Source organism: Macrosteles quadrilineatus, unplaced genomic scaffold (genome assembly GCF_028750875.1).
Source record: "Macrosteles quadrilineatus isolate MER2022 unplaced genomic scaffold, UCM_ALF_1.0 Scaffold_1__1_contigs__length_201487025, whole genome shotgun sequence".
Classification (NCBI taxonomy): domain Eukaryota; kingdom Metazoa; phylum Arthropoda; class Insecta; order Hemiptera; family Cicadellidae; genus Macrosteles; species Macrosteles quadrilineatus.
The window spans coordinates 197,739,503-197,793,195 of record NW_026542594.1 but is presented as its reverse complement, the minus strand read 5'-3'; the positions used below and the strand labels follow the sequence as shown (position 1 = coordinate 197,793,195).

Genomic DNA, 53,693 nt, shown 5'->3' with positions numbered 1-53,693 from the left:
TAAAGTCTCCGTCAAGCATCTGACGCATCTAGTTCAAGTCTGAGGTCAATATAAAATTCCTTATTCCATCACTGTTTATACCTAGCAAATCCGGAACATTTTTGCCGAAAAAAAATCTCTACTATTCCAGTTGTTTTCCACCCTGATAGGACGATTAAATTCGTTATAGCATTGAGTATACACGTACGTTAATTTACAAACATATTTAAAAAAAATTGCCTCTCCCGCCAAGTAAGAATCAGCGAATGATTAGACGTGCCCATCCACCTTCACCCACTACCTTTCCAAGGACAATTGCGGTGTTTTGACCGTCTTGGCATCAGTTGGCCCTGAGCTACGAGGAGGGTATAAAGCTAGGTGCGTCATGTTTCAAAACGATGAAGAACAGGCCAGCGATTGACTGATTGGTTTTCAACACAACGTATTCAATTTGAAATATTTGTAATTATTTTGAAATTTATCAATTATTATCATTTATTTAAGATGGGGACGCCACTATGTGCATATTTTAACCCAAATATGAGTGAAGGATGAGTGGCGCGATCTTGTAGTCTTGTTAGTGACTTAGGCCGACATATTCCTTAGACACAGCTTTTATTTATTAGCCTAAACAGATAATGACAACTAAGGGACCTACACAGTTAATAGTGGAATCCGAACTACATTCTTGCCTTGGTATTAACGAATTGGTCTAACTACTAGGATAGTACTGTGGATAGTCGTAGTACTCACTAGTGTGGACGTTCAACCTGGAGGCGAGTTAGCGTAGCGAACGAGCTAACCTGAAGGCAGGTGAGCGCAGCGAACGAGCTCCAACCTAAAGGTGAGTGAGCGTAGCGAACGAACTTCAACCAGGACGTGATTGAGCCATGCGAACGAGATAATCTTGAAAATTAAGAAGTTAAACGGGGCAAAGCCCGCGGGTTACAGCTAGTTAGGTATATAAAAGAGTGTTTTAGTCCGCACGTGTGTACTGGTGTAACTAATAGCCAAGCGTGTACTGATGGGTTAATTGAGTAATGAAGTTATGTGTTTGGTTTGGTTGTAACATTGGTAAGTAATGTGTGCATAACATGGATGGAGTTTGGAGATAGTGTCAACAGCTTTGATCAATCAGGTTGATAGCAATAAAACTACCATACCCATCCCTTCAAGAAAAAAAATTCAAAAGCCAGTAGCTATTGAAATACCTAAAATATGGGTTACAAAAATGGGGAATTATCATGTTTATGTCATATAAAAAATGAAAGTAAAATTTTTGATTTAAACTGGAGTAGTCTAACAAGTAAAATTGAATTCAGTTGTCGTCACTTCAATAAAACAAGGTTTTTTCCATTTTCAAATTAGTTAAAACCATGGAAACAACCAATTTCATATTCATCATTTATGCTGGTGCAGAAGAGAACACAAGGATGAAAAGTGTGAGTAAAATACAGAATAAATATTAGTAGAGGTTTCTTATAAAGTAGTTTAAAAATCTCTGTGTAGTAAGTATTAAGTACTGTACTATAAATAATATCAATCAGGTAAAGCGAAAATTGTGCAACGCAAGCAGCACGACTATCAACAGCACTGTTTCTCAATCATATCTGAATTGTAGCACATTGAACGCATTTAGGTGAACTTTAAACAAAAAAATACCATAAATCCTCCAAGTACCTACATTTAACCTCATGAAAAGTTTGTTTGCTGTTAGGCCTTATACCGGTATTTCAATTTAAAACTAGAATTATGCAAGAATTGAATTCTGTTCATTGAGTTAAAAGTTCATTGAGTTTCATTTGAGACCATAAATAATATGGTCAAACCTCTTTTTTTAGGTGAAAGGAAGAAACATAAGCATTATGATATCAGTTTTACAGCAGCCGATGTATTACTGTACTGCATTTTGTGTAGTACTGGTATTACTATCTCTCTTCTTTGTTTTGTCTTAGAATTTCAGAGATAGTTGTGATTCTGTACCATCTGAAATATTTCAACTAAATTTACTTAAGGTAAAGAGTGATATACATGTTGATGCTGGTGGATGGCACGGGCTGAAGTTTGCAAGATTCTTTGTGATTTCTTTATAAGAAAAACGTAAAAACAGTTGTAAGTTAGCTTTATAAAATTAAGTTTGATAATCCATGGAGTTAAAAAAGGTGGGGTTTTAAAATCTAATTAACTTTTCTAAGAGTTATAATATTTCATGTAGAATCGGAATCATTTTGTGAGGTTAATCTTTCAGTTGGGAAGTCTATGAGTACCGGTACATTACTTTCTTTACTTTTAAGAGAGAGAAATATTGATATAATATAATAGTTTTAAAAGGTCTTTTGTTGTTTTAGCGAATTTCCCTAAAGGGAAGTAGGCTAGCTATTATTGTAGATCTCATGGTAAGTCCTGGGCCCGGGAACAATTTACTTTTTCATTTTGATGTCCACAGAGGCCAAAAACACTATTATTTCAAATTATATGTGTGTATGTGTGTGTCCCTGAACGTGATAACTTGAGTAATTTTTTTTTTATGAAATTTGGCTTGAAGGTATAGGGCAAGATAATCTTGAATGAGTTCGCAAACCAGCTTGATTGGACTATGGGAACGGTGTTTTACGGGGGGTTTTATGAGGTAAAATTGGTTTTTCTCATATGTGACCCTAAAAACGAAAGAATTCCCAATATCTCTTAGTACCATTTTTTAGAACTTAAAAAACAATTAATTTAGTATATTAAAGGGTTTTTTTTACAGTTATTGGTCACAGAAAAAATTCAAATTTAAAATTACCATGCTATGGAGAATAAGTCAACTGTTTCAGTTGGCTTGTTTACAGATATATTTTGATCAAACTTAGCAAATTACCTTATTTATATACTAAGCTATTGATATTCTACTAAAAAGCCCACTTTATTACCCTCCCTGTAGCAGCAAACCTAGGTACTTGTTAAACATAATGTTATTTAAATAGATTTAATTGAAAATCCAATCGGGCAAATGGAAATTCGCTTAGTCTGCAGGTTTGCTGCGGCGGAGGTATTTGATAGTATTCATTGTTCATGATATTCTAAGTGTACCCTATAATCTAAGTAAGAGATATTTATTACCCTCTTGCTTTCATAAAGGAAGCTTGAGAGTTGCAGAGAATGAGAACGGAGATTGTAATGGCAAATGGACACAGTAAAATCTAAAAACAGATATATGTATTGCTGAGGGTTAGTGTTCAATAGTGAGATCTAAGAACTTAATTTTCGATCAGATTGTAAATCAATTCATTTGTATATGAGTTACAGATTCTTACCATTGTTGGCAAACTAATTTTGTAACATTTTTAACTTATTGAGGAAATTACTTGCAAAGTAATATTTCTACAAAACGTCTAAATATGCTACTACAAAAATACTTGAAGATCCAATACCATTAAATCTGAAAATATATACTGAATTTTGCAACATTTCAGTCGATTCAAAATACACTCTTTAGAGTGTGCTCTTGTCAAACAGCATTTTTATTTACAGCTGGTGCATCTAGATGAAAAATAAATAGCATGAAATAAAGAATAAAAATCCAAAGTCAATGATTTTAATAATGTTGTGCAGCAATACTGTGGTGGAAATGTAAATACCCCCGCCGCAGCAAACCTGCAGACTAAGCTAATTTCAACCTGTCTGATTACATGTTTACTAAAATCTTATCTTACTAATATTATAAATCTGAAAGTTTGTGAGTTTGTGTGTGTGTTTGTGTGTGTGTGTGTTGCTCAATCACGCATAAACTACTGGACGGATTGGGCTGAAATTTGGCATGATGAATTTCCATAAATAAGACATATTTAAGTATTCCCTATTTAAATAACATTAGATTTAACAAGTGCTTAGGTTGTTAGGTTTGCTGCTACGGGGAAGGTAAAAAGTGTTTTTTGACCATACATCAATAGTACCTAAATTTGCCAAATGTTATAAATATATATTCATAAACAAGTAAACTACAACAAATTTTCATTTTTTCCATAAGAATAACATGGGAATTGTCAATTACACTATTTCTGAATTTTCTCCGTGACCGTTAGGCATAACAACAGCACTTCAATATACTAAATTATTTCTTATTTTAAGCTCTACATAAGGGCTTGAAAATAAATTGCAAAATTTTTTGTTTTTATGGTCAAAAATGGGAAAATCCCATTACCCCATAAACCCCCCATGAACCCCCGTTCCCATGGTCCGATTATGCTGGATTGCGAACTCGTTGGAATTAACGTAGGATTACACTTTTGTACCAAATTTTATCAAAATCGGATAATTTTTGCTTGAGTTATCGCGCTAACGGACACATACATATATAAATATATATATATAAATTTGAACGGATGGTGTTTTTGGCCTCTAGGGACCTCAAAATGAAAAATAAATCGGTCCCGGGTCCAAGTCTTACCATGAGTACTACGGTATTAGCTTATTCCCTATATGGGAAATTCGCCAAAACTAACAAAACTGCCATCAAATTTTGGGTAAATAAGTGTTTTAATAATTTTACTTCAGTAGGCCTAATGGATAAGAACAAGGAAGAAAAGGTTATTGTAAGTGACTTATTTGACAACAAATACAACATAAGTAACTGAAACTAATGACAACAAAAATCAAAATGTAAATTGAAAATCATTCTAAATGTATCACCTTTGAAATAGTCAATGGTATATCACACTAATTTATTTGACTTCACTATATTACCAATAAATTCTTATTTTCTTTTGAAGATTAGTTTATTTTACTATATTAAGAAAATCTTATTTTTACAACATAATTTGTTTTCTGTTTCATGACAAACAATACGGAGCGAAGTTAGTGAAGGAATTATTGTCTGTAACAAACAGAAAATGTGGATCCGAAATATACACTGAAATAAAATTGAATCCAAGAAATTGCTGTTTAAATAATGAAACTTGAACGAACATGATAAGTGAAGGAGAGATATTGGGAAAAATTAAAAATGTTAATAAATGGAGAACAATGTGAAGAATATGTGAAACACAACAAATAGAAGGAGTGCAAGGGAAATCAATGATCCCAAATCTATTGGATTGTATCAAAAACAAACTATGAAATCATACTTTTCCAATTAAATTCTTAAAAATGTAAAAGTTTGTTAACTTAAACATTATTGAAAAGATTTTAAGGTTTTATAATGATTTTACATGTTTTTTCCCAGTCCTCGGGCATACATATACATACAGTATATTTTTTCCCAGTCCTCGGGCATACATATACATACAGTATATTTTTTACTGTATGTAATACAGTAGTGCATACACATAGCGTAAAATAATTTGTCACACTAACTTTGGAGAAGGAAAAGGTATAAAACTGCCATTTTGGAGACTTAGTTTACACAAATTTTTCAGGAGGGTCCCGAACCCCCCAGACCAGAATTTTTTATAAATTACTTGCCTAATATTATGAATTAAGGTTTAGTTCCTCTATCCAAATGTGGGTTTCGAGTAAAATCAGTTTAAAGTTAATTTTGAAAATCGGCTTTTTCCTCTTGTTTTCGCACCTCAAAACAAGGCAGTTCCCTACTAACGATTACCAAACTTTTTATTTAATTAAAAATCAGGATATTTTACATAATAAAAATACCAAATTCAATAACAAGCGGTTAAGACAAATCGTACAAGTAAGTGCTTAAAGTTAGCACTTTATTACATTCGATGAGTTATTGCTCATGCTAATTCATTCAAAATACATAGGGAATAAAACGATTGACTATTATATACTGTTATATTAATAGTCAAAAATAAAACTCGTAGCCTCAAAAAACAGTAGACATTTTCTATACAAAAACTTTATAACTACAATGATTTGGCTAATAACATGTACTAAATTATAGTCGTTAATTAGCTAAACCATTGTAAAATTTCTTGTAAAACGGTGATAGTTTTCGTTTAAAGTTAATAGACTACGACTACAGGGAGCAAACCTGCATACTTAGCCAATTCCCAGCAGATTTTGACAAAGCTAGCAAGATAAAATCATAACAGCTGATCAGTTGTGTTGTTTTTCATTTGTTATCATGCCAAAACAAACTGTCTATTTATTTATTTTCATAATGATGTGTATTGTCCTTTCCTAGTCTTTTGAAAATGCTAATAATGTGTTACAGGCTACAGAGCTTGATGAGAATAACTTCCCAGGACTGCCTGCTAAGATGAACTCAGAACAGAACTCAGGTAAAAAATTCAAATTAGTATCGGTAGCCCAAGAAATATTAAAAAGAAGGGATAACAAAAATCAACAATAATATCAAATCAGAACCTTGTGGAGACTCAAGACAGTGACAGAGAACATTGTCGCGAAATAAGCTTTTACGTTTACTTAATGCTACTTTAAGATGGTTTATATATCTAATACTTTTCAATGTTATGAGTAAACCAACTGAACGATTGGCAAATTTGGTTTGGTACTGTTATAAGTGAAAGGAAAACAGAAAAAGCAAAGAAAAAGCAGAAGAAGGTATGTTTTGATGAAAACATTATGCATGTTGTTCCAGAGAGAGTAGTTCAAAGCTCCTGGCGTTAATTATTCTAACGAAAAAGTCCTTCCTTAATTTGGCTTCAGTATTCCCATATGTTAAATTAACTTAGGTGATTACAGTTAATGCAAATATAGCTATAAAGCAAACTCCTTTATAGCTTATTACTTCTCTATATGGGGGAAATTAATTCAAATGGCCATTTTAGCCCGAGTGAAGCCGAGCAACATCTAGTACCGTTAATTAATGTATAAAATTTAAAAAAATTAGTAGGTACCATAGTTGGAACAGATTTAATTATAATTTCAACATATAAATTTTGTTACAAAATTGTTGTTATGGCAAAGTGCAAGGTTTTGAAAATAAATAATAATATTTTTGTGGTTCTAAAGAATAATAGGGTTTTCAAAAGTAAGAATTATAAATATTATGGTAGGCCTAATTAAAAACATAAACCAAAATGAACTGAATTAAATTCATAACCTGGTACTTTAAATGTCCAAAAAACACATTATGAATTCATAGATATTTCCACTGATGGTTACAGCTATTGAGTTACCGTACTACAATGGAATTTTAATAAAAATTAATAAGTAATACATAAAAATTAAGATCTTTTTAAATTTTGAAATTTTACGTTTTGACATTACTTTAACCATTACTATACACAAACTTTTGCAAAACCATTGAAAAACATATATAGCACAGTACCTATGTTATTAATTTCAAAAAAATTGTCTATGCATATGATATTACTCCAAATAAGAGTTATCTAACAATGGGTGTGCAGCGCAGATTAAATAAAAATAGATCAATAATATTAAATAACATTACGTATATTACTTCATCTATGGCTGCAGTTTCAAAACAACCAGCATAAAACTATTAATTAACAAGTAAGTGGGTCACCATAAATTGGGAAGCAAAGATGTGGGTACAGTAGCCTATGTACGGTATTCAGTATGGACAAACTTTTGTCATGGTTTGGTTTACATTGGTTTATGTAATTTACATAACCAAGTGTGTTGTATGTGAAGGGATGGTAGTTAATATTTTACAAGGCCAGTTAAAAGGTGGTACAATTAATACTGCTAAGGGTAGGCAGGTATTTAGTTTTTATCATATACCTTACGCAAAACCACCAATTGGAAAACTAAGATTTCAGGTAAATATAAGATTTTTGTTGTGATTTATCACTAGTTTGTAGCCCAGGATGAGATTAAGTGATTTTATTTGATCTTACAATGATTGAAGAGTGATTATATTAATTAGGTAAGAAAATCTTTAATTTACTGCCACATAATGTAAAATGCCTAGATGATAAAAAATTCAAAGTGCATTTGAAATCTCTATTGATAGAATTAAGTGTGTATGATGTTGACGAATTTATCACTTATTTAAGGTGTCCCGTATGTAAATAGCAATTTATTGTAAAATATGACAATGCCATACGTATGTTTTGTATGTTTTTTACAGCAATAAATGATTTGATTTTATATGCTTCATTTTAACTGACTGTTCTAAAGTAATTTAATGAGGAATGATTTTGGAATTGAATAACTTGTAACTCTATTGTAAACTATGAAACTGGTTTGGAATGTCATATTTGAGTGTCCTGATGTGGACAAAATATTTGTCTTGGTTAACTAATTGCGGTATGTGCTTTACTACACTATAAAACCACGAGACAAGGAATAGTTTATAAACATAGAGTTTATTTGAAAAACACATTTTTTTAGTTGCTAGAATAATATATAGTACCTGGGGACCGAGCTTTGCTCGGGGAAAATCATTAGTTCACTCTGAAAGCACCATAGTATTGGAGATACATAAATCCATTCCCAAACCACACGGCTCGCCTTTACTACGCCCTACACCATTTCCTACGTCATGGACCTGTTTCCCTCCATTCCCATTGCATTTAAAGATTGCAGATACCTTAATCTAATCATCATAAACAGTTCCCACACTCCGGACTACTCGCCTTGACTACTTCCTTCTCCACTTCCTACGTCGCAGACCTGTTTTCCTCCCTTCCCATAGCATTTTAGGTTTGCTGATACCTTAATCTAATCGTTATAAACAGTTCTAACACTCCGGACAACTCGCCTAGACTATTTCCTTCACCACTTCCTACGTCGCGGACCTGTTTTCCTCCCTTTCCATAGCATTTTAGGATTGCAAATACCTTAATCTAATCATCATAATAGTTCCCACGCTCCAGACAGCTCGCCTTGACTACTTCCTTCAATACTTACTACGTCACGGACCTGTTTCCCTCCCTTCCCATAGCATTTTAGGATTGCCCATACCCTTATCTAATCGTCATAAACAGTTCCCACACTCCGGACAGCTCGCCTTGACTACTTCCTTCACCACTTCCTACGTCACGGACCGGTTTCCCTCCCTTCCCATAGCATTTTAGGATTGCCCATACCCTTATATAAACGTCATAAACAGTTCCCACACTCCAGACTACTCGCCTTGACTCGTCCTTCACCACTTCCTACGTCGCGGACCTGTTTTCCTTCCTTCCCATAGCATTTTAGGATTGCAGATACCCTAATCTTATCGTCATAAACAGTCTCCACATTCCGGACTGCTCGCCTTTACTACTTCCTTCCTCACTTCCTACGTCACGGACCTGTTTCCCTCTATTCCCATAGCATTTTATGATTGCCTTTATTACTTCCTTCACCACTTCCTATGTCGCGGACCTGTTTCCTTCCCTTCCCATAGTATTTTAGGATTGCAAATACCTTAATCTAATCATCATAATAGTTCCCACGCTCCAGACAGCTCGCCTTGACTACTTCCTTCAATACTTCCTACGTCACGGACCTGTTTCCCTCCCTTCCCATAGCATTTTAGGATTGCCCATACCCTTATCTAATCGCCATGAACAGTTCCCTCACTCCGGACAGCTCGCCTTGACTACTTCCTTCACCACTTCCTATGTCGCGGACCTGTTTCCTTCCCTTCCCATAGCATTTTAGGATTGCAAATACCTTAATCTAATCATCATAATAGTTCCCACGCTCCAGACAGCTCGCCTTGACTACTTCCTTCAATACTTCCTACGTCACGGACCTGTTTCCCTCCCTTCCCATAGCATTTTAGGATTGCCCATACCCTTATCTAATCGGGAATGTTGCTGGAAGTCAACAGTCCCGGAAGATCAAATAATTTATACCTGTGCCGCTAGGTCAAAAACTACAATGATCAAAAGTCCCAGTAAGTCAAATAATACAGTCCGAGCTAAAAACGTGGTCTATGTTAAAGCAATTGACTTATTGGGAATTTGACCTAATGCAACAGCAGTTTTAATATAATGAAATACGGTAAAATACAAGTTCAGTTTCGCTGAGTCAACAGTGCCGGAAGATCAAAAGCAATAAAAGTGAACGTCGATTCAGTGTAAAGTAGACCTCCTGCAACGCTTACTACACCAACAAAACTCGCTTTTAGTTACTTCGTGTTTTGTCATAATTAGAATAGAGCTAAAATTATCATATTTGGTACATAGCTTATCTATTAATGCTTCTTGCCAACTGTTTGGTCAACACTGTAAATAGGTATAGCCTTTCGTCAAAATTTGTGGCATAAAATACCCGCAAGGACGAACTGAAAATTTCTGGTTATTATATATGTTTGTAAAAGGAGATCCATTTAATTTTAGAACTATTTTATGAGTTATAATGTAGTCTACACATAAACTGTGTAAATGTATTACGCCTCGGAAGGGTTGAAACCTGTCCAAACTATCATATATATTATTAAAACGTAAATGGGTTTTTTTCACGATTCTGAATCAACCAGATGATGGATTTTCATTAGTTTTGTGTTGAAATAAAGACAATTTTGAGAACTAGGGAATTTTAAAGCTATAATTTAAAATTAGTGTCCCAGTTTTTTATAAATTAACTTTTAGTTTTTAAAAAGTCTAGCAGCCGATGCTAACCTTCTCCAATTAATAAGTCAATGCTTCTAGCTAGCTTTTAGTACAATATAATTTGATTAACATAACAGCTGTAACATTCAGCATTTGGAAGAAAATTCAAATACATACTTATGGTTGGCTTATTTATACTATGTGTAATGCTGACCATTGATACATTTAATTCTTCGGTACGAGGATGGCAGATTAATTAAATATGCATAGTAAAATACAGTAGTAGGATGTTCAAATTATTTTTTTAAGTATTCTTTGTAATCATCGATTTGTTTTAGTCCAATATAATTTGTTTTAACTAACAGCTGGTTGAATGTGCTATGTATACTTATAAAAGGCAAAGCCCTCACTGACACACTCACTCTCACTCACTCATCATCACTAATTCTCCCACTTCCCATTTACCTAGGAGGCTGAAATTCGATACACCGATTCTTTGGGCATTAAATAGGAAAACTGAGTAATTTTTATTATGATAGGGCATTCGAGCTTCGCCCCAGTGGCTCTGGAGTTTCCCATGTTAACCTTATGATTTTTCATATTTAAAAGGAATTAATGAATCTTGACAGCTGTGTCAATTGAACAATTTATGACAACAGCTAATTTGCAACCAAAATGTGAGTGAGCGTAGCGAACGACCTTCAACCTGGAGGCGAGTTAGCGTAGCGAACGAGCTAACCCCAAGGCAAGTGAGCGCAGCGAACGAGCTCCAACCAGAGCGTGATTGAGCCATGCGAACGAGCTCATCTTGAAAATTTATAAGTTAAACGGGGCAAAGCCCGCGGGTACAGCTAGTTATTCTATAGAACTATTAGGTTTTTAGCGAATTTCGCATATAGGGTATAAGCTATTACCGTAGTACTCATGGCAACACCTGGACCCGGGACCGATGTAATTTTTCGTTTTGAGTCCCTAGAGGCCAAAAACACCATCCGTTCAAATTCATATATATGTAAGTGTATAAGACATTTTGGGGACTTGACTTTTTCGGGACTCGAGAATTTAGTACTTTTCGAGGACCTGTGCAAATTATTCCATTCCAAATGCAGCGCGTTATCGATCTTCACCCTTGTGTGGGCCTCCCATTCACTGACGGAATGTCTCGTGGCGTATGACGACCGGATATAAATAGTCACTTTACACTCACTTATCTCGTTATTTTTTCAGCATATTCGTTGACCCGTCTGCAGGTCTTATGTTAACGGGCTGTCAGAGCGTCTGTTGCAATAACTGGAATTCCTTATGTATGTTTGCTGCTGATTACGGTGAAGTAATGTTAGAAATTCCACCTAATCTTTAAAGTTACCCATTAAATTCATAGAAATAATAATATTTAACTGTTTGACGAGTACCCCTATTGTATTCAAAATACTAAACGGCCCAACCCAATATTTAATACAAGCCAAAGGTGTCTTATAGATTCCGAGTAAATTATTATAAACTATCAAATGGAGCATGTAAAGTGCATTATAAATAATCAACAAACCCTAACATAATTGACTATTGATTCAGTTACTGATTCGGGAATTACAATTGCTGATGATAACTGAAAGCTCTGACCCGAAGCAGTGTTCTTCTTTACTTCTTTACCTATAAAACACATGGGATACAGCCTTTCTTCACTGATCACGTAATGCGGGATTTTCTATAAAGTCTTGAAAAAATAAAAGGAAAAATATATAGAATACAGGTGTACTGTATGTGGTTTACACACAAATATTCATCAAACTGTGTGATAGTTTGTTATAGCAATGGACAATTTGAGAGTATCGTATTGTTTAAGTCGATGGAAAATCTCTGTTGATCCTGTTTTACAAGCAAACCAAAAAGATACAGTAGTCACCACTCTATGCGACATATTCTAACCAGAAAATTGTAATCGTATGATTCTATAATAAAAAGTTCATAAAGAATACGAGAAGACAGTGCTAGCCTTAAACAAAAGTGAGTTTGTAGCTCAAAACCTTATCGTAAGCTCAATAAGTAGCCAGGTGAGGCAGCTTATAAACATGTGCACCTCAGCGAAGGACATGTGGGACAAACTACACAGTGTGTTTGAACAACGGACAGAACAACGCCAGGATAGACTGTTTAATGAGTTTTTCGGTATAAAAATGAAGGACAGTAATGACAGTGTTGCTAAACACATATCAAAACTCGAAAAACTGTGGACGGAATTGCAAGATGAAACCTGGAAAGAAGACAAGGTAAAATTGCCTGAATCACTCTTTTTGAACAGAATACTCAATACTCTGCCTAATGATTACTTTGAGTTTTTAAACGCTTGGGAATCAATGCCTAAAGATCAGAGAAATTTAAAGAATCTCTGTGAGAGGCTGTGTATAGTGGAGAACAGGCTGCTCGAGAAGGATAAATGTGCAGAAGCGACAACAGCTCTTGCTGCCAAGACTAAGTTCAAAAGAAATTATGGATATAGGCCTAAGCCTAATGAAGTGGCTACTATGAATAGTAAACCCACGAATCAAATCGGACCAAAATGTTATGCCTGTGGCAAGTTTGGACATATTAAAAAGAACTGCTATTCTCTTAATAACAATAAAGTTGATAGGCCTACAAAAAGAAGTGACAGTAAAAATGTAGATAAAAGTAAAAGTGAATCTTTGTTAACTGTCTTATCTGCAAGTTGTGATAAGAAGAATTGGGTTGTCGACTCTGGAGCGACTGCTCATATGACTCCCAGGAAAGAGAATTTTGTGGATCTTAAATTAGATAAAAGTCAAGTCACTGTGGCTAATAATCAAACAATTCAGTCACAAGGTGTCGGAGATGTGAAAATAACTACGGAGTATGGTGAAAAAGTTATTAAAGATGCTGTGTTTGTGCCTGATATAAAGACTAGCCTACTTTCGGTTAATAAAATGACAGAAAAAGGTCATACAGTAGTGTTTGATTCTGAGAAGTGTAAAGTGTACAACTCTGATCAAGAAATTGTTGTTACTGCAACTAAAAAGGATGACTTGTATATTTTGGATGAGAAATCAGAATATTCTCTCGTAACAGTGAAAAACTCCATAAATAGACAACTTTGGCACAGAAGATTGGGACATCTGAACCGCATTGGTATGGATCTTCTCAGTAAAGGAATGGCAAGTGGAATATCGCTTGACAATGTTTCATCTGAACCCTGTATCGCGTGTTTAGAAGGGAAACAAGCTAGACTACCTTTTAAAGGTAAAGGCGGTAAAAGAGTAAACGAACCATTACAACTAATTCATTCTGACCTCTGTGGACCGATGCCAGAAAAGTCTTGGGGTGGATCTAGATATTTTCTAACCTTCATTGATGATCATTCGAGGAAAGTTTTTGTCTATTTTCTAAATGCAAAGAACGAAGTGTTTAATGTTTTTAAACAGTTTCAAGCCATGGTTGAAAATGAAACAGACAAGAAAATCAAAGTGCTTCAGACAGATAATGGTGGTGAATATGTATCAAACGACATGAAGAATCATCTGCAGAAACTAGGAATTAAGCACCAGTTGACAATTCCCTACACTCCGGAACAAAATGGACTTGCGGAGAGGACTAATAGGACTCTAGTAGAAAAGGCAAGGTGTATGATGAAAGAAGCTAATTGTGATGAACGCTTTTGGGCAGAAGCAGTAAATACAGCAGCATACCTAGCAAACAGGTCACCTCATAAAGCGATCAAAGAACAGAAGACTCCAGAAGAAGTTTGGTCAAAGAAGAAAGTCAGCGTAGAACATTTGAAAGTGTTTGGATGTGTTGCTTACACACATATACCTAAAGCTCAAAGGAAAAAGTGGGACTCAAAAAGTGTACCGTATATTTTTGTCGGTTATTGTGAAGAAAGTAAAGGCTACAGATTGATTGATCCAAATCAACCTGGAAATATTGTAAGAGCGAAAGATGTAATTTTCTTGGAGAATAAATTTTCAATTGACAAACTGGATAGCTCAAGAGATGAAAAAGACTCGGCTGTTGTTTCAATCCACGAGAATGAAGTCAGCGATAATGAAGACGACAATGTTATAGATGAAGAAAACCAGACTGACGGCGATGAAGAATCTTCCGAAGAAAATGAAGCAGAAGATCAAAATGACGCAGCAGACATTATCATTCCAGATGAAGCAGAAGACGATGAAAATATAGGCCTACGTCTAGGCCTAACTCCACGACGACAGAGAAAAATACCCGAAAGATTTTCTGATTACGTCTTGTTCCAGTCAAAACTTTCACATAGTGTTCCAACTACATATCGTGAGGCGATGGCAAGTGATGAAAAAGGACTTTGGCTGAAAGCGATGCAAAAGGAGATGGAAGCCCTGTCTAGCTACAACGTGTGGGATCTAGTGGATCTTCCGCAGAATCAGAAGATAGTGAAGTGCAAGTGGGTGTACAGTGTAAAAGGCAATGAGTGCGGTGAAGCAGTTAATCATAAAGCTCGGTTGGTTGCAAAAGGTTTTACGCAAGAATACGGTGTGGATTACAATGAAACATTCTCACCTGTTGTAAACAAAACCACACTAAGGGTATTGTTCGCTCTAGCTGGTAAGTTAGATCTATCAATTAATCACCTAGATATTAATACTGCATTTTTAAATGGAGAGTTAGAGGAAACTATTTACATGGAGCAACCAGAAGGTTTTGTAAATAAGAAATTTCCTAACAAAGTTTGTCTTTTAAAAAGAGCACTTTATGGTCTTAAACAATCCCCTAGGGTATGGCATAATAAAGTTGAGGAAGAGTTAAATGAACTTGGCTATAAGAAATCTAAGTATGACTCTTGTATGTTCACAAAAATCAAAAGTAACTCGTTCAATGTTGTGGCATTACATGTTGATGATTTTTTGGTGTTCTCTAATAATGATTCTGAAAAGTCTAAACTTAAGAAACATCTTATGTCAAAGTTTAGTGTAAAAGACTTAGGTGAAGCAAAATTTTGTCTCGGTTTGAATATTGAGAAATTTGATGGTAAAGTAAAAGTCTCTCAGAAAACTTTTATCCTTGATTTGTTAAAGCGATTCAATATGTGGGATGCAAATCCTGTAAGCACACCAATGGAATGTAATGTTAGGTTAGATCTGAGCAACAAAGAGAAGGAAAACCAATCAAAGCCCGATGTTCCATATCAATCCTTAATTGGCTCATTAATGTATTTGGCTGTAAATACTAGACCTGATATTGCTTATACTATTTCGTACTTGAGTCAATTTAATACTTGTTTTAATCTCTCTCATTGGAAAGCTGCAAAAAGAGTTCTGAGGTACTTGAAAGGTACAATTAACTATGGTTTAACTTATGATGACAGTGCAGACTTAAATGTCATAGGTTATGTAGATGCCGATTGGGCAAACAATGTACTAGATAGAAAGTCCTACGGCGGATTTGTTTTCAAAATGTGTAATGGACCAGTTTCTTGGGAAGCTAAGAAACAACCCTGTGTAACTTTAAGTAGTACTGAAGCAGAATATGTTGCAATTACACAAGCAGCTAAAGAATGTGTGTTTTTAAAAGGACTCTTAAAAGAACTCATTGATTATGATGAAGCTATTGTAGTGTATAATGACAACCAAAGCGCTCAAAGACTAGTGTACAATCCTGTTTTTCATAATCGAACAAAACACATTGATACTAAGTTTCATTTCATTAGGGAAACTGTTAAGTCAAACAAAGTAGTTTTGAAGTATCTGCCTACAGATAAAATGTTAGCAGATGTATTGACTAAAGGTCTTCCTAAAGCTAAACATGTATTTTGCACTAAAGGTATTGCTTTGATTTAATGTGAAGAAGCGTTGGTTGAGATATCACTAGATTAAGGGGGTATGTTGTATTATTATATATATATCACTGTAATCTAGTGATAAAGATGTAGCCTAATGGATTGGTACATTGCTCTGTACATAGGCTAATACGTTTTGTAATGTTGGTAGTCCTGCTGTCGGTTGCTGAATGTAATGATGTAATGTTTATGTACTGTTGACTGGTGTTGTGTCTGGTGTCTCAAATATAATCGGTTTAAATCTTAAAGTGTTTTAATGTTCAACCACAGTTCACACGACTAAAAATGCAAGTCTATAAGCATTGGTAGGATTGCAAAGTACTACACAAACATTATTTCAAGGGTAATAACAGTCACAATTTCCGCTGACTTTAAAAGAGTCAACTAAACTATTATACTAATGGACACACAACTAAATGGAACAACTAATGGAAATTCTCACGATGTACATTCGTTCGATATAAGCATTGAGTATACACGTCAGTACATACGTGTATACCCAATGATATAAGCAACGGTTCTTGCAATTTATTGCTTATTGTTTTTTAGAGTTGTTTTCGGACTTACTCTGTTTTCGGACTTACTCACACTCGTATAAGGTTTTCCACGCTTGTCATTGATAATGTAGCCATGTTGCTTTGAAATGGCGACCATACAAATTTATGCATTTTAAGCCAAGTATGAATGGAGATGAGTGTGGGATGAGTGGAGCGATCTTGTTGTCCTGTTTGTGACTAAGGCCGACATAATCCTTAGACACAGCTGTTAATTAATAGTGCATACAGTCAATTAATAGCAGCAGAGGTCAAGTTTGTCATCAAATTAAAGGTTTTATTCATAAAAATACATTGCCGTAAACCCAAACTCAAACGATGATGATGATAATAACGTTAATGATGTCGCTAAAACGTATCGTTTTAAATTTAACAGCTGAAAATAAGTGGAATAGAAAAGGTTTTGGTTAAATCCATCAAATTGTAATTGGACACTAGTAAATACTAGTGCACTTGTTGCTACCTCCTCCCTTCGGTTTCATGTATTCCTCTCAATCAGTTCAAACCTAGGAGGATTAAACATTAATGTTACCTAATTAATGTTAAATCCTCCTAGATTCAAACCTGAAACACCCAGATCGAAACTCGCCTGTCGTTATTTTACCATCGCCTTTTTTTTAAATATATTTCTCAAAAATGAATGATTATATTGATTTACTTTGGATTTTAAAAATGTTAACGTTTTATTTTGTTAAAGATTTGTGGTGATACGTAAATATTGTGGTGTAGTAAAGTATATTATATTGTAGTTAAGTGTTAAATTTAGAAATTTTAGGGTGAATCGAGATGAATCTTTTTTTATAACATGGGTCTCTCCCACCTTAACATACATACCAAGTTTCATAAACATCGGTTGGAAAAGTGCAAAGATAAATATTTGTATGTAAAAAATACAAAATGGTGGATATCTGGCTAACAAAACGATTTCGGAAAAAATGTTATCCTTGATTTTCTGTTTATTTTGACCCAAGGAATTACTAGGTAAAGTATCTCCCCGCTTATTTTTAACACCCTGTTTATGATGTATTCTTATAAGTGAAAAATGTAAGCTGGTAATACAGAAAGATGTTTTATAAATAATATGAATGTACTGGTGATCTGTATATTCATCTTTTCTTGTTCTTAGAACTGTAAATTAAAAGTCCACTCAGCAGTCGCATCGTACGATGTAGTTCTTTCCATGCGTTGCGAAGTGCTAAATTTGCCGTCCTCTTCAACCCAAGTTATCTATTGAACCACTGATTGTAAAAAATTCAAAAAGATATATTTTACGCATCACACTGTTGGCTACAACTTTGCCACAGACAAAACCTCTCTAACCCAAAAACAAAAAAAAATCTCACATGCTAACTTTTTCATGTTAGAAATCACGATTTAAAACTATTTCACCATACATATCAATTTTTATTAATTAGATCGGTAAATAGTTTAAAGTTCCAACAAAATAGTCATCGAGTAGGACTAACCAAGAAGCTCTGTGCCAATTTTCAAAATTTTAGCACAACTTTAAGTACACCAAAACACGAAATTATTAAAGTCATGCGTCGAGAGGACTATCGTTGTTTTTAACAGATTATACTTTTGACCTTCCGGCACTGTTGACTCAGCGAAACTGAACTTATATTTTATCTTATTTCGTTATATTAAAACTGCTATTGCATTGGGTCAAATTCCCAATAAGTCAATTGCTTTAACATAGACCACGTTTTTAGCTCGGACTGTACTATTTGACTTACTGGGATTTTTGATCTACAGACACTGCAAACATTGTAGTTTTTGACCTTGCGGCACAGGTATAAATTATTTGACCTTCCGGGACTGTTGACTTTCTGCAACGCGTCCATCTAATCGCCATAAACAGTTCCCTCACTCCGGACAGCTCGCCTTGACTACTTCCTTCACCACTTCCTACGTCGCGGACCTGTTTCCCTCTATTCCCATAGCATTTTATGATTGCCTTTATTACTTCCTTCACCACTTCCTATGTCGCGGACCTGTTTCCTTCCCTTCCCCTAGCATTTTACGATTGCAGAATTAATCTAATCGTCATAAACAGATCCCAGACGTCGCACTGCTGCCCTTGACTACAATGTATCGAGTAATCTTCAGTATAATCTTTGCTAAATATAATAATAAGTAATGTTTTTCCTTTTGTACTGTATTTGTAATTAGCTAGTATACTGTGGGTAGTTGGCTTTTATGAACACATGCTACAACTTCAAGTCTTTGGTTTACTTTATCCTTGTTATTTAATTCATCCAACATGGTTACCTAGCAACCCATAAGACTAATGTTAAAAAAATTTAATTTTCAGTTTCATTTTTCTACGGAATTAGATTTTTGTTGGCAGTTCTAACTGTAGCAAACTCGTTTTTAGACCAGAAATAAGCTATTTACAACATTTGAAGAAAATCGTCGGAGCCGTTTTCGAGATATTTCTGCAAGCAAGCAAGCAAGCAAGCAAGCAAGCATACAAGCAAACATTGCTCGTATTAGAGTATAGGATATATATTTTATCATAAAAGTAGAGATAGAATGCACCATACAGAAAAAACATCATAAAAATGTCTTCATCAGCTGATCCATAAGGAAAACAAATCTAACTGTTTGGTTACAAAAGCAAAAGACAAGAATCTATTTTGTAGAGTTCCATTGTATCATCGTGTTAAAATTATATAAATGTTTTGATATAAGTTTAATAAAAAGAAACAAAAAAATGCTCTTTATGAACAAAACAGAGGTTTAAAATAATGATGGTCCTTATAGCTGATCCAAAAAAAGATAATTCACCTTCTATTTGTTCTATGACTTTTTGCAGGAAAATATTTTTATTGAGATTATTTTTTTGCAGGAGCCCCAGCCTGCGGAGAGTTGGAGAGGGGTGAGAAGTGCTACGACCCCTGGACCTGCGTGTCTTCAACATATTACTCAGTCCTTCAAAACTACCGGGGCGGAGGACTGCTTGTATCTCAATGTCTTCACTCCTGTTGTAAGTTGTTAGTTGTACAGATCAACAAGATATATTTGAAACAATACTTTCTCCATATACTATGGTATAGGGGGAGAAAGTAAAGAATCAAAACATTGACTTCCAATTTTGTAAAGTACACCTTTTTTACCACAGCAAAATATGAAGCCTGTTTGGGTTGGGTAGATTGTCGTTTACAAGACGAGGGGGCGTGAAGTACATAGGCTTATCATGTCGTTACTCCTCTTCATCTTGCAAGTGTCTTATGTTTTATGCCTGGCTGCTTTTTAATGTGCTGATGTTAACTACATGCTTTTCTCTTTTTTGCAGAAATTTCACAAGTTGCATACTTTTACTCTTTTAGTTATAAAGTATAACCAAAGGACAATAATTTAAAAATGTATATTATAATTTGCTTAAAATAGGCGTAAATAAGTTGGGAAAATAACAAGGAATAAATACAGTTGAACCTCTATAAGACGAATTTCAAGGGGTACGCGAAAAATTCATACTATAGAGGTATTCTTAATAAAGAGGGTCGTTTTATCGAGGTTTAATGCTGCTGTTATTCTTCTTATAGAGGTTTCTCCTCACTCCAAGGTTTCTCTAAACAATGACTGAGGAAGGAGGAGGGATGGGTGGGGGTTTCATGTTGAGACAAGCTTCTGTTTGTTTTCAAAACTACGTACTATGGAGGTTAAGATTATGATAAATATGTTTTATAGAGATCACGTTCGTCTTGTAGAGGTTTTGTCCTAAGAATATTCGTTGTATAGAGGTTAATCAGTCCTAGCCCATGTCACAAACAAATTCGTCTTATGGAGGTTTTTAACTTAATTACTACGTTGTATAGAGGTGTTTTTAGCATTGACCTATATGAAAGTGTCAAGGGGATTAAAACAAATTTGTCTTATCGAGAAATTCGTTTTATCAAGGTTCGTACAAACGAGGTTCAACTGTAGTAAAATATCCAAATACACTAGCTTTACGTACCCAAAACATAATTACCTTAATTTTTTGCATTCGTTCTTGAGGAAAAGGTTCGTATTGACCGTATGTACGCCAGTTTTTGTGATATCTTCAAGTGGTATAATAGCTTGATATCTTCTAAAACACTAACACTAAAAAGTAAAAAATATTCAACTTTCTATTTAGAGAAAATATTTACACTTGTAACTCGTATTGTAACCGTACGACGGAGTCACGGCAGTAGGTTTTTCATCATCTGTTTAATTTCTTGTACTCAAGCAATGAGCGCAAGATAGCACTAAAAACTACAAACCTTTACCTCAAGAACGAATGCAACAAAATAAATGTAAATCGTATAATTCAAGCTCTTTAAACTGGGATAACACAACAAAATCACCTAAAAATTGTCTTCAGCTTGTCACTCACAGGAAGGCATGAGAAATTTTAGTTAGATATACAAATTGTAGAGGCTAATATAGGTGCATTTTAAACGTGTTTGAAAAATAAAAATGGCTTTTACTTGTTAAAAACTTGTTATAAAGACTCTTTTTCTAATCATATTTTTATTTAGTAATCGGAATAAGATACCTACCTGTTTGCCCCATTGAAAAAATGTCCATGAGCGATAAGTATAACAAATCTTTAAGATAGCCTATTGTGTTCAGTTTATGGGTCTACTATTAAATTTTTGTTACAGCTGCCAAATATAACAGCTGTTCCTCCATGGTTCTCGGTCATTGTATTCTTCCACAACGGAGTGTTCGTCACGGGAGACTCAAACTTGTTCCTCCCGACTTATCTGTTGGACCAGGACGTCATACTTGTCACCGTTAACTACCGACTTGGGGTTCTTGGTGAGTATAGTACTTACAATAACAAAATATTATAGAAACACGTCTATTTGAACTATTTTGTCTATTTGACGTATTTTAGAATTTTCTCCGTAATCAATAACCCTACAAAAATACTTTGATAAACTAAATTATTTTTTTTTTTAAGCTCTTTTAAATGGTCTAGAGAAAATTAGGAAATTTTGTATTTGAGGGTCAAAAATGAGAAAACCCTATTTCTACCCAATATAACCTCCCATAAAACCCCGTTCTCATGGTCCGATCATGCTCGCTCGCGAACTCATTTAAGTTTATCCCACCTTCAAACTAAATTTAATTGAAATCAGACAAAAATTACTCAAGTTATCGCATTCACGGACACATATATAAATCCATATATAACATTTTGAAGGGATGGTGTTTTCGGCCTCTGCGGACATCAACATGAATAAGTGAACTGGTCCCGGGCCTAGGTCTTACCGTGGCACCTACGGTAATAGCTACTTCCCCATAGGGAAATTTGCTAAAATTAATCTACACTTGATACTAAAAGAATATTAGGGATTATATTAAATTTTTGGGGATTATAAATTAAATTTAAGAGTGTAAACTTATCAATAGCCAGTTGCTTTTGTTCAGTGTGTTTGCTCCATATGGCTATAGCGTCCCAAACTGTAGGAAAAGTAAGTTACTAGTACGGTACTGGTTATTTATGTGTATATTTTGTCTTATTATGAGGGTTGAATCAATTTGACTTCAAAGCGTTTAAGCTAGATTTCATATCAAATACTACTCATTTTAGACACAAAAGTATTGAAAAGTAAAAATCAAGTAGGATTAGTAGGAGGGGTGAAAACCCTTTATTGTATTAAGTTTATAGATATATTTACTTTTATTATCCAGGTTTTCTAAGCACAGAGGACCTTGTGGTGCCAGGAAACAATGGACTGAAGGACCAAGTGTCTGCCTTACTTTGGGTCAGAGACAATATAGAGAGGTGAACTAATTAAATTTTAAAACAATTAAATTATTCATTAACTATTTCTAGTATTAACTACTAATTATCTAATAGATTACTCGAGTCAAATAACTTTAATCAATGCATTAGAATATTCTGTATTATTACTAAAAGATAATTTAAATAATTTGTATAATTTTGAATAGGGTCGGCTGCTATTGCTGTAGACAATTTTCCATTCAAATGGAGGTTGAATGAGCTACTCACAAAGTCAAAATCCTTTTTTTCTCTATTTTTCTTGTAGGATACTTATTTTTGGTAAATTATGTTGGATAACAAATTGTTTCTAGTTTAAAATATTTTGTTTATTCAATTGATCTTGGTTATGTGTACAACATAAATCAGTAATTGACTTGGATGATGTTTCAATTTCACATTAATGTTGATTTGAAAATTGGCTATGCTATAACTTTACCACCGAATAGGCTTGGAATTTCAAATATTCTTCAAGTTAAATACAGTATAGCACACACCAAAGTTCAGGCTAATGCAGGAAATGCAGGTTTGGTAGTGCTTGAAACTCTTTTCTTGGATGATTTAGCTGTTTTTAATATGCGGAGTGAGCTGGTCTTGGTAGAACAAAGGATCTCAGTCCCGAGGTCCAAGGTTCAAATCCCCCCAAATCACCAGTGGATTTTAGATTTTATCTAAGTAATAATGCACAACCCCTAAGTCTAGCCTGAATTAATGTGAAAAATGATTCTGGGCTAGAACCAATCGTCTAGGACAAAAATCCACTAATGTTATTGTCGTTCCACAGTTTTGGGGGTGATAGTGATAGAGTGACTATCGCAGGTAACACAGCTGGAGCTGTCTCTGTACATCTTCACTTCCTCTCATCACTCTCAGCTGGTCAGTATCTATACTATATGAAATGTATTAGCTTTTTACTCGGTTGAACCCGTGTTTTAAACACAGTATAAAAAATTTGTTATTATGGAAGTTACTTTAAAAAATCCTTGCCTGTATCACCATTGATTAAATACCTGCTATTTTTTACTTTCTCCCCCTATACCATAGTATATGGAGAAAGTATTGTTTTCGTCAAAATTTTCGAGTTTGAGTTTTGAGTGGATATATTCGTTTTGGGTCCCCCTGGACCCAAAAAAGTGGTTTTCGAAGTGATGTCTGTGTGTGGGTGTGTCTGTGTGTGTGTCTGTGTGTCTGGATGTGTACAGAGCTAGAGACTACACCTGTGGTCCGATTTCGAAGAAATTTGGTATGTAGGTTCTAATCCATGGTATCTCCAGAGGCGTTTTTTTCATTTTTTTGAAATTTTTATTTTTAATGGGGATTTTCCCATAAAAACCCATAAAAAACCGGAAAAATCGGATTTTCTCAAAAATGGCCCGAACGATTTTGATAAAAATTTAGTATGTTGTAGCCCTTTCAATTCTGAACAAAATGGTACAATTCCCATTTCTGTAAAAATTACGGTTCAAAAGTTATGGTAAATTATGTTATTTTCCCATAAAAACCCCATAAAATAACGAAAAATAGGATTTTAGACAAAAATCCTGTTTTGATTTAACATTGTATGTTATGGTCCTTACAACTGTGATAGTTTTTTTCATTTTTTAGAAATTTTTATTTTTAATGGGGATTTTCCCATAAAACCCCATAAAATAACAGAAAAATAGGATTTTCCCTAAAATGGCCAGAACAATTTTGATAAAAATTTAGTATGTTATAGTCCTTTATATTCTGAAGAAAATTGTACAAATCCCATTTCTGTAAAAATTACGGTTCAAAAGTTATTGTAAATTATGTTATTTTCCCATAAAAACCCCATAAAATAACGGAAAATCAGATTTTTCCAAAATTGGCTCGAAAGATTATGATAAAAAATTTAGTATGTTATAGTCCTTTAAATTCTGAAGAAAATTGTACAAATCCCATTTCCGTATATTTACTCACCGCTTACACATGATAAAGGTTGTTGACAAGCTTATGGGAGAAAGTATGTGTCGGAATGCTGATACCGTTTATTTTCTAATCAATGGTGCTACTTGAGAATCTGGTCTATACAATTTATTAATATATTGGATCAGCTGTACTAATGTTTCAAGTTTCATAGCATATAAGTAGTTTTTGTTTGCAATGGATACAGTAGGTACTTTGGATATCAACCTAAATTTTCTCCCAAACAAGGATTTGTGGGGTAACACGTGGGGACATTGAGAAATAATAGGATGTTGCATTTCTTCAACAGTTTTGGTATTCGATTCAGAATTAGACCCTGATGTAAATTACAGTGCAAAATACACTGTGCTGCATGCCCACTTTCTGGGGACTTGCCCTCTCTAAAAAGAGGGAAAGCACACACTACTCTCAAAATTATTAGCATTAAAATTGAGGGGGCAATGGACAGCTTCAAACCCTATCCGTCTGGATAGGGAATGTTCGGTGTGATCCAACTTGTAGGCAGGTTTGTTCCAGGCAGGTATAGCTCAAAGTGGGTCTGCTCTGGCTCCATGGGCCATCAGCGTCAACCTGAGACAGAAGACTCAGCTGATGGCTGCGACCTTGGGATGTCCTACAAGTGATTCGGCTCTGATGGTCGACTGTCTGCGGACATTCCCTCCGCAGCAACTAGTCCTCTTCACACAGAACTATGAGGTAAGCCAACAACTATTTGTCTATAAGACTCAGCTGGTGGCTGCAACCTTGGGATGCGTGGGGGTTGTTCTTCTCAGATAAACTTGATTGGATCTCGTATACGATATTTAACAAGCTTTGTTATAGAATTTTGCCAAGATAAAAATCTATTTGTTATACGTTTTTATATTGTTTGCAGGTGTTTATAAACACGCCCTTTACTCCATTTGGCCCTATAGTGGAGAAGGAAGGAGAACGACGGTTTTTGACTGATTATCCGTACAAGTTGATTCAACAAGGATTGGGTTTGGATCGACCGATATTATTTAGTAACTGCAACAATGAAGGACTGTATCCACTGGCAGGTAAAAATCTAACACTTCAATTTAGTTTTGAAAACACTTCTACCATGAAAATAGATAAATTCAGGTTAGCTTAGTATTGGATGAGTGAATTATTTCGTCTAAATTTATTTTTACACAATACATATTTAATTTTTTGTCCTTAGAAAAGGAATTTAACATGGCAAGATAAGTTCCACCGTTAAATAAATAATTCCAGAGGTTCAAAAGATTAAAATCTAAGGAAAACTTTGTTTAAAGTGCTAGATGTGGTAGCAATATTTAGTGACTTAATCATGGAAGCAGTATGATTGTACAAGAAAGTTTTAGAAGTAAGGATAATACGGAAGATAAGTTCCATAAAAAAGAGAGTGATTCCAAAAGCTGATTTGAAACCACAGTCCATGGCATTGTTCACTTTTGAAACAGGCATTTGAAATGCAGTACCCACTTCTCTTTAAAAAGCTACGCAACATTTGTTGTATGATGAATTATTAACTCCTATACAGTTTAAAAATTTTTGTGTGTTTATGTTGCTATGCCAAGAGATAATTGGGAAGAGAGATCAATTGGAATTCCTGGAACGAAGATGGACCGATGTTGCTCCGTATCTTCTCAACTTCAATGACTCGGTGAATGGAAGAACTAATAAAGCCCTGGTCTCTAGGTTGATATGGAAGTACTATATTGGAAGTGCTACATCAGATTTGAGCTCTAAAATAATCAAGGTAAAACTAGATCAGTAATTGTTACTGTATATGTATGCTCTGTATACTATCATTGCCTTTTGGATACCGTACTACAGTCTGTTCAATTTTTAAAACACTTTTGTTGGTGGAGGGAAATTTTGAAAAATTATGTAGTGAAAATGTCAAGCATAAGTACGATACTAGGTTTAAATATAATTTTCAATATCCGCGGCACTGTCTTTCATTAGTAGAAAAAACTCATGGGCAAAAAAATTTTTAATAAATTGTTTTAAGAGCTCAAAAACAGAATACAGTCTAAGCATTTCAAGAGCAGCCTTACTAATTTTCTTTTAAGGAAAACATATTATAGTATAGATGAGTTTTTATGTGATCAAGATGTGTAATTATTTGGTATTTTAAATGCAACGTTTAAGTTTATCTATTTTGTCTACAACAGTTACTTCTATTTTCATAGCGTTAGTTTATTTTATTCTTTTATAACTCCTTAGTTTTAAGGTATTTGTATACTGTATTGACAATGTCACCTGTTTTATAGCATTGCTATATTTTGTAAACGTTATGTGACAATAAAGATTTATTTATTTATTTGTTCACAAAATTTAGGTCATTTTAAGGAATCAGTTCCATCCACTCCACCTCAACCTAACTTTGAAACATCAGCATCTCAATAATAGGCTATTAATTTCTCCCTCTACAGAGAAAGTGTATGCGTAAAAATGTTTTGAGTTTTAGGTGGAAATTTACATTCCGGGTCCCCCTGTATTGTTTTGCTCTAATCAAGTATCAAAACTGTTTGATTTATTTCTGGCAAATAAAGTATCAATAGCTTAATAACCACCTTCAATCAGGTATACAGTAGAACCTCTTTAATCCGAACGTTCACTAATCCGAACCCCTCATTGCTGTACTCTATAAACAGTTCAGCAGTTATTCACCATGTTTACTACTGTATTAAATAAACATTGTATTTTACTTTATAAAACATTTTTCACTTTTCCCAAAATAATGTTGATCAATTTTAGCCATGTTTTAGCTATTGTTATGTAAAAACAACAATATGTTCTGTAATCCGAACTATTCAATAGTCCGAACTAACCCTGGTCCTAATTAGTTTGGATTAAAGAGGTTCTACTGTAGTTTTGATTTTAATAAACACAAAATCATGTATTCATTTTGTAGATGTTTGGAGATCGTCAGTTCTTGGTAGACGGTGGCCGGGCGGCCGCACTCCAGGCCAAAGTCAACATCTTCAGTCCAGTGTATTTCTACAAGTTCTCTTACCGAGGCCACAACAGTTACTCGCAGTTCTACAATCCATCTCATGTAGGGGATTATGGTAAGGGATGTTAAATGTGACCGTTGTTATTAAGTTATATCTTTGACTATTTACTTGTTTAATTGACTATTTATTTATTTGACTAGATATACTTCAGTATCCAATAGTTAAAGGTCATATGTCCTCAACATGAGGAGCTATTTAGTAGTCTACTTGTCCCATGGTAAAATCTGAAGCTTCTTTTTTGTGTCTCTTTTCAGGTTACATATAAAAGCACTGATGTTGACTAAATGTTATTTTATTATTTCCTTCACAAGGTAGATGTTATTTGAAGTTTTCTTATTTATTTCATGAGCTGATTCACAAGGATGACAATTGTATAAGGAGTTATTTTATCACGTTTTAGTACCGTAATGCCTTAGGTTATAGAATACATGACATTTCTATTTTCTAATGCTTTACACATTTTAAACTTGGACCTTGTGAAACAGAACACTTTATATCTTGACAGCACCAGCATTATTACAGGGTCAAAAATCACATTGAGCATCACCGGTCATCAAAGTTTGAACCAAAAACATCCGAAGAGGAAGAAACTTTTAAAAAATGTTTAAATTTATCCCAACATTACAGGTGCCGCTAACGGTGACGACCTCATGTACATTATGCAAAGCCGAGCGTTGTTTTTCAACTCCTCCAACCTGTCTGAGGACGTGTTGATGAGAAATATAATGACTGGAATATGGGCCAGCTTCGCAATAACAGGGTACGGTAGTGTATTCGAATAGTAAATAAACAATATCAGCAATATGACACATGATCTTATCATGGGTAAGCGGTGGGGGTAACTATGATATTTGATGGAGAATACAGTATAACAAAAGCTACAATCACTTTTGAGCTGTCATTTTTACAGCAACTGGGGTTGTAACATAATGTTTTTAAGTTAGAGGGGTATAAATACTAATGACTTGTATTGTCTTAAATGTTATGAAACTTTCTACGAAACCCAACGGGTGGATTCTATTTTAGAAAAATTTGGTCTGCTAGATTCCGACTGATGATGGACCTTCGGGCCCGAAATTAATTTCGGATCAAAAAACAGGATTGCTGAGGTAAGGCCTTATAATATCAAATAATTACTAACTTGGAATAAAAATCGTTCAAGCCATTTAAGTGAAAATTATGGGTCTTTATGAGAAAATTTTGTGGTTTTTTTTACGTTGCCATGGTGACCTTATAATATTTAGTTTCTAAAGCCACGTCTCAAATTTTTAAAGCTTCGAGACTCTTAAGTCATAAAATAAAACAGAAGAGTATCAAGATTATAGTGCATTCAAACAGCCGTGGCACCTGAGGGATTAGGAGGCCCCAAGGGTTTCCATGGGGTGTCCTAATCCGTCAGGTGCCACGACTGTCTGAACGGAGTATAGTATAAAATGATAAGTAGCTAATTTGGTCTGTTAGTTTTAGCATAGCAAAAAGACATAGACATGTAATGTTTTATAATATTATATGTAGATGTGACTAATCTGAATTTTTTTCCCACAGAACCCCCTCTATTGGCAACATATCCTGGCTTCCAGTGTCATACCTGGACTATGAATACAACACTCTAACTCATTTGGATATTGTGTCTCCCAACAGGCTGACTATGGTGAGGAGTTCTAACTTTGGCAACTCTACTTTTTGGAACAGATTACCTCTGAGAGAGCCTTGGAGTGGAAGGTATTCTTGACTATTTAAATTTGTCATAATAATGTGGTAGTGAAAACAATTTTAACAAAAACGTGACGTATACTTGCAAACATTATTAACTGTTAGAGGGTTCTGTAACACGAGTATATGACTTTAGTGTAATATCCTTTTTTGTTCCTATTTCTGGGTTCAAGTGTCGACCTCCATCTTCTATTCCTCCACCTGTGTCAGTTCGCTCTCTTTTTAACATGTTGAAGAGTTATTTATCATTTCAAAATATATATTCAAATACTAAAGTGATGGCAATTTAAATATCTAGGGAGTCCTCGAAGGCTAACGGCCATCTTGGACTTTCCACCATAAGAGCAATGTTAATTTCAAAACGCCTCTGAAGAGTTATTTATCACATAAATATTTTGTCCAAATACCGGTACCAAAGTGATTGTAATTTAAATATCTAGGGTGCTGTGAGATCAGAAATTGTTGTTGTGGTTTTGTAATTGTGCTCCCTGGATCAGCCCACCATAAGGACAATTTTAATTTCAGCCACTCAAGAGTTATTAACCCTCATCAAAATATGTTTTCAAATGCCAAAGTAATTGTAATTTAAATATCTAGAGCACTGTGAGATCAGAAATTTTCTTTGTAGTTTCGCAATAGTTTTATGAGTTAGCACATCTAGGCTCCAAGGTATCTTAAGGGAAACAAGTTGATTCAGGTTCAAAGAATTATAACAGTTAATATTTTATTAAAACTGTGTATTAACTAAAAACTGGTCAAACATAATGATCTGTATAATAGGTGGAACCAATCATAATTATTTGTACTTAAAGCTGTATTTGAACTAGTATCAGGTCTGTTGTCAGAGCTGATGTAATACTACAACTAATGTATATGAAAATTGTAACATATTACAATGTATTTTAAGAAGCAACATTTTTTGTCTTATTGGGCGGTTAAAAACCCAAGCTTTTTTATATCTTAGATTTTTAACAATCAAACAGCTGATTTACTGTTTACGATCACTGTAATGTTTATAGATTAAAACACATTTTGTATTACATATCGTAAACCAGGCCCCACCTTGAGATAAAATAATTGAGTAGAAAAGAAGTAGGATAAATGTTGTACATATAAAACTTGCATCGCCGTACCATTCTGTGCATCAGTTCAATCAATCAAATAAAAAAAAAATATGATTGGAATTAAAAAAGATACTTTCAGAATGGAAGAGGAAAATTAATTATGAAGAAAAGTATCAGAATTATTAATCAGTTCTAAAGACTGCTGCAGTATCATAAAGTAATTTCTAGAACCAAAGTACACTAAGAACTACTTGTATAAAAATAGGAATTTATCAAGACTACGATAAATGTGAATAATTTTCTATAAAATATAAAATGAAAACAATAAATAATAAAACTAAACAAACAATAGTTTTATTTGCTACTTTTTTTATTTACATGTTAAACACAGTGAAAGAAGGACAAGATTCTAACTAAAAACTTCCCCAGTAAAATACTAACCCACATGTATTAAGAGAAATAAAGGTATAACAAACCAAAAATATCAATTAAATTTGGTATTTGCTGTTCTATTTTAGATTGTGCACTGGGAAACATTTAACTTTAAAATAAGTTAATTAACATTGATGATGTAATAATTTTTGATACACTTTAAAATGCTATGTCATGATAAAAAGATGAAACACTGTATTTTAGAAATATATTTCTTTGTAATTATTTTACTAATAAAATTGGTCACATGAAAGCATGTAACGTCTACCATAATACTCATGATGAGTCAGCACAAATGAAATATCCGTAATTAATCTTTAGTAAACAAGACTAAACTTACCCATCAAACTTTAAAAAACACTTGATTCACATTCCAAAAATAAATCTACCTAAAAGTTTTCTTTCCCTAATGCTAATTTTTTCCTTACCGACAAAGGAACAAACTGAAAAAAAAATTACTGACACGTTTCCTGTCCGAAGAACGACAAAATAAAATTAATTTGCATTTAAACAATGCAATAAACGTTTACACATCTCGTTTGGCGAGAACAATGCTGACCATTTATACTTGTATTTTTGCGGCAAAGCCTCGAACGGAGATCACACACAATACTGTAGAGTTAGACTTTGGACGTCGGGCGGACTGGAACCACCTGGTTCTGTTCGGTGAGAGGTTTGGACGCAGAATTACCTCCGGATCTCCCCCTTCCGCCCCTTCGACCGCGTGACTTTTTCCCCGACCTCTGAGGCATATTCTCTCTCTTGTCGGCAGTTATCTCAAATGGTGAATCAATGTCTGGCGGACCGTTCTGTGTCAGCTGCAAGAAAACATTTGTTTCAAACAAAAGAATAATATAGCGAGAAAAAGGGAAAAGAGGACAATAATTTAACTTGTAGGCCTACTAGATGAATGTGGATTTGGATTTGCATGTGATGCATGGTGCGTATTTTGAGGTGATGTGTGAAGGATACGTAAAAGTGTTATCCTTCACTAGTGTAGTGTACAAAACACTAGGCTAGCATTTTGCCTGAATAAGAAAAGTCTACTTCGATACCTACAAAAGAAACAAATGTTTACACTATACACAATAGTTAAAATATTTCATTATCACTGACACTTTTAACCATAGGAGGTTTGAAAAGAGAGAGTCCAATGATAAATGAATTGAGTCTCTCTTCCCAACTCAAACTCTCCTTGGTGAAAATGCTGTTTACATTCTAATATTTTAACTTTTGTACACAGAGTAAAACCAGAGTAGTAGATTCTTTCTTAATCACAAAATATCATTTTTGTGTACAGTGTAATGTATTTTGTGCTTCTTGGGCCAGAGTGAACTCTTCTCACTCTGATAATCTCACTCTTCAATGAGTTGATGAACAGTTTGTGAAAGTAAATCCACCGTGTAGAAGGTTGTTCACATTGTAGGGATGTTAGTTACCAAAGGTTGTCTAACCTGATGAGGAAGCTGTGAGGACAGCATCTTGTTGGGTTTGACTCTAGCAGTCTGGCCAGGCTGGTTGTTGGTGGGTGGGATGATCCTCAGCACATTCCCCACAGCCTTGGTCCTGCCCTCACGGAACACCATGCGCTGTCCTGCACGCAGATACTCAGGGTGTTTGATGAAGCGGAAGTGGACCACGGCCTGTATCAAATGTACAACACTTAAGATTTTCAAGGTAGACGCAAGTAGTGTTGAGATCTATTATTTCACTAAGGCGTTTGATCGATCCTTGAAAAAAAAGGCAAGGGTGTTACGAACTAAGACAGATGGCGAATATGAAACAAATAAGAATTGGCAAGACACTTTCATGACCGAGTTAGAGCAATAAACATTTCAGTTCAATCGTTATTCATTATTTTTGCTTAGTTACCTTATCACCTGTCCTGAGACACTCCTCAGACATGCTTAAGATGGAGGCAGTTTGTCTGATGCTACCGCAGTGAACTGAAACATAAATAAAACTCAAATCAGTGGCGAACCTTGCTTCATGTGATCGCACTCGACAAAATTGCTATTTCAAACTCTGTACACACCTTTAAATTTAGAAATTAAATTTTACAAGAGAAGGGGTGATAAATTAAGTAATTAATAATTCAAGTCGTTCACAGGGTTAACGAAGTTGCTGTGTATAATTGTGCACACTAATTTGGTAGTATGTAGGGAGCGAGCTGGTGTAGTAACAGAGAGTGGGACTTCGGTCCCTGAGGCCCTGGGTTCAAATCCCACCAAATCACCAATGGATTTTATCTAAGTGATAATACCGCAACCCCTTATTTTAGCCTGAAGTAATATGAAAAACGATCCCAAGCTAGCGTCCTAGGACAAAAAAAATGTATTTATTGACTATGTTAATTGTCCCTAATTACCAAGGTGCACAAAAGTGAAATCATACAAAATATTGTTTTTGATTGAGCGAAGCTCTTTGGGATCAACTTCAATGCAAACAATATAACACCATCACTCAATAACGGCTGAACACATTTCAGCCAAACTTAACAAGACTACTTAGACTAATTATGAGATGGTTTGTAAACATACAAATTTCAATTAGATAATGCTAATGCAATTTAAAACGAACTTAAAATTTCAAATGTTTAACATTAGGCTTATGGGACTAAAGTAGCTATGCCAGTTTTTTTGTTTACAAGAAAAATGTAAACAAGAGAATCATAAGGTATTTCTGAACTTTCTATACTTTTCTTTTACACGTTTTTAAACCATTCCTATGATTTTAATAAACGAGAAAATGCCGTTAAAACATTTTTTTAAGGCGCGGAATTCACTGAAAATCGATAAAATATACGGAACTACTTTCTCAATGCACGGAGCATAAACAAGGAGCGGAGGGATACGGACCGGTGACTACTTTCTTGGGAACCTATTTGTGTTGCCAGCTGATTAGAAACAGCCAATGTTAGAAATCAGGATTTAATAAGCGATATATCGAACCGCATCGAAATCAGTATTTAATCCGATAATACCTCATAGGTTATATTATGTTAAATTACATCGACGGTAAAGTAAGTTATTACACTTATTGATAAAACGCAGATTGAACACTGATCTAATTTAGGCATGTGGGGAGGTAGGTCGGGGTTTATGAGTATTCGTGACTACATTAAGTGTTTTGAAGTAAGGTTAGATTAGGAAGGTAAAGTGTAAGCTATAGGTAGGTGATCGGGTTGTTTATTTGTGTTGCACCATATAATTTTTATCTTTTTGGATTGGAATAGTTGGTTAAGCTCTTTGGGATCAACTTCAATGCAAACAATATAACACCATCACTCAATAACGGCTGAACACATTTCAGTTAAACTTAATAAGACTACTTAGACTAATAATGAGATGGTTTGTAAACAAACCAATTTTTATTAGATAATGCTAATGCAATTTAAAACGAACTTAAAATTTCAAATTTTTATCATTAGGCTTATGGGACTGAAGTAGTTATGACAGTTTTTTTGTTTACAAGAAAAATGTAAACAAGAGAATCATAAGGTATTTCTGAACTTTCTATACTTTTCTTTTAAACGTTTAAACGTTTAAACCATTCCTATGATTTTAATAATCAAGAAAATCTCGTTGGTTATAATTTAATCTACTTTTGCAAGAGGTACCCTATCTGAATCACAACAAGATGTAGTCAAGAGGTAAATTATCTATACTTTTTTATTATAATTTTAATCAATAAAACAAGCATTAGTACATATATTGTTTTTTTTTATTTAGTTAGTTATACAAATATTAAAACAAGTTTTCTCCGTTCAACTGGCTTTCACCGCTTTGAAAGCAATCCTAGTTTAAGATGGTAATCACAAATTCAAACCAAATTACCCATAGCCTGGTAGCGTGAACTGATAGTGGTGGGGTGGTGAAGTACCAGAATCTCTCCCTCAAACTCCCAGCAAGCTTGAGGATTGAGTGCAGGAGACACCATCACCATGCCTTTCCTTATCTGTGACCTCTTGATCTGTAACACAACAGGTAGACATCATGGTCTGACAACATCAACTGATAGTGGTGGGGTGGTGAAGTACCAGAATCTCTCCCTCAAACTCCCAGCAAGCTTGAGGATTGAGTGCAGGAGACACCATCACCATGCCTTTCCTTATCTGTGACCTCTTGATCTGTAACATAACAGGTAGATATCATAGTCTGACAACATCAACTGATAGTGGTGGGGTGGTGAAGTACCAGAATCTCTCCCTCAAACTCCCAGCAAGCTTGAGGATTGAGTGCAGGAGACACCATCACCATGCCTTTCCTTATCTGTGACCTCTTGATCTGTAACATAACAGGTAGATATCATAGTCTGACAACATCAACTGATAGTGGTGGGGTGGTGAAGTACCAGAATCTCTCCCTCAAACTCCCAGCAAGCTTGAGGATTGAGTGCAGGAGACACCATCACCATGCCTTTCCTTATCTGTGACCTCTTGATCTGTAACATAACAGGTAGATATCATAGTCTGACAACATCAACTGATAGTGGTGGGGTGGTGAAGTACCAGAATCTCTCCCTCAAACTCCCAGCAAGCTTGAGGATTGAGTGCAGGAGACACCATCACCATGCCTTTCCTTATCTGTGACCTCTTGATCTGTAACATAACAGGTAGATATCATAGTCTGACAACATCAACTGATAGTGGTGGGGTGGTGAAGTACCAGAATCTCTCCCTCAAACTCCCAGCAAGCTTGAGGATTGAGTGCAGGAGACACCATCACCATGCCTTTCCTTATCTGTGACCTCTTGATCTGTAACATAACAGGTAGATATCATAGTCTGACAACATCAACTGATAGTGGTGGGGTGGTGAAGTACCAGAATCTCTCCCTCAAACTCCCAGCAAGCTTGAGGATTGAGTGCAGGAGACACCATCACCATGCCTTTCCTTATCTGTGACCTCTTGATCTGTAACACAACAGGTAGACATCATGGTCTGACAACATCAACTGATAGTGGTAAGGTAATTTTTTTTCATAATTTGTAGATAGGTTTACAATGTTCATAATGTAGACAAATACTTCAGCTGCCAATCACCATTGATAGACCTACTAGTTAGTCAAAATTTCTCAAGTCATTGAAGAATGTTAAAATAAGTCACATGGAAACTACCTTTGTTATCTTCGATCTTCGTCAAAACTCCTGGATATCTCCTGTGGTAAAGGAAACATCATTGTCATCTTCACATCATGTCAAAACATTGAACATCTCCCACGGTCACGGGAACAGCATTATCGTCTCCCGGAGTCAATTAATAATTAATTCCAATAATAATAATTAATAATAATTAATTAATAATTAATAATAATTAATAATTAATTCACCTTCTATGTCAGTTAAGCAATTAATTTAGCAATTTAAAGCTCCTCGAATAATCCAACCTTTTCACTGTTCCAACCATAGTCCCAGGTGACAGATTAACGGGGTTGCACCTTTTTCTTTGCTTGATAAGTTTTAAACACAGGTTTTTGTGGCCATATTTCAAGTCCTAACAAGATGATTCTAAAATACCAATTTAAATTACAAATAAACTTTTTCAACCAATCATTACCTTGCCTAAGTCATAAAACTATTTAATATCCTGAAATTATACCTTTTTGAGTGCGAAAGAAGCAGTCTGTCCACCTCGGACCTCCCTCACTGCCATCCGCTTGCGGTGGATGCTCTTGACTGCGATGGGGATGAAATGTCCGAGGGGGTCGGGGCCAAGCATCAGTGTGTCGTTCAGACGAATCACTCCCTTTAGGGTAGTGCCAGATACAACCGTTCCAACACCCTGCATGTCAGGAGAAAATTGTTCAGTTTATTTTTTATTGTAACATACAAATGAACTCCGTGTATTCTACTTGTATATTCAGATTTTTTAGCATCAAACTGTTCTTGACTGAAATATCGCTACAAAAAAGGGGTGGGAAAAAGTCTGATGAGCCAACTAAAATAGAGATAAAAATTGATCCCTGCTAAATTATTGTATGTACAAAAGAAATGTTGGTAAGTTGTTTACATTGTCCATTTTTTCTCGATTTGTATGGATTACCAAGAGGTTATAGAGATTGTTTACAAGTCTAAAAGTTGTCCGTTCAATCCCAAGTGGGACCAACCCTGGACCCATCCGCTATTTATCATTAGGTTATTAATGAAGCTATATAACAAAATGTGCATGTTAAATAGTAATAAGACCAGGGCCTGGAATGTTTCCTTGCGAATAAAGGTAAAATATGCCAAAGGCATTGAAACAAAAACAACAAAAAAACTGCCATAGGGTACAGCAACATACTGATAACTATGAACTCATCCACCAAACTTATAACACATTTTTTAAATAGCTGTGTCAAAAAGTTTTTTTACAAATAAGGCTTTAAAATTTTTAAAAGTTTACAAAGAATGTTGCAAGTATAACTTCATCATTTACGGTATTGGGGTGGAAATTTTTAATCTTAATCAGAAAAAAACCCAAGCATAGCATTGACATCCTATCCTATTTCAGCATTTTTTCAGAGAATTGAGAAATGTTAGTTTCCGAATGTGCAAAGCATCACCATTCAACTATTCTTAGTTAGGCTAGGTACATAAAAACTACTTGGTAAAAATTGACCAACGTACAGGAACAGAATAAGTGTCATCAATCTGGAACTCTGCTGGATCGTTGTCATGAGATGCCATCCTTGTTGTCAACAAGTTGAGGAACATCTTGAGCAGATCTAGGTTGTCTCCGGTCACGTTAGACACTTGAAAGATTGGACATAGCCTGAAACAAAAAGTTCTTAGTTCAGGAAACTAATATATTAACTATCTACGGTAGGCCTAAAGTTACCTTCTACTGTCCAACCTAATCCTTGAATTGTTGTTTGGTGGCTGGTTTTATTTAACGTATGGCGTTATTTTCATACGTCCCTTTTTTATACATTTTTATACGTCCTCCTGTTTCAAAATTATGGTATAGGCATCAAAACCCTTCGCCAAATAGACAACTCGAGGAATACAAAGGCAGAAAAATGTTGAGTAAATAAAAACAGCAAGTTTGAATTGGCAAGGTTTGTCAAACATTTACAATAGGCTATGTTAAAATATTGGAAAAACCTTATAAATTTACATAAGTTTTCACAGAAACCTGTAAATTAACTGGAAATAAATTTCTTTAAATTAAGTACTGTTGACACAAATAACCAATTTACCTTTCTGACACAAAGTTGGTAGCGCTGATGACGACGTCGTCGCTGCTCTTGACCATGACGGGCACTTTACGGCAGCCGGAGCTCTTGAGTATCCTTACCAGGAGTCGTAGAGTGTCCTGAAGTACGTTGGGAGGACACATGTCTATCTTGGTGACTACCACAAACACAGGCACGGACAATGCCAGTGCCAGGCCAAGATGTTCCTTGGTCATACCAACAATACCTGCGTTGGCTCCCACCTGACAAAACACAATTAAAATGATTATTGGTTGAAGAATTCAGGACCATATTTGTAGTTTTATTGACCCAAGCCATTTACAGGGGGTAGATGGTAAGGGTTGTGGTTAAGAGGTGTGAGACCCCCCAAAGTGAAACCCACTACTTTCTCTCCTCTATGACTGCCTCTTACAAAGACCAAACACCCTCTATCTAACAGGGCCTTTAGGCCTACTGATGGATTTTGACACTTATATGCCCATCCCGATAACGATTTATAGGCTTTCACTCCCTTCCCCAATTACAGTTGGCTTTCGATAATCTGACACATACAGTAGGACTACCAAGAGGGAATTGGACTACCAAATAAGATACATCATTTAAAAAAAAAACAAATAACCCAAAAAAATCAAATTAGCCTATAATGTCTTATTATACCATAGAACAGTTATCAGTACAGTTTACATTCAACTAAGCCTACCAGTATTGCTTGAGTTTTACAGTCATAAAAGGGAACATTTTTCAATATAGGCCTACCTAAAATAACCCAAACTATGTATAAAACTCACCATAAGCATGCCGAAGTCGGGTGCATGCCCTGTCATGCCAAACACCGTTGTTTTGAGGTAACGCTCATGTCCTGCAAGATCTATGAAGGTGATCACTTTGGACGACTTCTCACAAATCTTGACCCAGTCCAGCGAGCCATGCTCAGGCTTGTTGACAACATTGCCTACACAATACAAGAGTCGTTATTTTCTATGATTTGTGGCTACTAAAGTATACATCCCATCCATATGGATCAGCTGTAACCAATTTCCGTACTAAAAAAGAACATGTTGTATGAGCCGCTCACAGAGTGTGATACAGGAAAACATAATAGTATTTTCCTTCGCTAAAATAGTTGGGTGAGGTACACAAACTCCAAATTTCACCGACTCCAAAAGTAAATTTTTTAAATGAACAGACCAAATTCACAGTCCAAGTGCTTAAATTTTAAATAAACTTTGTTTCACAAACTTCAATGGTTGTAATAAATAAGCAGAGCATTTGACAAACTCCGAAATTCACCTACTCTAAAGTACAGTCTGGCCAGTTGTTGCAGGTTATATGAGCCTTAAGGGTTAACCTATCACAATAACGCAGTCTTTGTACTTACCCATGCTGTCGAAACCGAGTATATCGTTGCCGACTGAACTGGTACGCCCAGACTCCATCTCATGTTTGTGCCTGAACAATTTCAGCCGAGCGTGTCCTCGGCCGTTGTCCAGCTCTCCGTGAGTCAACACACCTAGCAGTGTGGACTTTCCTGCGTCTACATTGCCCACCACGGCAACCCTGGTGAACAGGTTAAGGATATAAGACAGTGAATGATAATGGAATGATAAGTTTGTTGATTAACTTATGGGAAACAAGTGCTTAAGATAAATTCTAATAACATGAACAGATACAACCATTAGACAGGCCCGCGGTTTGTATGTGGTGCGCTACGGGCCCGCTTATGAAAAAACTGAAAGAATAACATGAGAAGGAAAAAAATAATTGTTTTAGGTTGTATGATGCAGTATGCACTCGTCTCTAAACATCATTTTAATACCTTTTTTCCTATTTTTATGGTTTAAACACCTAAAACTAAAAAAGTTTATTTTATCATTATACGCTATTTAATATATTCATTAATTTTAAGAGTGCCATCCAGAAAGTAACAGATGTTTTGCATTGGCGTGGCTTGGGGCCGCCATCTTATAAACAAGTATTTCTACACTCAGTACACATCCCCAGCTACAGTAACTAGCGCATATATCTCTGGTAAATTGTTTGCAATGGAGTGTTAAAATCAGCGCTGTTATTACATTGCCGGTTGCGAGGATCAGTGTAAAGAGGCTCTGGTAATTATGGTGAAAAATCACAAACCAATTTATCACCAAATTGTGATGTTTACAGCAAAGAAGTTATGAGTGAGGACTGCAGGACACAGTGGTGCATTAACATGAAAAATGTCTGAAGAAACGTTCAAGATGAGGACTGCAGTAGTAGGCACGGTTGCCCGATTCTGCCGGGACAGTCCCGATTTCGGTTCCTCGTGCCCACATTTAAGCCTGTTAATCCAGGGGGAGGGGGGCCATGTTCCGAGTTTTCCCTAATCTAAGGTGAAAACCCTGGTAGTAGGCCTAGTCTAGAGACTGACAAACTGGTGGGGAATGCCTATAAAAATCGCCATTTCAAATTATCATGAAACATTTCCTCCGAATTTCCTAATTTGGTTCATAAAATTGTGTAAAAAAAGGTTGCCACAAACTTTGTGCTGGGTGGGTTCTAAGATCTTGACGGATGATCACAATTGAAAATAATTGATAATTGAAAATTGTTGCAGTAGGTACCTACATTTCCAAAAGGCTTACAAAAGTGGAAACAAAGTTGATGTTTAGAGTTAATGGACTACTCACTTGGCTTTCACTCATTACTTCTTGTAAACATCACAAATCTGGTGATAAATTTCAACTGGTTTGACTTTGCCGCATTTCATAAAAACTAAACCATGTATTATATTTGAAGATTACGTAACTGACCTGATCTCCAGAAAGTCCTGTTGCACAACCCTCCGCCTAACCAGATACTGTCCTGTTAGTCCTTGTTCACATTTGCTCTGACGTAGCAGTACACAGTCTGCGTCCAGAGTAGCTGCGAGAGACTGCAGAGTCGCCACTGAGGCTGCGTACTCATCCTCCTTTAGCCCGCTCTCTCCTTCATCTAAAAGTCATAAGCTCATCATAAAAGACATTTCATAAAAATGTAGTGGGTTCCAAGTGAAATACATCTTACATTTTACTTATAGACCTTACCTAATTAGGAAAACTAATCAAATATCGAAACTAGTCGTTTGCCGAAATAAAAAGTGCCAAAACACTAACAGAATGACAAATCATATCAGTTGGGGATGAAAATTAGTTTTTAAGTGTTAGTGTGTAAAATGTATTAAACGCAGTTTGCTCTTTTTTCATTAAGTGAAATTTACAACATAAAAAGTGAATTTTACCTTACTACACACTAGACAAGCATAAATCTAAAACGTGTGAACATCAAAATTATCAAAACTAACTATCAATAAAATTAACCAACAAACATAAATCTAATATATAAAATTCTCGTGTCACAGTGTTTGTCTGCAAACTCCTCCGGAACGACTTCACCGATTGCTATGAAATTTGGTGTGTAAATTCTGTAGGTATGCGAATCGGACGTAAACTATTTCCCGTTTCGAAATTCTTAAAAGGGCTCCGCCCCAGTGGCTCTGGAGTTTCCCATGTTAACCTTATGAGAAATGGAATTAATGAATCTTACGCATAACAGCTGTTTCAATTAAACAAGTTGGTTCTGTTCTATGATGTTCAGTAGCATTAAAGTTACAAGGATTACCAACAGGGTGCAGCACTATTATTTCTTTTACATTTATGACAACAGCTAATTTGCAACCAAAAGGTGAGTGAGCGTAGCGAACGAACTTCAACCTGGAGGCGAGTGAGCGTAGCGAACGAGCTAACCTGAAGGCAAGTGAGCGCAGCGAACGAGCTCCAACCTAAAGGTGAGTGAGCGTAGCGAACGAGCTCCAACCCAAAGGTTAGTGAGCGTAGCGAACGAACTTCAACCAGGACGTGATTGAGCGATGCGAACGAGATCATCTTGAAAATTAAACGTAACGGTACTTTCTTTCCATCGGTCTGTCTTAGGGGAAACCTATAACTTAGGCGATACGAAGTTCGCCGGGTCAGCTAGTTAACTATAAATGTTTAAGATAGTAACCTAACATATTACATCAAATTAAACGTGACAATCCGCTTAATATAACGGCACCTCGTGTGGTGGTGTTGACACCCAGGAGGCATGTGGTTGCGAATTATCAGCTGATTAATAGTTTTTTTACATTAGATGTTTATGTTTTATGTTGTGGTAAATGTTAGTGTAGAGGCTAATTTGTGGTTTTAAGAGGAAAAATTTAAACTAATTAGGTTGTAATTTTTCATTTCATTTCATTTTTCATAGTAATGCTTTCAGATAGAACCAAGCAGATTAAATGATTGATACTCGTGTTGGAGAAACCTCTTTATAGCACTAGTCAATGGTCTTTTGTCGGATGGGTTAAAAAACCTAGTTCTTATAAATAATTATTTGCAAAAAGAATTTATTATATACTCACCGACTCCTACGCCAATATCGACGATTGTTTCTCCTCTACCATCTTCGATTCGTTCTTTGATCATCTTGAGGAGCAATTCATACTGCTCTTCATTTGGACTCACCAGAGCGGTCTGCAAAGTGACGGCAAACCAAACATCAATAGTAGTAAATATTACATTTGAACTCAGCTAAATTATGAGTCTAGAATATCACAAGGTAAACCTAGGCCTACATTAACTACCTAGAATATATCACTAAACCCGCATTTACATGAAGTCGGTTTGGCAGGCAGGTTACCTGCCACAGTTAACTTGAAATACACAATAGGCAGATAACCTGCCTGCCGAAAGACCTTGTGTGAACGTGACTTTTAATGTTAACAGACTGTAGGGTGATTGCATAACTAGGGTATTTTAGTTATAAAACCATACATTTATTTATTTATGCACGGTAAACATCATTTTATATAATTATCCTAAATTAAACCAATGGGCCTTGCACACTGGGCTACTATAAGTTAATTTCACTTATAGTTGGCGCTTTCACATTCGTACATAATAGGCCTATGTAGCCCAGAATATAAAAGTTTTAAAAGAGCATACTTTTTGGTGGTTAGCCTATACGGTATGTAAAATGATGTGGTGAGGTGGCTAGTATGTTGGGTAACCGAAAGCTGTATGCCCAAGCCACCACATTTTTGATAAACGGGAAGCGCTACCTAACCTGCAGCCTCCCAACTACAAACTAGCCCCACAACTACAAAGGTCTAACTTAGAGGACAAACATAGCAACCCTGGTGGAGATGTTCAACTAGCCTAGACACCACTAACAAATCCATTCTATAAATGTGACGATTATTTTGAGGCTTTAAAAGGTTGAAAAATCATGTAGTGCATGGACCCAATGATATAGGCCTAAAGGTAGGCCTATGCCTAATTTTTATTTACCTTTGCATGGTTTGCTGTTTGGACTTGCAGTTTTGTTTGGTTTGTTTTCCTTTTTATAGCCTATTTAGTTTTAAAAAGGTTTAAATACCTGCTATTAAGCAATCCATTTAATTATTTAGTTATAGTATTAAATATTTAGTTTTATTGTACTTTGACGTAGCCTATTGTACAAACTTAATGGCCTGATAAAATCTTTGAACCTTTGCACCTTCTATTGTTAAGTTTAATCTTTGTTGAATTTATTTATTGTTATATTTGTTCTATTTTAACCTTATTATTGATGAATTATATTTATATTCTTTAACTTTTTAATCATTTAAGTACGGTAGGTAGGCCTACGGTATCAAATTTATTGTTCAGTTTTTTTCATGTAAACTTACTTATGCATTGGTTAGGCCGTTGGCATGTATAAATGGATATTAAGTTACCCTAGTTTGTTTTGTCTTTAACAGGTTCGCTGCGGGACGTCAAATGGTAGTGTGTATTCCCAGTGTGGCACATCCCGCAGCGTCGGACAAACCCGATTGCCGCGTGTGATTGGCTTTCCTGCTTACGAGAGTCAACATAATTCGCTAAACACCCACAGATAGCAGCGCTGCTTGGAACGTAGCCGGTCCCATTGGAATTGTATTGCCAAATAGAGGAAAAAAGACTGGACAAAAAGTTGATTTTTCAGCTTGCCAGACGGGTATTTTAAGGGGAAATTTACTACCAACCTAAACCACAGCAAAATGCAAGTCACACACTACACGCTAACGTGGTATAGGTTCGCTTTTGACCAACGATAGAGCAAAAACAAAGATATACAAAAGGCATTGCCGAACGTTCCCGATCGGGTACGGACGCACCATATGGGGGCCGAGCACTGTACCCAATCGGAAAGGTCCGCACCCAACGTTTTAATGTTATCTATTTAGTTTAAGTATTTAGTCCAAGTTATCATTTGTAGATTTTGAGAGGTTAGTAAGTTTAAAACATCCTTAAATCAAAGTGAGGAACTACTAAAGTACGTTTATTTGTCTAATTTGAAATGAAATTAAGTTAAATGAAATGTCTTTTTTGCTTTTAACATAAAAAAAACGCACATAGCAATCGTCAATGTTAATTATATCATAAATTCAACGATGCAATGTCGAGCCTAGACTGAAATGGTTTATTGAAAGCATTTGCCAATGCTACCATGTAGCCTATCACCATAATGATAATGATGCAATCCATAGGTCTGGTACATCACCTAAGTTAGATATTACCCCTACGTAACTGTCATATAACTTAGTTAGGCTAGAATAGATTTGGTTGACATGACTTAAAGTGGCCTAACTTACACTTTTTCAGCTTAAAGCCTTTTTTAATAATCATGAAAATGGTAAAGGGTGTGATGTACAATGAATTCCTTGTTTCTCTAGGATAGGCCTAACCCAAGTACAAGGGTGGCTCTGTTGGAACTAAGTCAATAAATAATTAAACATACCTTGGCTCTTATGCTTGAATAATCTGGTTGAGGACTTGGAGCATTCTCAGCTGCTTCAAAAAGGTTCGCAGCACTTTCTGCTGTATTAGGGGTCTGATCAACAACCCCTGCCATATTGAACAATCACAGCAAGTCTTAAAATTACGTGAACTTTAAAGATTAAAATTACAACCACTGTACCAAAAGCAAAATATGCTAAGTTGAGCTTATGATAATTTTTAAACTGAGATTATGTGAAGAAGTATCAGACAAATTCTACGTTACATGATTGCAAAAAGCGTACACAAAGAGGGTAAACAATTAAGTCTTGTACTGAAATTAGAAACTGATCACGACCACCAAAATAATAAGATCCACAAGGAGCTCTGAAAGTCAAAGTTCCGAAAAGTCTTTAGTGAATTTTTACCACGTCACAACTGCACGGCACATTCTACATAAATATCCAAAATGAAAGCCTTCTATTGCGACATATCAACACAATTGACAGTTCTTCGTTTGTTTATAAATTAAGCTTTACCAAACATACACCATCGTCTGCTAACGCATTAAATGTCAACCATCATGGATGTTGTGATTGCGTCACCTTGGCCAACCAACCAGCTGCCTGCGTCAGCGAATTGGAAATTTCTGATTTTGTGTTGCAAGCTTCAAAGGCCTGTAGTAATGAATATTGATCAAAAGCAAAGGTGATAGAATGGGTGAATCCATGATGACCACCTTAAACTACAGACCGTGGCCTTGTAGAATTGGCAACGTCGCAAGTGGTGTTGTTTAGTGGCAGACGTCCCATAAGATAAAATTGCAGACAGGTGATATCAGCTCATTAATTCACAAACTTTATTGATTTAAGTTTAAATTTATGAACATACATTTACTAAAATAATATTGAAAATATATCATTCAGAATTAAAAACCAAAAAAATGTGAATTAAAAAACTATATCAATACATTTTAAGCGGAGTCAATATTGTCATATTCCAGTAACCAATCTTTCGTAAATACACAAAAATACCATTAGCTGCCTTCGATTGTGTCGAACCTGCGATTCTATTGGAAAAATTGGCATCAATTGGAATCTCAGGACTTGCGCTGAAGTGCTCATCGGTTGATCATCCTATATGAGCAACCGATTCCAAGTCACTGAAAAAACACAAATTCAAAAACTGAAAGAATTTCATCAACAAAAAAAACTGATCTCCAATGGCGTCCCCCAGGGATCTGTTCTTGGACCTCTCCTTTTCTTGGTCTATATTTTATTTTATTTTATTTTGCATGCTACAAAACAGAATACAAATCCCATTAACATTGCAGCACTATTCTAATTTGTACAAAAAATTGAGAACATGCTATGAGTTCATAAAATTGAATAAAGTGAATCGTTCATAGACTAAGAATAATAAATATTAATTATTAAATTACAACAACAATAAATAATAGTAGCAATAAGTAACAATAAATAAGAGTGACTAAGAATTACGCAAATAAATAAGATAAATAAATAAGATAAGAAACAAAACATGAGACACAAGATAACTGATGAAGGTGAGAGAAATTAATAACATTAACCATTATGTGAGATTAAAGATTTTTTATAAGAGGCTAGGCTCGAGTTAAAAATATCAACGTTGTTTGATATTAAATTATATAGTCTCATCATTGTGTTGATAGGTGATTGAGCCCCTAGGCAAGTCCGTGAGAAGGACGGACTGAACAACGCGCGGGCTCTGGACGAGGGTCGGCGAACAAGGAACGTTAAACGAGATAAGAGCTCGCTGTCATCAACCTTATCATTGAGTAGTTTGTGTAGAAAGATAAGCATCCCCATATCACGACGTTGCTTTAGACTGACCATTTCAAACAAGTTTAAAAGAGTATGGTAAGATACATCAAATGTGAAGTATCCAAACTTCTTGAAGAATAAATATCTAAGGAATTTGATTTGTATTTGCTCAATCATGTCGACAAGATAGGTTTGATGAGGATACCACACAGTTGCTCCAAACTCAAGTTTAGGCCGTACCAGGGTGCAATATAAAAGTTTGAGACTGTAAATGTTGGTTATAAAACTTCCTGATCTGAATATGAAGCCAAGAATTCGATACGCTGATCTACAAGACTCAATTACATGATTAGAAAAACACAACTTGCTATCAATTGTAACACCAAGATCTGTGACACTACTTCGACTACCCAGTAAATTGCCATCAAATAAAACAAACAACATCTTTATCTATCAAAAAACAAAATCTTATCAAAAAACATCTTATCTAAATATCAACAACATAACAGATACTGTTCCGCAGGACAGCGTCTACCTCTTTGCGGATGATACAACGTGTTGTTCGTAAGGGGGACTGACGTCGCGGCCCTGGAGGCAGAATCTAATCAAAGAGCAAATGATCTGGCTGACTTTTTTTCCTCAAACAAACTCAAATTAAATTCACAAAAAACAGGATACATCCAAACTGCAAAAAGACAAAATTTAAAAAAATAATAGGACTCCGAACCTATTAATTGCAGAGGATCAAATTCAAATTTCAAAAACTGCCGACTTTTTGGGAGTGAGATTGGACGATAAATTGAGCTGGGATGCACAAATAAAAAAACTGGAGGGGTCAATGGCTCGAGGGGTCTTTGTACTTCGAAGAATAAGGACCTTCGGAAACCTGGCTCTCTCTAAACTTGTGTATTTTGGCCTAATAGAACAACACATTTCGTATTCAATCATCCTATGGGGAGCTGTGGAGAAGAATATTGATCAGATCTTTGTTTGGCAGAACATGGCAGTAAGAGCAATCTTGGGCATGCCACCTCGTGAACAGTCCCTTCACTTTATATCTATGAATCAGATTGCTATATAAAATCACAGAACATTAAACCAACTTTTACAAATAACACTTACAACACACGAACAAAGGGCACACACGCAGTCCAACAAAACTCACAAAATTTGAACACAGACCAGATTACATGGGAATGAAATTGTACCAGGCCCTACTGAAAAAATTACTTGAAATTCAGAGCTTAACAAAATTCAAATCAGAATTTAAAAAATATCTAGTGGAGTTAAGTTTACAGGACATAGACAGTTACCTTAACGGTGACAAAAATTAGTTTTAAGTTGGTTATTCTTTGTATTAACAGAAGGACCTGTCCAATTCCTTAAGGCAAAGGACTGCGGACGGAGAGATCATGTATCATGTACGTATGAAATATTTCAGTTTACTATAATCAATGGTTCTACTTCATGATGTGTATTATATAGCTCAGTAGTAATGGCATTGCTGAATTAATTGTATCAGCAGACAGCTGGTTTTTTTCTCTTACAGCTGACATTTGTTATTGTTTCTTGTTTCTTCTTGTTTAGTTTAGTCATTAGTGGACAAATGACCAGCAATACCCATCAATACCATGACTTAATACTATTTGTTAAAGTTAAGTTAAATGATGTAAAATATTAATCACCATCATTTTGATTTCATATTTTATTTATTGCTAATGGATTTACAACAATTTTACAGTATAATTACTTGTGTATTGTGAGAAGCCATTACGACTAGCCTTCATTTTTAAAATTGGAATGGATCGGATCTTGCTAGTTGCTAGATGGAATTTGGGAAAGAAGGTTACTAGCGGACTGCTACCGGAATAAAAATAAGGTTAGCCTAGTTCATACTTTATTTAGGCTACGTGAAATGTTTATGCGAGATTTACAATACAATCTAATTAACTATTTAAAGAAAAGAACTGGAGACTATGAAGAGTAAGTTAATGGTCAGCTGAGTTATTTCAAAACCTTCATATTAGCCTAGGCCTATCTTCATAAGTAGCCTATTTAAGGATCGATCCTGTTGATTGTTTATTCTATTATAGTTTATTTTGGTGTATATTTTCATCCACTCATCAAAATCTATAGCAAGTAGGCTTCAAATAGATTCTTGATTCTTCTTGAAATATATTAGCATCTTTAATAGGCTAGGCTTAACTTACTGCCATTACGGTTGCTATGTTTAGCAAACCACTAGGCCAGCATTACACCCATTAAACCTAACCTTATTGATAAGCCTAAACTTTATAGGCTAATGATTTTGAAGATAAGTTATCCCAAGCCTGATTCATAATTATTGTGATTGAGAAGCTCATTATTTCTTTGTGAATTATAAAATGTTAATCGAGATTCATTTTCATTAACATAGACACATTAGGCCTATCCTAAGGATTAAAACACTATTAGCCACGATTACTAGAAAAAACCCGGTATGGATCATAAACATCAACAAATGACGTTTTTGGCCCGAAAATAAACATTATTTATCATTGGTTAAATGGAACTGCTAAAACATATGTTCAATGCTATTACTATAGGATTCGGGCCAACAACGTCATTTTGTTTATGTTTATGATCCATACCGGGTATTTTTCTAGTAATCGTGCTATTAGCCTAACTTACTCTTGAAAACCACCAATTGCGTTACTAATCCTACCTGAACAACATTAGGCCTTGCCTTTGAACGTGTAACAAGCAATTATAAGGATCTAAACTTAAGCTTTACCAAACTATAGGCCTACAAAAATTTAGCTTGGCAAGTTAGGCCTGCTAGCAAAGCAAGTTAGCCTAAACGTTTATCAAAATAACTTATGTTAGCTTGTAACTTTGCCGTGTAACATTGTGTTTCTGGTCCATCAGGCATAGGCTAATTGAATGCTACTGTGTTTAATTTTTTGCAACCATTATGTCGCTTAAATCTGGAACTAGGTCAAGGCTTTGTTTATTTTAGTTGCTCATTCTTTTATCTCTTATTTTCAGACCAATGGCTAACTTACATGTGAGGTGCTGTGTCCTCATGGGCTAATTTTGAGTGGCCTAACACCGAAGCTCTTAATAACTTAACTCCATCAAAGTAGCAAGATTGGTAGCCTAATGGTAGGTACTCATCTTATTCATTGTCTTAAAACATAAGATCATCTTACTAAAGGCGGTTTCACACTGGCGTCCACGGACGATTTCTTCGTCCGTGGACGGATACTAAAATAAATCGCTGCCCATGTTATCAGATGTTATTATGTTAACATGGTGGCCCATGTTATGTTCACACCACGCATTGAAACATAACCACCATCCGCGGATGCAGAAATTCGTCCGTGGACGAATGGTGGAATCGCTCCGGGAGCGATTTTTCTAAAACGTCCGCGGACGCCCAAGCTCGTGCATGCGCACTGAGCACCAAAGCACTTGTAGCGCAGCGCGAGCGCGGCATCTGTCACTCCCCTCAGTCTGGGTTACAACTCTAGAAATTTATAGGGATCACAAGAGAAAGATAAAGCGTGGTTCGAAATTGCGACTACACTCCAAAGAGATAGTAAGTAGGCCCTATCCTAACCAATAAACATGTATACAAGTGTCTTGTAGGGACATAAATTTCTAGAAAGCTCAAATATAAAACAAATTAATGTAATATTTAAACAGACTCAGAATAAAATTATCTATATGTTAGGACAGATATCCCAGTACAACATATCTTTTGTGTAAAAAACAGTTTGTTTTTTTTGTCTTTGTCTGCTTTTGTTTATGTTATTTTCAATAAATAATTTGAATGACTCCAGCGGTTTAACTCTGCTATGTGGCTAAAGGCAGCAAACATGTTTGTGAATAAATATTGGTTTACTATTGTAGCTTTGGTCTTTTGGTTACTGACGATAAAAGGCTTCTCTGATAATATTGGAAAATATCTTCGTAAAATATGAAAAGGCAAATCATGATTAAGTTAGGCATCAACATGAGTACGTTTATCGTACTGTATACAGCTGCCTATTATAAAAATGATTATTTATGCACCATTTATATAGCCTATATTATTTTCATAATTATTTCTTGTTGAATAGCCAACATGCATGACCAAAATGGATTTTAGCCTATACAAGGTGTCTGTAAAGTCCTTCGCCAAACTTCATTTTAACATGGTTTATTGGGTCAAAATAAGCAAAAAACTATCCTGTGGACAAAGGTCCTATCTCGTTTCATTTACCGGCTGTCGGTACTTTTGTGTACATAAGTTCTAATAACTTTAAAACCAGTTGAAGTACCAACTTCAAACTCAGTAGTAAGTAAGGACTAACAGGTAGTTTTTTGTGGAGTGTCAAGTTTCCGTCTCTTACTATTTAAAATGGTGGCGATTTTTGCACTTTTATACCACATTTTTATTTAGTTTTTTTTTTACTAACACTTTTTTACTTACAAGACTTTGAGTTAAGGAATAAATATCATTGGGACAGTAAACAATGTGTATACAAATTTCAACTAACATTTATAAATGTATTTGTTGACAAACATGAGTGGACGTTTGAAATGGAGCTCGCAATGTGAAGGAGGTGCATAGCATCCGTCATTCATTTCATCATCATTTTATCCGTCCGCGGACGATAATTATCATCCAGTGTGAAAACGCCTTAATTATTGCTCTATCTTCTACCAGATTGTGATTTAATTTGTGGGTATGAAAGAAAAACGTGTAGTTTGAAAGAGACATAAACAATCGCAATGAGTATATCTAGTTTCAAAGCAGTTTGTCTGTTGCTCAAGTAAGAACCATGGGTCAGTAGGAACTATGGACTTATTTTGGCTGGGAAATTATGTCGTCACGGTTGAGCTCAAGCAACCATAAGTTCCTCGCTTTTCTGTCTTGCAAGCAGTGGGATGATGTAAGGCAAGTTTAAGCGGACCTAAGTTAGATGTAGGATAGGCTAACCTAACCTCATTTGCATTTGATATATTCTTAACCTGTACCCAACTGGCTATATTAAAACTTTGCATAAAAGTACCTAATGGAGGTAGGATTTAATTTTATTTCTTTATTATTGAATACGGTACGTAAAAACATTGAACCATTTCTTGATTGATTTCAAGATTGAATTTTTGACTGCACTAATTGCCGCATTAGTGCAATGAGTTTTGTAATTGGAGCCGAACGCTTAAGTAAAAACTGTCTCTAAAATTCAAATTGTAGGGTTGGGAATTAGAAATTTCTATACCTACATAGATTTGCCATAGAGAACAAGGGCCTACGTTTTTTAGATGTTTTTGTGATGATAGCAAGCTTACCTGAATTGGAATCTAGTCCAATCTGGCACATTAAATACAAAAAAATGTCACTGACAGCTTTTTTGATTTTTTGAAAGAGCCGACTCTCTCTTTAATTCTTGCCTTTATTAACAATGCTATCAGACAGTGAAATATTATATTATTAGTCCACATAGCGTTATTTTTTTTGCCAGATTGGACTTTCTCCCATTCAAGAAAGCCTGCTATCCTCACAAAATATTGACAAGCTCGATAACAGAGCAAGTTATGAATTATGATCCCAAATAGTTGAGCTATAGATAACCCTGAGGCACCTCATTATAGACTATCAAGACTAACAAGATTCTTACATGCAGAAGCAATGATAATTGAGTATGATCTTAAAAACTGTCCAATTTGACTTTAAAATTTTCATTATACTTTGAAATAAGCTTTTAAGTCATAGGCCTATATATTATTTGGAATATTGTGTTTAAAGTATTCTAAGACCAAAGATATAACCTGTTTTATTCATAGGGTGTTGTCCGAGCCCACGCAGCACTAGGTGGTGGTCTCGCACTGTTTGGAACTGGTTGTCTCCATACGCCTTCTGTTTCTGTTCTGTGGCCTTCTGTTGTAGAAGATGTGATCACTTGTTTCCTAGACCCAACTCCTGTTGATACTCAACAGTTGATGGACGATAGTTGCTACAGGTAAGTTAACTCTTTAAACTCCTCGTATTTTATGAGATTACTTACTAACAGACAGTATACTAGTGAATTGAGTTGCTATAAAGATTAGCTTAGGCCTTGTCTAGCCCATAAATCAATTTTATTGTAAATTATTCCCGATTGTACTAGTAGCTTTTCGCTTTGCCTTAATACTTGAGTAGGTACAGGGTAGTATTTATGCCATGCATCCCAAGAAGAAACTTAAAGAAATTAATTAAACCATTATGATAGAGCAGGGCAGGGCAGGGTAGGGTACAGCTAGGGCCAGTATAGCAGGCTAGGGTACAGCTGGGGGCGAGCATGGCAGCGTAAGGTACAGCTGGGGGCGAGCAGGGCAGGGTAGAGTACACACAGGGCCAGGAGGGCAGTGTAGGGTACAGCTGGGGATGAGTAGGGCAGCGTAGGGTACAGTTGGGGGCGAGCAAGGAAGCGTAAGGTACAGCTGGGGGCGAGCAGGGCAGGGCATGGTATGGTACAGCTAGGGCCAGTATAGCAGGCTAGGATACAGCTGGGGGTGAGCAGAGTAGCGTAGGGTACAGCTGGGGGCGAGCAGGGCAGCCTAGGGTACAGCTGGGCCCAGTAGAGCAGGGTAGGGTACAGCTAGGGGCAAACAGGACAGCGTAGGGTACAGCTGGGGCCAGTAGAGCTGGGTAGGGTACAGCTAGGGCCAGTAGAGCAGGGTAGGGTATAGCTAGGGACGAGCAGAGCAGGGTAGGGTACAGCTGTGGAGGGCAGGGTAGGGTAGGGTACAGCTAGGGCCAGTAGGGCAGTGTAGGGCACTGCAGGGGGCTAGCAGGGCAGGGTAGGGTACAGACAGGGCCAGCAGGGCAGTGTAGGGTACAGCTAAAGCCAGTATAGCAGGTTAGGGTACAGCTGGGGGCGAGCAGGGCAGCGTAGGGTACAGCGAGGGCTGGTATGGCAGGGTAGGTTGCAGCTGGGGGTTAGCAGGACAGCTTAAGCCGCGTTTACACCGGAGTTTCAAACAAAAAGTTGCAAACTTTTATTGCAAACAGCAGTTGCAAACAGTAGTTTCAAATAAATGTTTGCAATTTTTATTTTATGATTTGTTTCCATGTTTCATGAAATGGTTTGAAATAATTTCGACCTTGATTATGACTCTCCTCGTTCTGGTTCCTCGGATCAGTCCTTCCGAGGATGTCAAGTGTCAAGTTTCGACGATGTCATTTTAGCCGCGGCGGCATGTGTCGTGTTGTCAAAGC

At 35.7% G+C, this 53,693-nt stretch overlaps 2 protein-coding genes and 1 long non-coding RNA gene across 3 annotated transcripts; 2 read left to right on the top strand and 1 right to left on the bottom strand.

Annotated features, from left to right (window-relative positions):
- The first annotated feature begins 7,541 nt into the window (after positions 1–7,541).
- On the top strand, positions 7,542–29,849 carry LOC129003820 (carboxylic ester hydrolase-like). The gene is made up of 11 exons (XM_054432143.1): positions 7,542–7,667; positions 19,621–19,758; positions 21,404–21,560; positions 22,440–22,533; positions 23,315–23,406; positions 24,983–25,173; positions 25,352–25,517; positions 26,040–26,221; positions 27,383–27,539; positions 28,113–28,245; positions 29,031–29,849. The coding sequence occupies exons 1-11, from the start codon at positions 7,542–7,544 to the stop codon at positions 29,215–29,217; spliced, it is 1,623 nt and encodes a 540-aa protein (XP_054288118.1). The 3' UTR covers positions 29,218–29,849.
- Positions 29,850–30,591: 742 nt separating this feature from the next.
- On the bottom strand, positions 30,592–45,272 carry LOC128993942 (GTP-binding protein 1). Its single transcript, XM_054418088.1, has 12 exons — positions 44,686–45,272; positions 42,287–42,398; positions 40,662–40,842; positions 39,251–39,429; positions 38,661–38,824; positions 37,876–38,114; positions 37,304–37,448; positions 36,294–36,476; positions 34,531–34,666; positions 32,567–32,640; positions 32,149–32,337; positions 30,592–31,512 (listed from the first exon to the last, which is right to left on the bottom strand). Exons 1-12 carry the CDS (start codon positions 44,797–44,799, stop codon positions 31,315–31,317), a joined length of 1,914 nt encoding a protein of 637 aa, XP_054274063.1. The 5' UTR covers positions 44,800–45,272; the 3' UTR covers positions 30,592–31,314.
- A 2,811-nt stretch (positions 45,273–48,083) lies between these two features.
- Positions 48,084–51,369, top strand: LOC128993868 (uncharacterized). Its single transcript, XR_008490844.1, has 3 exons — positions 48,084–48,344; positions 49,493–49,609; positions 51,286–51,369. It is a non-coding gene; the product is annotated as an uncharacterized LOC128993868 (long non-coding RNA).
- Positions 51,370–53,693: the final 2,324 nt, after the last annotated feature.

Coding starts and splice junctions, on each gene's coding strand:
- LOC129003820 (XM_054432143.1), top strand. CDS start 7,542: ATGGTAGTTAATATTTTACAAGGCCAGTTAAAAGGTGGTACAATTAAT. Junction 19,759..21,403: donor TCAATGTCTTCACTCCTGTT/GTAAGTTGTTAG, acceptor TTTTTGTTACAG/CTGCCAAATATAACAGCTGT. Junction 25,174..25,351: donor TCTTCACACAGAACTATGAG/GTAAGCCAACAA, acceptor TATTGTTTGCAG/GTGTTTATAAACACGCCCTT.
- LOC128993942 (XM_054418088.1), bottom strand. CDS start 44,799: ATGGCAGGGGTTGTTGATCAGACCCCTAATACAGCAGAAAGTGCTGCG. Junction 36,477..37,303: donor ATGACACTTATTCTGTTCCT/GTACGTTGGTCA, acceptor CCTGACATGCAG/GGTGTTGGAACGGTTGTATC. Junction 32,338..32,566: donor GTCTCAGGACAGGTGATAAG/GTAACTAAGCAA, acceptor CATTTGATACAG/GCCGTGGTCCACTTCCGCTT.